Below are 72,089 nucleotides of genomic sequence, written 5' to 3' on the forward strand. Positions count from 1 at the left end.
CCCCTGATAGTTATTTTGAAAATATATTTCATGTACAGAATTGACCTCTCTACAGATTTATTATAAGTATAGATAACCCAGAATGATAGGCCATAATTTATGACGATCTGTGACAAACGGAATTTCACGCGAGTGAAGCCGCAGGCAAAAGCTAGTTAAGTTACCCATATAAGTAGGTTCCATTTTAAACTACTCCACTGAGCGTTCTAAAAATATTATAACTTTAAACCATGTTATAAGAATCCCGCGGGCCAAAGCTTTAAAAATGTAAGCTTTTCTTCCAAAGCGAAGTCTAAAAACTTTTACTCTCTAACATCGACTTAGATGAAAGTTCATAGCAGTTGAAGTGTCTCAACTATAAGTTTTCTATAAAGTTAAGGTTTATGCTTCATAAATGGTGAGATGAAGTACCTACCTTTCGTTGTGATAAACAAAACTTTAAGAATAGGATTATTTTTGATATTATTATACAGGATGACTTTGCACACAGTTTCCAAATTTTTAGGAGCGACTCAGAATCAATAAATAACAATAATACGTAAAGAAAACATTTTTTTTTAACTGCAAAGCATGACACAATGGTGCGTGAAAATAAGCCTTAACTTAAAAACTTGAGACATTTTCTCAAATTAGATTTTCAATTTGTTCTTTTTTGCTAAAAATACAATTAAAAAATATTACGATAACATTATATTGTTAAAATTTACCAGATCTTTGAAAAATAATGAATACTGTTTGCAAAGTCACCCCTTTAAATGGAAACATGGTTCTCGGATAATAATATGACTGTAGCCTCTTAGACAACAGTGTCATTTTAGTTTTAACATATTTTACAAGTAAATGGGTCCATATTCGGTTGCATAAAAAATATTGTCATAATTTATGAGTGCATAAAGTTTTTTGGCATACTCATCATTTCGCATAACGTTCATACAGAATAAATCATAAGGCATATATTTTTTTGCCACAACCACTTTTATTATAATAATATTTTAGTATATATTTTTTCTGTATTCTTGTTTTTTTAATAACGATTTCTAGGCATAACATTTATTGGCATCTAAACCAATGTCATAAATATTACCATTCATAATATACAAAATACCATAATTTTAACAAATATGAAATATAAAAATGTTATACATATCCCAACTTCCCAACTTCCCAACTTATATTATAAATGCGAAAGTAACTCTGTCTGTCTGTCTGTCTGTTACGCTTTCCCGCTTAAACCTCGCAACCGATTTTGATGAAATTTGGCATAGAGATAGTTTGAGTCCCGGGAAAGAACATAGGATAGTTTTTATCCCGGTTTTTGAAACAGGGACGCGCGCGATAAAGTTTTTCTGTGACAGACAAAATTCCACGCGGGCGAAGCCGCGGGCGGAAAGCTAGTAAAATATAAGTTAACAAATATAAATAGACAAGCAAGCATGCAAGCAAGCAGCAAGCATGCAAGCAAGCAGCAAGCATGCAATCAAACAGCAAGCATGCAAGCATGCAAGCAAGCTGCAAGGTAGCATGTAAGCATGCATGCAAGCAAGGAAGCATGCATGCAAGCAAGGATGCAAGCAAGCAAGCATGCAAGCAAGCATTAGGATTGCCTTATCTCCGGCGCTGCGGGAAGTGCGGTCCTTCCGCTCTGGCGTAACATATACCCGGCATGCCTTGCTCGCTTCCGCAGCTTCGGCTTGATGGTCGCCTTCGGCGACCAGCCTCAGCCGCTCCAGCTCGCACCGGATATATGTTACAGCGAGCGAGGACCGCACTCCCTCCGCGCCTCCGGCTTTTAAATTACACTCTAGTATAGGGCAGACTAGTACCACGTGGAAGAGACCACGGCCAGTCGGGATCAACATAATTTCAGACCAGGCAAGCTTAATGTTGTGAAAGAAATGTGGACTGTATAATATGTGCTCGTATAATAGATAAGAGGGATTCGAGATCAAACAGAATGTATTTTCACGAGCTTAAGTTTTCTAAGAGACAGGTCAAAAATTAAAAAAAAATGACAATGATACAGAGAATTTAGTTTTTGCGAATCTATAGGCCGAAAGAGTATAAAGGTGGAAGGAGGATCGTTCGCAACATCACAAATACATAATTATTTACTCTTCAATGTTGGTTGCTCTTATAAACAATATTTATGACTATAAATGTTATAAATAATTACATTATGTTTATAGTATTTTATTAAAAACAAACTTTATGTATATAAAAATTATGTTCTTTACATTTATAATTATTTAAATTATGGTATTGAATATTAGAGAAAGTTATTATTATGCCTAAGAAACCATTATGCATTTAGAAAACTATGCATATCAAAGTTTATGCGAAAAAACTTTATGCAAATACTGTTATGCCAAACTAAATTATGATGAAAAATGTTATGCGTCTGAGAGGGCACCCTCATAATAATACCGACTACCTAATTTATAATACCTACTCGTACCTACCTACAATAATATAAATTTCTACAAACATTATGTTTCTGACCTCTGAATTCTATGTCTAGAGGTCACAAAAAGTTCAAAAAGCTATTTCCAACTCGTGATACTATGAGTAGGTAGTTTAACTATGATTAATTACTTATAATAATAATTTATTTCTAATACAAAGCCCCAGAGACAATTAGATTCCAATCATCAATCAAACAGCAAAAAATAGAAGCTCAATTCAATAGAAATCAAATTATTCAAAATTCGTTTTTGCGACCGAAATACCAGAAATGAGATTATCTAGTTATATTCATTTCTAAATATTAGGGTAGCGTGAGACATAAAGGAGAGAAATATAGAAGGCTCAGACATTATCAAATACTATACACTTGTGTTGTGGGAATGACCATGGCACATTACGGTCAACCTTCACCGGTTGGGTTTTTATTGGCAGTCGAGCTGTAGATCCTGGCTACACAGGAGTTGCATCGGTGGGAAAAAGAGGTGGGAATAGTCTCGTTAGTACGCAGAACTCATTCACTCGAGTGGAAGCCACGTAAAAGTACAGCGTGGGACGACCACCCATAAAGCCTCAGGCCTCAGCCTCGAACTTAGCGGGCAGCGGGGCGGGAGCGGCGGCGGAGCTGGAGCGGCGAAATTTTATTTATTTCGATTCAAATTTATTCCTAACGCTCGATTTATTGTGGGCAAAGGAAGGAGTGCGCTGCCCGCTAGTTGCCCGCTCCCGCCCCGCTGCCGCGCCGCTGATTTCGAGAACCGGTCTATTTGATTTTATGCATAAGATCCTGCCGCTCCCGCCCCGCTGCCCGCTAAACTCGAGACTGAGGCCTAAGACGGACCGACGACCTTATAAAGGTAGCAGGAAGGCGCTGTGTAAATCTACCTACCAACCGGGCGAATGTGAAAATCATTGGGCCTATGTTCAGCAGTGGATGTCCTGTGACTGAGGTGATGATACGTTTGTTGTAGGTTTGTAAAGTATTAAAAACCCTCATATGAAAAAGCTCTATAATTAAAAGAAAACATTTTCCATCAAACTGCTTATTTAAACAGTTGTTATTTCCATTGCATGTAGCAATAAAACTAGCTGAAAGGTATTTTCAGTGAAATCGCTGGAATCTGAAATTGAGTAATTGGAACATATTTTTGGTAGTTTAAATTAACTGTTTCACTTTTATTGCTTTTTGGGTTAATATTTGTGGTTATGGTTAATCCCAACTAATATTATAAATGCGAAAGTAACTCTGTCTGTCTGTCTGTCTGTCTGTTACGCTTTCCCGCTTAAACCTCGCAACCGATTTTGATAAAATTTGGCATAGAGATAGTTATAGTTTGAGTCCCGGGAAAGAACATAGGATAGTTTTTATCCCGGTTTTTGAAACAGGGACGCGCGCGATAAAGTTTTTCTGTGACAGACAAAATTCCACGCGGGCGAAGCCGCGGGCGGAAAGCTAGTTGAAAATAAACACAAAATTGTTAATTTGCGACTTTGTTTTTTGTTATGTTACCTACTCTCTTGTAAACGGTTCCTATAGTTCTTGCAACTCACGAAGTCGAGTGAGCTTTACTTGTGTGTGTACGTGTACATGCACATAACGATAGTGTAATCTATACAGTGTGAGTCACGTTAAAGTGTACATATGAAAATAGATAAAACTAGATCTATTTTTATCGACAAAAAAGAAGTCAAAAAATTTTTGAGATTTTTTTAAAATTTTTTATAGAATTTTTTTTCTTGCAATTACTTATTGTAAAGAAAACGTAATAACTTTTAAATTAAGCGGTATATCCTGATAAAATAAAAATAGTAATAATGCTAAATAACAGGCGATACTAAAAAAATACAAAAACTACACAAAAAAGGCCAACAAATAATAAAAAATGATACTTTTTGAAAAAAAAAACTGCTTAAAAATTCGTGTTTTTTTGGTTATTTGATAAATTTCTCCAAAAAATGCCCCTATAACCGGTAGTTTTTATTATTTTTTATTGTTCTCTACCGTACTATCTTTGTAAAACCAAAAATAACATGTCTCTATCCCTATCACAACATTTGCTATGATCGTTTGAACAAAGGCCTGCCACAACATTATTCACCGCTACAGGTAGAGACAATTTTAATTTTAACTAAAATGCTTATTTTACTTCGAAATCTTTTGTTTTTATTTGAAATCTAACTTGTCTTTATCAAAATTACAAATCTAGAGCCATTTTCAGTTTTGTTGTTAACGAAGCGTTGAATGGCACGCCCGGAGAGGCTTAATTCAAACGATCATTGCAAACGTTGTGATAGGGATAGAGACATGCGATTTTTGGTTTTACGAAGGTAATACGATAGAGAATAATATAAAGTAATAAAAACTACCGGTTATAGGGGCATTTTTTGGAGAAATTTATCAAATAACCAAAAAAACACGAATTTTTAAGCAGATTTTTTTCAAAAAGTATCATTTTTTATTATTTGTTGGCCTTTTTTGTGTACTTTATGTATTTTTTTAGTATTGCCTGTTATTTAGCATTATTACTGTTTTTATTTTATCAGGATATACCGCTTAGTTTAAAAGTTATTACGTTTTCTTTACAATAAGTAATTGCAAGAAAAAAAATTCTATAAAAAAATAAAAAAAAATCTCAAAAATTTTTTGACTTCTTTTTTGTCGATAAAAATAGATCTAGTTTCATCTATTTTCATATGTACACTTTAACGTGACTCACACTGTATACAGGGTGTCCCAAAAACAATGGATAACCCTGTAACCATAGATAGACCTCGCCATGGTCTCCCTAACGTCCAATTTTGACCCCAGTAAAAATATCACAGTTTTCAAGATTTTTAAGTTTTTGTGCATTTTTAGAAAATTGCCACCTGCGATTACTTTTTCTCATGCCATTTCTACAAATGAGGCTACTTTTCAATCTAGTTTTTTTCCTTATCACAAGGGATAGTTAGGCTATCAAAAGAAAAGATTAAAGTTCAAAAAACTAGTTTAAAAGTATGAAAATTTTAAGAAATTGCAGAGAAGAAGGAAAAATTAATTCATTGTCTTGCACTTTTGATCAGTCATCGTGTAAAAAAAATGTAGGAAGACCATCGTGCCCATTACCTTAAAAACTTCCTTGGTTAATTGAGATTCTGAAAAGATATCACAAGCTTATGTATTCTGTATTATTTTTATCTTATGGCTACTTGAATAGCAACTAGTATGAAAACTGCAGAAATGAGTTTTTCTCGTAAAACTAGGACTGCATAGTGGCATTAAATACAAATGGATAATTTTTAGCGTAGGAATTTTAATAAAGCAACATTTTATCATCATCATCATCATCATTTCAGCCATAGGACGTCCACTGCTGAACATAGGCCTGTACCCCAATGATTTTCATAATGACCGCTTGGTAGCGGCCTGCATCCAGCACTTTCCTGCTTACCTTTATGAGGTCGTCGGTCCACTTTGTAGGTGAACGTCCTACGATGCGCTTTCCGGTACGTAGCCTCCACTTGAACTCTGTTTCCCCATTGGCCGTCCGTTCTGCGTTTTTGTGATTACTTAATTTTTGTTTTACACCTTATAAATGTGCCTATAGACTGATACCCGTGATGATACACGGCTCGGAAACGTGGATTTTTTGCACAGCTTGCTATGGAAGGGGCTATGCTCGGGTTTCTTTACGAAACCGTATCAGAAATTAGGAGAACTGTAAACGAACTAAAGTCGCTGACATAGCCCGACGGTACGAGGCACAGTAGTTCGCAGAACTGAGGCAGCAGGGTTCAAGTGGAGGCTACGTACCGGAGAGCGCATCGTAGGACGTCCACCTACAAAGTGGACCGACGACCTCATAAAGATAAGCTGGAAGGTGCTGTATGCAGGCCGCTACCAAGTGGTCATTATGAAAATCATTAGGGTACAGGCCTATGTTCAACAGTGGACGTCCTACGGCTGAAATGATGATGATGATGATGATAAAATGTTGCTTTATTTAAATTCCTACGCTAAAAATTATCCATTTGTATTTAATGCCACTATGCAGTCCTAGTTTAACTATTACGAGAAAAACTCATTTCTGCAGTTTTCATACTAGTTGCTATTCAAGTAGCCATAAGATAAAAATAATACAGAATACATAAGCTTGTGATACCTTTTCAGAATCTCAATTAACCAAGGAAGTTTTTAAGGTAATGGGTACGATGGTCTTCCTACATTTTTTTTACACGATGACTGATCAAAAGTGCAAGACAATGAATTAATTTTTCCTTCTTCTCTGCAATTTCTTAAAATTTTCATACTTTTTCAACTAGTTTTTTGAACTTTAATCTTTTCTTTTGATAGCCTAACTATCCCTTGTGATAAGGAAAAAAACTAGATTGAAAAGTAGCCTCATTTGTAGAAATGGCATGAGAAAAAGTAATCGCAGGTGGCAATTTTCTAAAAATGCACAAAAACTTAAAAATCTTGAAAACGGTGATATTTTTACTGGGGTCAAAATTGGACGTTAGGGAGATCATGGCGAGGCCTATCGATGGTTACAGGGTTATCCATTGTTTTTGGGACACCCTGTATATAAAAGAAAGTCGTGTTAGTTACTCCACTTATAACTCAAGAACGGCTGAACCGATTTAGCTGAAAATTGTCAGGGAGGTAGTTTAGAGCCAGGAGTAGGATATATAATACTTTTTATCCCGTTCGAAATTAAAAAAAAAGTCTGCTTATTTATTGCCATTAAGGCGGAACAAAGTTCGCCGGGTCAGCTAGTATCTATCTAAACTTTTGAAATATGAACAGTAGCGAGCCACCACACATGTAAAGCTCACTCACCTTCGTGTATTGCAATATCTTTAATATAATGTTTAACCCTTCAAGTATCTACGAATCGAGACACAATAGAAATTATTGTAACCGCGGTCTCATGTGACCATCTAATTAGGGTTCCACGATTTAAGATTAATCTTAACCCTAACCTAGTACTTGACATCACTCGTAGTGCAATGGTTTCGGTGTTGGACTACGGTTCCTTTGGTCGCTAGTTCGATTACCGTAGACCCCTGAACTTTTAGGGAACCTACTCCTAATACACGTACCTAAACTAATACGTTCAGGTGAGCTGTAGGGGTTAACAGAACATTATTAATTTCTATCAAATTATTTTAAGGCTGAGTTGCGACATCTTAATTTAACTTTTACAAACGTCAAAAATCTGTAAAACTCCATAAAAAAGCACGTTATCGTTATTGTAACGGTTAAAATAATATAGTGGTGCAACTCAACCTAAGAATGGTCTAGAATAAATCGTTTTCGGGACTTTCATTGTAATAAAATAATAACTTTGGTATCCAAATAAGATTGGATTTTCTAAATCCCTCTACATTGCGCAGTAGGGAAGAAAATTAGGCACAATTGTGTGACGTCCTTAGCTAATGTCAAAGAGGTAATAAAATAAGTTGGGAGGACATTTGTATGTCAATAATTCGAGTCAAGTATTCGCTGGGGTCAACCGGTTTCATTTTGTTACTAGCAGCCGCCCGCGACTTCGTACGCGTGGATCCCGTTTTAGCTCCTTAGTGGTGAAGTTTGGTAAAATCCTTTCTTAGCGGATGCTTACGTTATAAAATCTACCTGCATGCCAAATTTCAGCCCGATCCGTCCAGTGTTTGGGGCTGTGCGCTACTATGTCAGTCAGTCAGTCACCTTTGAGTTATTATATTAAGATCCTGTTTGTGGAGTCATCTTGTTTGTTTGTTGGTGAAATTAACTTTAAATTAAATTGATAAGTTTAGCATTTATCTCCCTCACTCATATAATAGAAAAACAGAGTCGAATGTTACTGAGATTTTCATATTTAATTATAATTATTTTAGTTTTGGTTATCCTGTGACTATGGTCGACTGGAATAAATCTTTAAATAGAGAAAACTTACTTTCTAGACTTTTTTAACCAGTACTATCTTATTGTGTAAATCTGTGCACGAACTGTTAAATAAATTATAAGGGAGAGTCCGCTAATTTGGACCAGTTTTTTTCAATCCCATTTTACACATAGTTTTCTTTTGTTTTTGCTAATGTCCATGGTACACATATAAAAAAAGATACATTATTCAACTTACTATTTCATAAGTATTAATTAACATGATTGTTGTATATTAATCAACAAAGTACGAGTTCAGAGCTTCGGTCCAATTTAGCCAACCGGTTCGATAATTTGTACCATAGGGTTACTAAATTGGATTTCAATAAAATTCAAGCCTATAAAAAAACTATGGCAAAATATTATACGATACATTCTTAACAAATTAGGAAACGAAGAGGAACAGTAGTTTATAACATAGACAATCGATATTGTTTTACTCGTTATCACGATTTTGAGTACAAGTTTTGTAATTCCAATTATCGTAACGCACACTTGTACCTAATCTACTTTGCCAGTCTTTTGCTTTCATTTATTGTTAGTCAAACATAACTACGCTATTATAACTTCAAAATATGATTTACTAAAAAAAATTTCAAAATCCTTTGGTAAAGTTCCATACAACTTGATGTGGTACAATTTAGCCGACTAGGTGATAGTGCTTTTAAAAAAATCGGTTAAAAATATAGCTTATAAATACCGAAAAATGTTTCAAATAATTGTAATCCACACTAATTTACGCTTCTAAATAATATATTAGAAATACCATGTGATTAAATTTAACAAAATTACAATCTAAACATGTATTGTCAAAAGTTACTTGAAAACAATGAAAAAATACTTTTCAAAATAAAACACACGTGTTTGTTGTCACGGCAAAAACCACATGGCCGATATTAATTGATTTTAGTTGTGTATCGCTGAGTGTTGCAATTACAGACATTCAATAAATACTTTACGAAATATGAGGGTGGTACAATTTACCCGGCGGTACAATATACCGAACTCTCCCCTAATGTAAGTATGTCACAAAAGTTCTTTATATTCTGAAAATACGAGTAGGCTTTTAAGAAGCTATTTTATAGTCTCAAAGGATTCCTTTAATAGCATTTTACTTACTAATAAATATTATTATACTCAGTAGCTACATAAGATATCTATATTTTTGCAATATCACTCTTATTACAAGTAAAACATAGCACAGTACTTATTTAACTTGATGTATCGTCTCTACATCGACTGAAATATTGCTCTAAGAATCCATCTAAATTGCTATTATGTGATATTTATTTCACAGCGAGCAAACCTACCATCTATTGAAGTAATATAAACGCTACGTTTTCAGCATAAGACTTATTATTATTCTGTGGCATAAGGCTTAAAATTAATGAAGCCAATTGGTGTGTGGGCAATACGTCAAACTTGGACCTATCTTGAAGGCCCCGCTATACATGATAAGTAATCCTACGTTCAAAGAAAATGAAGAATATACAGGGTGGAATTTTGTAATGCCACCTAGAGGAAAAGTACCCTTAATACTGTAAATAGAAAATTTTACAGAAAGCATTCCTTCGTGTTTAAAAAAAAAGAACAGCATTCAAAGATTTCCAATTTTTTTTTTCAAAAATTCACCATAACATTATCTGTAAATAATTAAAATTATTTTAGATTTCACGATTTTCCTTTCATTTGATTTATTAAGTTTGTTACAGAGATTTCATCCTTATACTTAACCCTAACGATTGATGCAATAAAAATACAGAGTGTAATTTTTAACAATTTTTGTTAGTTTGATTCCCGGTTGTGGCAAGCAAATTTTTGAAAATCTTTGAATGCAGTTCTTTTTCTTTTCAAAAATAAAGGAATGTTTTATTTGAGTAACATTTTCTATCTACAGTATTAAGAGTACATCCCTCCAGGTGGCAGCGTCAACTCTCAAAAGGAAAAATATAACTGATTTGAAATATTCTTCATTGGTGCTCCGCTCCTATTGGTCTTAGCGTGATGATATATAGACTAAAGCCTTCAGAAACTAAGGGGCTATCCAACACAAAAATATTTTTTCAAATCGGTCCAGTGGTTCCTGAGATTAGCGCGTTCAACGAAACAAACAAACTGTTCAGCTTTATAATATTAGTATAGATAGTAGGTAGATAGTAGAATCTTACAATACGTGGATCGATTTATGATTGGTACAGTGCTTACAAACTTTTGTAAGGTTGCTCGAAATTAATTGACATAAATATTATGCTAATTTATCACACTGCTTACTCGTGTTTTTTTATAAGATGGAGTCGTAGTTAATTATTGTTATCGTCATCAAGAGTCATTATAGTCTCCACTGCAGGAAAACGACCCTCTCAAATTTACCAGAGATATTTTGATCCTAAGGAGCGTTTACACTGTCTCATAATCTCGAAGCCTTACCTTCGCTTCGCTTCGCTTCAAGACCAACATTTGGCAAGTGCTGAGAAGAAGCACCGCAACAAAGGCAGTCACCACTGTCTCAAGACCTCTACGGGAAAACGAGTGGTACTATTTTACTTTTCCGGAAAAAATTACAAAATGGTGGAAGCTCTTTAAAATCGTGGAAAGCAGGATCCCACCATCACATTTATATACTCGATGTCATCAATTAAACGCCCCTGCTCCGCTGGATGAGAGTAGCTGGAACATTAACAGCCAGCTTATCAAGCTTTTTGCAAAAATAATAATGTACAAAATTACTTTTAAATCTATCAAAAAATGTTTATGAACTTGTTGATGAATTTTTACTCGATTGTTAGTATTATTATTTTTAACAGTATTATTTTATTTTTTACTATGTTTTAAAAGTTTTATTTAAAAATATAAATATATGTAGTTTTATATTGTGTTAAATTCCTGAGTCTAATGAAAACTGTCTTTGTAATATTTTACGATGAAAGATATCTGTACAAAAATAAATCGATGGGTGCCTGGAATAAAGCCGCAATAGCCATAGCAGCAGTTTTCCGATTAAGTGATTTTAGTAAACTGCGGGTCCCTATACACCTTTTGAATTTTTTTCAGAATTTTATCTTTGAAACTGCCTGATTTACCAAAAACACTATGGATATTGAATCGTTATTCCCGTTCATCATTTAAAATTTGTTGACCGGAATAATCGTGCCATATACAATGTGCAAACTTTTATTTAAATCTTCTACAAGCAAACGGCTATTACTTTATCCTTCAGATCAGCGCCCGCGGCTGCAATACACTTGCTGTTTGATTAATTGCACACTTTTTACCGGAATAAAACCACAATGTACTCTTACGGAACCGACTTTCAATGTATGAAGCGGCAATATGTATTTCTTTCTACCTTTTTTAAAGTATATTATAAGCACTATAACCTTATGCACATTGAATGTTACTCCAGAAAAAATAACGCATCGTTTGATATACAAACGGTTTTGATACGCCTCGTAGTTTAGACTTATTCAAAATTGCCACTAAATCTCTTCTCCTGTAAAATTGTGTTTTGTCGATTGTGGCTTTATTCCCGGCACCCATCGAAATAAATGAACTAAAGTTGCTGACAATGCAAGCTGAAGTGGCAATGGGCACTGTGGGCAGGGTATACGCAGAACTGACGGCAAATGGGGCAGAAAGGTTCTGGAGTGTAGGCCACTTACTGGAAAGCGTCGAGTGGCACCTGAAACTCAGCGCCAAGTAAGTACTTTGCATGTCAATGGTTTTGTGCTCGTACGGATTGACCTGTGTTTCGTACCGAAATATATTTATTAGTTTCTTAATTTTAGTTTAAGATAAAACAACACAAACTGGAAGGAATTTGCTTTTTTTCTTAATTGCATTTTTTAATCACAAACTGGCAACATTCTTTCCAATCCTGTGGAGCTAGGCTCGCGATTGCGATTGCGACGCCCCCCAGTGACGCAAGAGTTTTGAGTTCGGAAGGACGCCCGTGCGCAACAGCGGTGTGTTCTTTAATTCGGCAACCACATAAGCGTTTGTCAATTTCCAAAATCAAGTGAATCTAATGAGTGCGGGATCCAGCCCCTATGGAACTATGGTCTTTTTCATCAATATGTGCTAATACTTCACAAGCAAACTGCATTTCGGAGATACGCCGGGCCCGGCTGAGCACGCGGCTGGCACTGTGGAAAAGAGGTTTGTTCGCCGTTTGTTTGAAAATTTAGTATAGCTAACATATTATTTGTTGGTCCTACGACCCGAATTTTCATTTTCCTTCCAATTGTGTAGTTTTATCGTAATTTTAGCGTACATACGTACCACATTTTTCATTCCACGTGCGACCATCTTTGTAACGCAAAATGGCGCAATCGAAAGTGGAAAATGATTCCAAGACCTCATTAGATTCCAATAGCGAGAGTAGTAGTTCATGTGTTCAGGATATTTTCGAGCGAGATTTAATTTTAGACGATTTAAAGAGAACATTACAGTTTGCAACTACAGATATTCAAAAATTCATTTCACGTACCAAAGATTTGTCAGCTCTTCAAAGAAAGTTTAGCAAATTGCAAACTAAAGTCGAAAAGTCTCTCATTAAATCTAAATCATTCAATAAAGAGGAACAAATCAAAATTAGAAACGACTTCGACGATTCGTATTATGCAATTGTCACTCAAGTAGATAAATTAAAACAATGTCAGGAGCAAAGCAGACGAATGAGTCGTCCCTTTGCTAATTCAGAATTTTCTAGTAATGCTAAATTACCTACTTTGCCTTTGCCCAGTTTCTCTGGCGAAAGCACAGAATGGAATTCATATTTCGATTTGTTTTGTTCTCTCGTTCACCACAATACTGCCTACACGGATGCGGAAAAGTTTAGGTATTTGCTTCTTACGTTAAAAAATGAACCATTCAACCTTATAAAGTCCATTCCAATCACTGATGCTAATTATTTCGTAGCAATACAAATATTAACTTCACGTTATGAAAACAAAAGAATCATAGCTTCGAATCATCTTGATAAAATACTCAACATTCCATCTTGTAACGTAAAATCAACGAGTGATTTACGTAACTTATTAAATACATTCCAAGAAAACATTAAACCTCTTGAAGTAATGAAGTTTCCCACCAGTGAATGGAGTTTCGTTTTGTTACACATTTTACTACGTAAAATTCCCGCATCTGTTCGTAAGCAATTCGAGTTATCATTGTGTTCACCTTCAGACATTCCAGAGGTCAACACATTCATTTCATTTTTAGAGCGTGAACTTGTCGCTGAGGAGTTTTCTAACGATAACTTCGGGCAGTCGAGTAAAATTATTAACAATAAAGGCGGTAGATTTGGCTCACAGTCTAGCTCGCGAGCGGCGCCCCCTAGCGGCAATATGGCCGCCGGTCAGCGACAAGCCTTCGCGGCGAACTTCGCGCCGCAATCCTCTGACGTGTCAGGCAATACTCAGCCTAATCGACATAGCGATAAGACACATTGTTTGTTATGTGATGCTCAACATACGTTGACGAAATGTTCTAAGTTTTTGAATCTTTCAATAAAAGATCGATTTTCTTTTATTAAAAACAAAAGTGTTTGTTACAATTGTTTACATCTCGGCCATAACGTGAGCCAATGTAAATCCAATTTTTCGTGTAGGAATTGTCAGAAGCGCCATCACACATTAATTCATTTTGACAATAATGTAAACAAAGCGTTCGATCCGAGTAGCGGTACTAATCAGTCCGTCCCGCTCCCGCTCACGGCGGAGTGTAATAATGTTGTCTCTGTTTCTACGACTGATGCCCAGCTGACTTTAACGTCAACTCGAGATAAGGAAAACGATTCTATTGTGCGTACGAGTACGGTGTTATTGTCTACGGCACTTGTCGATGTTTATATTGATGATCACAAGTTATCAACCGTGCGCTGTTTAATTGATACGGGCAGCCAGGCTACTTTCATTTCGGAAGCGTGTGCACAACGTTTAGGTATTTCACGTAGACGTGTGAACGTTCCGCAAGTTTATGGAATAAACAATAACAAACCGGTTTATCCTAAGGGAGTGGCTTCTTTCTTCATTGCGCCTAGAAATCAATCGCAACCTTCGATTCATGTTGATGCATTGATTTTGCCCAAATTAATTACAACACAAATGCCTACTTGTCAATTACCTTATACAGGGTGGTCTCATATTCAAAACTTAACTTTAGCTGATCCGAGTTTTCATACACCACAACCAGTGGAAATGCTTTTAGGTGCTGACATTATTCCGCAAATTTTATTACATAACACAATCACGGGTCTACCAGGTTCACCAATTGCTATGAATAGTATTTTTGGTTATTTATTGTTGGGTAAACTCGATTTGAATTCATCGATTGAGGTTTCTCTTCCGGTCCAGGTGTGTCACAGCTCTGTTAACGACGACTTTGACCTCCAGCGATTTTGGGAATTAGAAACAATTTCTGAACAAAAGTCTCTCACTCCTGATGAACTTTTGTGTCAATCTTTTTTTGAAAACACGCATACGCGTAATGAGTGTGGGCGATACGTGGTCGCTCTTCCCTTCAAACCTGACGCACCGCCCCTCGGCGAGTCGCGGGATATTGCTGTTTCTAGATTTCGTAAATTAGAGTACAAACTCGAGCGCAATTCGCAGCTCAAACATGATTATCACGCGTGCCTCCAGGAGTACTTAGAGCTCGGCCACATGGAGCCCGTCGATAGTCCAGCAGCTGCAGGTGGTAACTATTATATACCGCACCACGCCGTGGTCAAAGAATCTAGTGAAACCACCAAAACCAGAGTAGTTTACGACGCAAGCTCTAAGACTACAAACGGTTTTTCTCTAAACGACAATTTGTTAATTGGTCCAAAGCTTCATTTAGATATTGTTGATGTGTTATTAAAATTTCGCATTCATTTAATTGCTTTCACAGCTGATATCAAACAAATGTATCGTAACATTATGATTCGTGAATCGGATAGGGATTTTCAGCGTATAGTGTGGCGCACCTCGCCCGAGGAGCCCCTACGCGATTACAGACTTTGCACTGTGACCTTTGGAGTTAGCTCATCGCCCTATCTTGCTCTTCGCACCATTCAGCAGCTCGCTCATGACGAGGCCGCACGCTTCCCGCGCGCATCGCAGGTCCTCATGCGCGACGTATTTGTAGACGATGTCGTATCAGGTGAAAGTGATGAGTCACGGGCTCTCGCCCTACAACAAGAGTTGATAGGTATTTGTCAATCCGCAGGTTTTGAGTTGCACAAGTGGCATAGTAATTCTCCCGCCTTACTTCTCGGTTCTCAGCCGACAGTTTCTCATGGTGAGCGGTGCGAAAGTGTGCCCTTCGCACACATGGAGAATGACTCATCCACTAAGGTCCTAGGTATGCAGTGGGACCCGAACTTAGATACTTTTGGTTTCAGTGTGAAAAGTTACTCTGAAAAATGTACAAAGAGGTCCATTCTTTCAGAAATTGCACGTATTTACGACCCTCTCGGTCTTTTATCTCCAGTGACTTTATTTGCAAAACATTTAATTCAATTATTGTGGATTTCTTCTGTGGACTGGGACGAAACCCCACCACAAGACATAGTCGATTCGTGGGCTAGCTTTACAAGTCAGCTCCCACTATTATCTAAAGTTAGCTTTCCGCGTCATGTTTTCCCTCAAAATTGTAAATTACAGCTTCACGGCTTTTCAGACGCCTCCGAAAAGGCATACGCAGCATGTGTTTATCTCCGCGCGCAGCGCGAGGATGGTAGTGTGTGCGTGTCCTTATTGTTAGCGAAAACACGCGTCGCGCCTACGCGTCGCGTATCTATTCCCCGTCTCGAACTGATGGGAGGTGTTTTGTTATCACAACTTATTAAAAAGGTGTTACAAAATTATAGTGATAAAATACAAAGTGATCAAATTTATACTTGGTCGGATTCAAGTATTGTTTTAGCATGGTTGCGTTCACCGCCCCATGAATGGAAAACATTTGTTTCAAACCGTACTACGGAGATATTGAATATTGTCCCCGCGGATTGTTGGCGGCACGTCCCGTCGGCCGACAACCCCGCGGACGCTGCTTCGCGCGGCATGTTACCCGCTGCTTTCTTGCACCATGAGATGTGGTTTCATGGGCCTCGCTGGTTGAGCGAGGATGAAAGTATGTGGCCTGTTCCAAAGCCTGTTCTTCCTACTGATGAAGAAAAGCGTAATGTTGTGTTGTGTTCGAGTACTTCTACTCCAAACGAGGACGTAGAAATTATTTCACGTTTTTCTTCACTCGGTAGACTTGTTCGTGTTACGGCTTTGATATTTCGTTTCTATCACAAGTGTAGAAAGGTCAATATTTCGAGTTCAAAACACATTACTGTGTCAGAGTATAATTTCGCTTTGAATCGACTTATACGAGTTGTTCAACATTCAGTTTTCAATGATGATATTTTGAAGATTTGTAATGGGCAATCACCATCAAATCAATTGAAACGTCTTAATCCTTTTATAGATTCAAACAAGTTGCTTCGCGTTGGCGGTAGAATTCATAAATCGCTTTTATCTTTTGAGTCAAAACATCAATTGATTTTACCTAAAAAACATCCTTTAACTTATTTACTAATTGACTTTATTCACGTTTCAAACTTGCACAGTGGGGCTCAAAGCACCCAATATACACTTTTACAAAAGTATTGGATATTATCAAGTCGTGACGTCATCCGCCAACGCATTCATCGATGCGTCCGTTGTGTTCGTGCGCGCCCCGCGCACACGCAGCCGTCAATGGGTTTGTTGCCCGCAGCTCGCTTGCGACCGGCCAGACCATTCATAAAAACTTCGGTAGATTTCGCAGGTCCATTTTACGTTCGGGCAAATAAGGTTCGTAACGCTAAAATAGTTAAATGTTATGTAGCAGTTTTCGTATGTATGAGCGTTAAGGCTATACATTTAGAGATCGTTTCGGAGCTTTCCACAGAAGCGTTTTTAGCTACACTTAGGCGTTTTGTTTCGCGACGCGGTTTGTGTACCGATATTTATTCAGACTGTGGAAAGAATTTCGTGGGATGCGATAGGTATCTTACGGAATTGTATAGTTTCTTGCGTAATGACGTAGTACAAACTACGCTCAATTCAAAGGTTCTTGGTCAAGGCATCACTTGGCATTTTCAACCCCCATACGCTAGTCATTTTGGTGGACTATTCGAAGCGGGTGTTAAAAGCTTTAAGCATCATTTTCATCGTGTGGTCGGCACACGAACTTTGACATATGACGAGATGCATACGCTCTTATGTCAAATAGAGGCGATTCTCAATTCGCGCCCACTTTGTGTTTTAAGTGCAGACTCAAGGGATCCTCTCCCTTTGACTCCATCACATTTTTTAATAGGTGAGCCCTTAACGTCAATTCCTGACATTTCTTTAGTGGATGAGAATCCTAGCCGCTTAGTAAGATGGCGTCTCATCCAACAGTCCACTCAACATTTTTGGAAGAGATGGAGTCTTGAGTATTTACATCATATTCAACAAGCAACCAAGTGGTTTAGTAATCGCGGTGCCCCGATTCGTGAGGGCATGATTGTGGTGTTACGCGAAGACAACGTTCCTCCCTTGCAGTGGAGACTTGCGCGTGTTCACGCCTTACACCCAGGTCCTGACGGGATCTGTCGGGTCGTTACTTTACAAATTGGACAGTCGTTCTTCAAACGAGCTGTTGTTAAGATTTGTCCTCTTCCTGTTGAGTAGGGAGTAGGTACGTTTTGCATCTAAGTAAAGCTAGAGTAGTTTTAGGTTTATAGTTAGGTTTCACTCTACAAATAGCTTAGATACTTGTAAGTTTCTTATCGTAGGTTTTGTCTTGTTAAAAGATACTCGGTACTTTTAAGGTGAGCGGTATGTTTCGTACCGAAATATATTTATTAGTTTCTTAATTTTAGTTTAAGATAAAACAACACAAACTGGAAGGAATTTGCTTTTTTTCTTAATTGCATTTTTTAATCACAAACTGGCAACATTCTTTCCAATCCTGTGGAGCTAGGCTCGCGATTGCGATTGCGACGCCCCCCAGTGACGCAAGAGTTTTGAGTTCGGAAGGACGCCCGTGCGCAACAGCGGTGTGTTCTTTAATTCGGCAACCACATAAGCGTTTGTCAATTTCCAAAATCAAGTGAATCTAATGAGTGCGGGATCCAGCCCCTATGGAACTATGGTCTTTTTCATCAATATGTGCTAAATACTTCACAAGCAAACTGCATTTCGGAGATACGCCGGGCCCGGCTGAGCACGCGGCTGGCACTGTGGAAAAGAGGTTTGTTCGCCGTTTGTTTGAAAATTTAGTATAGCTAACAACCTGTCTTATCTTTTCGGGCTACATTCCCGGGATTGGATCTCAGGTGGAGCAATCCAGTTAGTTAGATCTCGAATCACATTTAGAGAAATTGGTTCCATACGAAGTTATCCCCTGGATTTCTTTTTGTAAATATCTCGCTCGATAGATCCGTTTAGGATTTCAAATAGTAAAGATATCATAATTCATTGACATTAAAATGGAGAGAACCACAAAAATTTCGTGTCTAGTTTAAATTTATAGTAATAAAAGTTCTCTTTCTTAATTTTAATCCTCTATTCTATTGGATAAAAAACATCGATGGCAGTATAGGATATTCTACGAATGAACTATTCGTTTCAACCAAAGGACGTCCAATGTTGTACAAAAGACTCCTAAGGCTTTCCACTACCTACGACCGATTTTGCGTTGCCCGCATCCAAGAAGTTGTGCAAGATGGGGAAATTGTAAAGGATCAATTACAGTCAAATATTTAGGTACTTGCTTTATGAAAAAAAAAAGAATTAGGCTTGTTTGATCTGAGCAATCCGAGCGTCATTATTGTAGTGTGCGTGTGCACTCATGGATGATTTAGCGTGTACCGATGGGTCCGTACTCCGTGGTCGAGTCCCCCAGTGTTCGACGCAACCGTGGTAGGCCCCTGATTTAAATAAATTTAATATCATATTTTTTCGGCTTTTGCACTAAGTACAGTTAACGAAAAAAGTTTCACAAGCGAACTATTAAACTAAACTATGCATGTTTGACGCTATTTACATAATCTGGGAGCAAAATTTTAACCCAAAACCAGCAGTAGTAAGAAACAAAAAACTTTTGTAGGAATTATTTTCATTTCATTAGATTCATTCTTGTGTTTAATTCTACTGGCCTAATAAATATTTATTCGTTTATAAACATTGGTGTGGGCGGTCCGCCCCGGGTGCCAAGCATCAGGGAGTGACACAAGTCGCGCAGATTAGTACTCACTGGCGCATCTGCATGGCAAATCTGCGGTCTATGTCATGATACGGGGGGTCCGATTGTCTATGCTACGCCGCCACTGCACGGACCCGTACCGATAACACTCAAACATTAGCGGAAGAATGGTGGGTCGCGTCTTCGTGGTTGAAACGGATCTACTGATCTGGTATCTGTAGTATGGTATGGGTGGGTCCATAAAAAAGCAAGAATAATAAAATCTTCTTTCCTTAAGAAAATTCGCCCAAATTTTAACAACTAAGTTCGTTTCGTTTCGTTTCAGCCGAAAGACGTCCACTGCCGGACAAAGGCCTCCCCCAAGGATTTCCACGAAGACCTAAGTAACGACGAACAACTAAGTAATCATTCGATTTAAAACGCAATTAGAATGTATTTAGTAGACTTTCCTTTTCGACAGAGAACTGAATTCACTTCATTAACCTCCATTCTGTCCAGAAATTCGTACGAAACGTCGAAGCAGCCTGTGGCGTGTATTCGACATAGCAATACTTGTGCGTTACGAATTGGATTCCGGCCAAAATTCGACGTTACATGGCCGGTTGGACAGTGGACCTTTAAATAATAGGATAAAACAGAGCTGTAAATAAAGGTATTTTGACATTGCTACGGGGTAAAACACTATTGACCCAACCCAATGGGCATAAAATAACCTTTTGCCAATAAATGAAAAGCACGACTTTTTTTAATTAGTCATAAAATTCAACTTGAAGTCAAAAATCTTGGAAATTGATAAAAAGTTAGTCAATTGTGTAAGCAAAATAGTGTCTTCATTGGTTCTTCATCGGGCAGAAATTGAAATGATGAATTTTAATTTCTGTGACGGGTCTGGGTGTGACTATGTATAATATTTATGTATTTAAAAAAAAAGTATATAAGTAGTATATCCGTTAAGCTAGCACCCATAACACAAGCATTAAGTTGCTTACTTTGGGGCTAGCTGACGCTGTGTGAAATTGTCCAAAGATTTATTTATTTATTACTAGCTTTCCGCCCGCGGCTTCGCCCGCGTGGAATTTTGTCTGTCACAGAAAAACTTTATCGCGCGCGTCCCTGTTTCAAAAACCGGGATAAAAACTATCCTATGTTCTTTCCCGGGACTCAAACTATTTCTATGCCAAATTTCATCAAAATCGGTTGCGAGGTTTAAGCGGGAAAGCGTAACAGACAGACAGACAGACAGACAGACAGACAGACAGACAGACAGACAGACAGACAGAGTTACTTTCGCATTTATAATATTAGTTGGGATTTATTATTTATTGGTTTGTATTGCCAGAGACAAAATCGGTATTGTGTTTCTAAAGCTTATAATATCTTTATGCGATTCACTTGAGGTACAAGAGTACCTCAAGTGAATTGCAGAGGTCAGAGCTTATTTTATTTTTATTTTATTTTATTAGGGACAACAAACAATTGTACAAACGGTTTTACAAAAAGTCTTACAGATATATCTTAAATAAATGCACAACCAGCACTGTTATCCACGAAAATAACAAAAAGAACAGCTACTAAGGTCGCATACGTTTGAAGAAATTATTTAATTTTAAGTTATTAGTATTATTGTTGTTGTATTAGTTAAAATAGACAAGTTCTAAGACAAAAGTTATGAAACAACTGTATTACCAAATATTTAAGTTGGCTTAGTGCAGTTATACATTACATAATTATACCTACAGGCAAGGCCAGCTTACTCGTACATTGGTACAAAATCAAACCTATTTTTCTCATTATATGGTCATCATCATCATCATCGATGCTTCCACATTGCCTCTGCTGGATTTAAAAATTCCCCTCACCACAAAGTATGATCAATCTTTTGCTTTTTTCATCCAGCTATTCTCTTTTGGTTATCGATCAGAAAACATTTTAAACCAACTACGATTGCGAGACGTAGTCTGATAATTTGAATCACAATATTAAAATGATTAAGATATATCTTAAATATATACATAAACTCAAAGGTGACTGACTGATTGACATCATACTGACTGAGATCATCAACGCACAGCCTAAACCACTGGATAGAAAAGATTTTACGAAACTCCAGCCCTAAGGGGGTAAAACGGGATCCACGCATACGAAGTCGCGGGCGGCCGCTAGTCTATCTATATTTATAAAAGCGAAAGGTTACAGACTGACTTACTTATTCATTCATCACGAAATCTCATATACTACAAGTGCAAGTGGAGTCAAGCATGGGTGTTCTTTTTAGAACGTAGGTGCTCACTAAAAACGGATTTTACTAAATTCCACCCCTAAGGGGGTAAAACGGGATCCACGTGTACGAAGTCGCGGGCGGCCGTTAATGGATAAAATAACAGGCAGGTGACATGAAAGTCATCTTCATAAGCTATCGTTCAGAATACAGTACCTATGTATTTTTCTCAACAAATAACAAGCATTTGAAATCGCTGTCATAACTCTTACGACTAAATGGCTCGTCCGTATTAACAATGGCGGACAAATATTTCTTTACTCGCTGTTGTAACACCGTATACGGCAGGGATGGCGAACCAACGGCACAAAACCACAAAAATCACTATAAGATAAAAAAATAAGATGTATTATGAAAGAAAGACGAAGCACACTCCCAAAACGGATCGTAACCGTATCAAGTCGATGAAACTACGTAATGCAACGCACAGAGCGTACCGTAACGTAAACGCCTCGCCTCGTGGTTGACAGCGGGGCAAAAGGCGATACGGTGTTGTTCCCTTTCTGGGTTGATAAGTGTGCTATGTTCTTTAGGGTTATCGTATTTGCCCTTCATTAGTAAATGCCACTGTAGAGTAAGATCCTGTCATTCACCAGTGCAGTGGCGGCAATTATACAATATCCCTCATTTCTCACATTAAGTGTTAGGCTGGTTTTAGAGTCACGCTGACGCACGCTGATCGTCAGCGCTGACAGCCGAAATGTATGTAGCGTCGGCGCCGAGCGATCAGAGCCACTCAGGAACGTTCCCTTCAATTACATACAGATTGATCTGTCAGCGCCGACGATCAGCGAGCGGTCAGCGCGATTCTAAAACCCGCCTTAGGTGTTATTGGATGGCACGTCTACTCGTATCTATCAAACATTTTTTAGAAAAGTGGCACGTTGATACGAACGCCCGTATTCAAAACGATGCTTGCGTGAAGCAGCAAATCGAACGGCCAGCGTTGAATAGAGCTCTGTGATTGGTTCGTGTGTCACCCCCACGCACACTGTGAGACCTCATAGTAATGTTTGTGAATACGGGCGTAAAGCTTCGCCATCCTGGTACACCGTATCGATAGTCTATTGTGATTTTTCTCGACAAACTGGATTAATGTTGTCGTATTGTTTAGTAAGACAAAGACGTATTGTGTCGGCAGCCGACGTAGCGTGAATAAGCTATTGGCAGAGTTTGGTGAAGAAGAATGAAAGATGCTCGAAGGCCTAATATACAGGGTGGAATTTTGTAATGCCACCTGGAGGGAAAGTACTCTTAATACTGTAGATAGAAAATTTTACTCAAAGAAAACATTATTTTATTTTTGAAAAGAAAGAGAACTGCATTCAAAGATTTCCGAAATTTTTTCGAAAATTCACCACCAATCAATGCATTTTTATGTAAACAATTAAAATAATTTAAGATTTGATGGTTTTCCTTTCATTTCATTTATCAAGTTTATTAGCGAGATTTCATCCTTATGCTTAACCCTAACAATCGGTGCATTAAAAATACAGGGTGTAATTTAACAGATTTTAGTTGGTTCGAGTCCCGGGTGTGGCAAGCAAATATTTGGAATTCCTTGAATGCAGTTCTATTCCTTTTCAAAAATAAAGGAATGTTTTATTTGAGTAAAATTTTCTATCTACAGTATTAAGAGTGCTTTCCCTCCAGGTGGCATTACAAAATTCCACCCTGTAGTTATAATAGCTAGTTTCGGGTTTGAGGCGTCTCCTCATTTCGGAGAAGCATTTAATCAAGGTTTTGACACGGTAATAATATCATACAGTATTGTAACTTCATATAAACCGACGAAACGCGAGCATTCCTTCGAATTTCAAATCTCGGTACGCGGTCGAAAGTAAAAGTTAGGGGTGTCGCGAATGTGCCGAACGGACGTTCGATGGCCTAGTGTTGAAAATGACTAAGTTGGTTGAATTTGACTTACCGTCTAAAACGGTCAAATTTGTCAAAAACTACCTAGTCATTAACTGTCAGAAATGGTCATTTTCAGTAAGTTTGATTTGAAATGAAAATTATATTGTATTTAAAACCAGCTTTGGCCCACGACTTCACCCGCCTGAAATTAAAGCAACAGGTCATTATGATTAGTAGATTCAAAATTATTTTAGTATATTTTTTTAAATTAAATCTACTAATCACAAAACAACACGCATTTTTATCCTATTCCATTCAAAAAGTATTTTGTTTGTCTAAATAAAAAAAAAATTACAATCACAATACTAGATAGAAATTCTAAGTAGACAGATGTAATTAGAATGGGTACTGTAGGTGAGCAGCCCTATCGCATGTTGTCATACCGTGACGTACCGCGGGGCTGTTGACATTTATTTCAAAAATATGGCCGAGTTGGAATACTGTATAGATAGTATTACCGTGGTTTTGACGATGAAAGTTGGAATAAATCGAAATTGACCAACTTACGAATAGAAAAGAAAATCCTAAGAACATAGAATTTTTTCAGGTATTTGAACGCACTGTGTAGATATATACGAATAATCCATGTAACTATACTCGTAATTAAGCTATGCGCGATTGTAAAACATGCTTTGACTTTGCCTAAAAAAACGTGGTGTTAATTGCTCCTCTTCTTCTTGTCGTGTCGACAACAAACCTACACAGTGTCAGCCCAAAACTCCGCTACAAGAGTGGCGTTGTCAGCAGCATTCATCAAATCTTCCTGCGTGCAGTTGTTTGGGCACGCAGGGCACATCATGTGCTTCAACGACTGGGAATCAAAACCGCACTTGCACGCACTCCAATTGAATCACCAACAGATTGTCCTTACTATGGCTATCCAATTATAATATAATTAACTTCTATTCCAAACCAATTAAACCCAAAGTTACGTTTGGCACAGTTACAAAAACGTCGCGTCGTCAAAGATGCTCAATTAAATTGATGAAATTCAGTGTGAAAAGACTCGGTAATATGACAATAAACTAGCTGTTGAAGCAATTAACGGATATAATAACTGTTTTGGTTCGGAGTTCTAGTTTATTACGTACAGATGTTTGGGAGATGTTATTATGTAGGTAGTAGTTTTTCTGTTTTGACCGTGAACTTTATGAATCAAAAAGTTTTCAGGATTTTTCCGGAGCGGTATTATGTAGAGTTGTATTCATGAAGCATCAAAGACTTTTGAGTTATTTACTAGCTTTTGCCATTGGATTTGCCCGCATGAATTTCGTTACAGAAAAGATTTTTATGTACAATTTAGAAAAAAAAATGTCGCGCTTATTTTATTTTTAATGTTTGGGATAAAAAGTATCCTAAATTTATCTCTGGGACACAAACTGTTCTAGTATTCAGTGGTTTAAGCGTGAAAATCGTTACTAATAAGACAAAATTGCTTTCATATTGAATGTAATAGATAGGTATAACGGAATATGTAAAATAACCTGTAAATGTAAAAGAAAATAATAATATGTATGGGTTTAGGCATAGACAAGGAAGCATGGAAATATTGATCAATGTTTTGCCTTATTTTTTGGCATACAGATCTTCAATTTGTCAAAATTACGTGACAAATACTCGAACACGCTGGAATCTTACGACAGACAGAGGACATATCGAAATTGTTTTGCAGAGACGATCCAAGTCTTTATAGTCCCATTTAAGTTCGCAGCCATGTCCGAAAACTATTTCCTAATAGCTAAGGCTGGCTCCACACTTTGGCCTCAACTTGGTTCCAACGCATCTCGTTCAGGATTTAGAAAATAATTTGAGCCAACATTGGTACCAGTACATCACCCTAGATACACACGTTGGATGAGCGAGTCGTTAGTGATGAATTTATTAACATTTTCAATTTATCGCTGTTGGTTTCTATAAATAAATAAATAAATAGAAGGTACCTACGAATTCCCTGAAGCCATTCGTCGCTTGCTCTGACAGAGTACCTAAGTCACAGTTTTGAGCGAACTACCGAAAGAACATCTTGCCGGACTTGCCCGGACGGAATAACTCGCAGTTCTGCCCCAAAAACTAAACTGTTAGTATTATGTCGGTAGACCCTTCCCGTCTGACAGGGAGAACCCCACATAACACTGGTCCCCTCAGTCTACTTGATATGCAATTCGATGAATTATGAAAAAACAAAAAAGTGGCTTTGAACTAACGTTTTGGCCAATGTGTAGAGCCAGCCTAACAGACTGTGGAATACATCTCCATTTGTATTCCAGTTGCGATCGGAACATTGAAATGCACATCTGACGTCATCGTTCCCTACCAACATCTGTCACGAGTTGTAATGGAATGGATGTAAAAACTTTTTGATTTAAATCGTAATTTTTCTCCGTGAATCGCACTGATATTTGATTTTAATCTAAAGCTAGACAAGAAAAGAAATTAATAAATGTCTTAGGCCCGATTCGACCAACTTTTATTCGAGAATAACTCTTGGTATAACTGGCACATTGACAGTTTCAGTAAGGGAAAATGTGAAAATGTCGAATAAGTAACTGACGATTTATTCTGAGCCCCCTTGTCACATCTCCCTTTAGTTTCTGTGATCTGTGCTTGACAATGCTTAATCAAGCTCAAAACCAGTGCCCAGACTTTTCCAGTAAAAACTTCCGATAAGTAGTGATTCTACGAGGTTAACTGGCCAATAGTAAAAAATATAAAACATCTCGCCTCGATTTGTATTCCGAATTCGTGCCGAACGTCCGAATGTGTAACAGGCGTCATCGTTCTACTGAGCCAGCTGTTGCCTGGCTTAATCGAAGCTTGCAGTTTGGAAACGATTTGGTTTGATAAAATTCTTTTTAGACTAAGGAAATTCCTAATAGAAGCTACAATGAATTGGGCATTTGATACCATCCCCCAATAATTCTAAAGCTCAACTTCTTAAAAAGACACTTCATTCTCGTCTTAAAAACTTATTAATTTTAAGTTACCTGTAAATTAAGATTTTTGGTTGCATTTTAATTGAAAAAGTAGTTTAATTGAGTTGACAAAATAATGACGTCACGTCCCATAGATTTTGTATCACAATACTAAATGTATGAATACAAAATCTATGCGAGTCTCGTTTTCTCAGATTTAAAAATTACGTTAATTGATTGGTGGTGTCACATACCGTATTGAATTAGTGTGATGATGAATCCAAGTCAGCGGTCTGTGAGCTGTTTTTTTCGCCAATAATGTTTGGCTCAGCAAGGAAATCCTCTAATTCCGCATTATTCATTTGTGCTGTGCCATCTTTTGTGCGTGTTAGTACCTCCTCCAGATTTTCCTCTTAACCACAGGAGCTTGGTTTTATCTTTGAGAGTGAGTGTCAGGTCAGCATCAACATCATCATCATTTCAGCCATAGGACGTCCACTGCTGAACTTAGGCCTCCCCCAATGCTTTCCATGTTGATCGATTGGTAGCGGCCTTCGTCCAGCGCTACCGGACAATGCAAAGTGGAACGTCCACCACAAGGTGGACCGACGACATCATTAAAGTAGCAGGGAAGCGCTGGACGCAGGCGGCTACCAATCAGATCAACATCATTAGATTTGAATTAATAAACAAAGTTGTGGAATGTTCAATGTCATTATTATTCTAAATCTTTAAGGATTCATCATTCAAAGTTAAGTTCACTTTTAATCCGTTCCAAAATCGTATATTAATCCTTCAAGCTCCGCGAATCTAGACACAATAGATAATCAATTGTTATGACATTAATTAATGCCGTCTGGGACTTAATCGGTTAAACGTCAAAACAGTATGAGTATCAAGTTATTTTAAGATTTTGCGCAACAAATGCACAGCAAATTGTAAATCAAACTTTGGACATGAACAAGACGAGTTAAATTTGGTTCAACTTCTTAACTTCAGCCAACAAAATCACTAAGGTGTATACTCACTGCGAGCATTCACTTAGCGCATTCGGCTCGATAATTATTCGTTCGCGAATATTAATTTGTTACGCTGCCTTACAGACATAAATTAATGTCTCGAATGTTTTTTTTGTTGTAATACAGGATATCGCTATTGTACAGCCAGCGTCAAATAGTTCGGGACACCAAAAGTGGCCAAAAATTAGACAATACAACCCATTTCAATTATAATAAAGACGTGTTGTGAACTTTTTGGCTACTTTGGGTGACACTATTTAATTTTGACGCTGACAGTACATGAGGTGCTTTGGTTTAGCTTGATTTGCTGTCGCCTACGCGCCTGTATCTATACTATGATCTGCTGTAAGTGAGGATAATATACATTGCACTTCTATAACCCAAGTTTTCGCCAATGAAAGATCCGCTAGATGGCGGGACGTGGATGTGGGGTCTGACTGCTGGGTGATTGGTGGATTTTGACATATCTGTCAATGTCATGTCAAAAATAACCAATCATGCAGCATTTGTACCTCACGTCTACATATTGCCATCTGGCGGATTTTTCATTCGCGAAAACCCTCATTGAAACCAAGAGAAAAGTTTTCGGACCATGCCATGTAAACCACTACACTAAGTAGATAAACGTAGAGTCTAGATTGGCATACAGAACCAAAATTGACGATTCAGCTGCTAGTGCTGCTACCGAACTACGCTCGTGAGCCAAATTCATAAAGCAAAATAATGCTCCTAGTGAATACGCTCCTTTACTATCATGTCCCACAAACTCAGTGAAGATGTAAACATACACCATTGTTGTTCTTTTACGGGACTTTGCTCCAACTTTTGATTTTAATTAACTAGAATTTACCATAGAAAAGTTCGTCTAGTACTTTGAATTTGAATGTTGTTGTTCATTATGAATAAATTAACTTAAACGAATTTTAATTATAGTAACCACGAGATGAATTAATGAATATTTATGTTGGATACTCCGGACCCGAAGCTTTGTGCATCATAAAGAATGTAATAAGTAGTTGCGTTTATTTATTTATTAGGGACATCAACAGCTTACAGATTTCAATGTAACATTAGACACTTAACACTAAGGAAAGCCAATAACAGATATCCACGCAGTAACTTAGTTTAAATTTTGTCTGTGTACAAACAAACATTTGTGAAGAGAAGCTGAGATAAGTTACATAATTTTATTAGTCTTATTACAAACATTTTACAATTAAACTTGTAAAATATTTGCAAAAAAACAGTGCTCATAACCTATTAAATTATACTATAATTACATTCCACATTGTTATTTACCATTTACTTGAACGCCAAATGGAGGGAAGCACAGCAAAGAGCGAGGTTAAGCGCTGTCATCAACCTTATCACACAGACAAGGTTGAGCAACGGTTTCTGCGACATGAAATTGATGGTGTTGCATAGTCATCGTTACATAGTATAAAACAAAGTCGCTTTCCGCTGTCTATCCCTATGTATACTTATATCTTCAAAACTACGCAACGGATCTTGATGCGGTTTTTTTAATTAGTTATTAGATTAAGATATTCAAGAGGAAGGTTTTTATGTAAGTAAGTATAACATATTGCACTTGTGCGAAACACGGGCGGATCGTTAGTTAATTATTAAGACATTAATAAACAGAGGAAATAATACCTTTTTACGGTGTTTCGTTATTGATAATTTGAATTTTTATTTGTTTTTTGAAGTGTTCCTTACTTCCAATGAAAGGGTCTGCTGCACAAAATATTTTATTGTAAAGATTGAGAATCCTGTTCACTATAAAGTGCGTTGAATGCATTACCCGCAACGCATCGCATCGCATTTATTTTGTATGACTAAATACTCGACTTTAGCATTATTTTACATTGTGTTGATAATTGATAATTGAGCCGTGTGGTGACGGCAGAGTAGAATACATTTGTCACCACCCCTACTCTTCCCGCGGGTGTCGTAAGAGGCGACTTAGGGACTACACATCAACCAGAGAACGGGCAGCAGCGCTCTCTGAAAAACATCAATCTTTTAAACTGCGATCTCCAACCCGCTTGCCAAGGATTATGGCAAAACCCTCCACTATAGTGGAGGAGGCTCATAGTCCAGCAGTGGACTGTAAAGGGCTGTTGATGATGATGATGATGATGTGTTGATAATATTGAGTGAGATTATTTAATATTAGAGTTTACAAAACTATGCTTAACTACTTAGGCTGATCTGCATCTAACTTTAACCGTAACTTTATTAATAGCCGGTGTATTTTTTGTGAAGTTTGAAATATTTTTGACGTTTGTTAAAGTTGAAGTAAGATGGTGCAACCCAGCCTTAGATAGTAAATTCAAAATCTATTATATAAAAGAAAGTCGTGTTAGTTACTCCACTTATAACTCAAGAACGGCAGAACCGATTTAGCTGAAAATTGTCAGGGAGGTAGTTTAGAGCCAGGAGAAGGACATAGGATAAGGTACTTGATACAAATAAGGCCTACGTTCTAATAAGGCCTATACATCAGAAAACACAGATAAACAAATCCAACCGGGATAATACTTCAAGGACACGTACTCATATGCCCTACAACCCGGTAGAGTGCAAGAGCGTCCCGATCCACGATCCCAGCACCAATTGGCACGCGTTCTTCTAAGGTGGTGGGTGATTTCGTGCTCTCTTATAAAAATCTGGCGATTTCATCTTAAATTTTCGGTAAAATAACGCTGTTTTAGATTAAGCTTTTCTTAGTAATCGTTTCTAAATATTTCTTACTAGCTAATAATTACCTTAATTTATACTACTGGCTATAGATGCATTATTTGTAAATTTTTAAAGACAACAAGAGCGAAATATCTAATAAGGCCTAGGCCTTATTTCAGCATGGTAGGCCATATTGGATACTTATGTCAACACCTGATTACGGACAAATTCATTAAACCAAATGAGTCAAAGAGTAACTAAATATTTATTTCATAAGAATGTTACTAACAGCACAGAAAATAAAAAGAAAACAGAGTAAAAAAAAAACCTAACTGCGTAAAAATGAACAGAAAAAGATAGAAACAAGACAACTTGTTCACAAATGCAGACGTAGGCATCATCAGTGACTAAATGTTTTGTTGGTGATGTGTATTTGATGCCTCCAACTGCATTTGTGAACACTAAGTTGTCTTGTTTCTATCTCTTCTCTTCGTTTTGTTAATGAATACTCGAATGAAACCTCTACTTACATCAGGTTTCAATGTTAAAATTGTCAAGTTACAATAATATTACTGTCGTGTTTATTCTTAAATGTACCTTACAACATACATGACATTCCATACTGTGAAATTTCAACATTGTAAGGTACAGTCAAGCTCGTTTTTTTAATGTAAGGGACATGCTATCTTTTAAACTACCCATTTTTCGAAAATTTGGCGTTTATATTATGAAAGAACAGAAAATTCTAAGAAACTTTGCCATAGAAACTATTTAAATCGTAACATCACATAAAAAGATATTGAGGTATAAAGAAAAAAAAAATCGTTTTTTGGCTCTCCTGAAAAATCGTGTTTTGTCCCTTACAGTAATTGATATTTCCACTATCGAAATGTAAGAATTTAAGAACATCATGTTGAATATAAAAACATACATGAAATACAAAAATTGTAACGGCACAATTATTTAGGCTTTTAAAAGTTATTTTTGCATTTCATTGTACAGAAATAAAAGATTTGTATGTGTGTAAATTGCATATTAAATGACCTAAAATTACTTGAGGAGTAGACTTTACTACAAAGCAATAAACAAACATCCTTACCTATTAACAGTAAATACATTACATACACACACATTAACGTAATGCCCCAGGCGCGATCCGAATACGACTGCAAATGCCTTACTGATAACATGTAACAAACACAATCTAGAGATTGTATTTTGTAATACAGGGTGTTACAAATACCATTACTATCCATACGATACTGTTAAATTATGTAATTTTCTGTTTTTAATTTGCCGAATTTAATGTATTTTCTTTCTTTCTTCTTTCTTTATATCAGCTAGACCATTCCCGTCTAGTATGCCAGTACCGTAACACCGGAGTGACGGCTGCATTTCATTGTTCCATAATTCGATGACCGACGCCTGTGACACAGATTCGAAATGGCGGTCAATTTTTGAATTTTCATATTTGAGGACTTTATTTTGTCGTGGCTCATGATTTGTTTAATTTATATTATACCTAAGTTTAGATCTCAAACGTAGTGTATGATGTGATTGTAAATATGTAAATGTGTTTCATATAAAAAGTGTTTTATTTTTTATTACGCTATAAAATAAACGTAATTTTGTGTAGGACAGAGCGCCTTAACGATAACCACGAATAATAAAAAAAATTCTTAACCTAATTAAAACGTAAGTATTTTGGTAAAATCGTGATCTCGAAGTCATTAAATTTTCTATATAAAGAAAATATACATAATATATTTGAACACTATTAAACGAATAATAATTCAAATGTTAAATGATGTACACCCTGTATGCTGTCAACAGAACACCTGCTCATGCTGATACATTGCCGGTATTAACATTCGAACAGTGACGTGAGTAATTATCGCTTTGTAAGACGATTAATAACGGAAAATCGTGATAAAGGATATGTCGGGCTAATAGACGACACGATCTTACCGTGGAATTATATCAAATTAAATCAAACTCTAAACATTAAAGATTTTTACCCGCGGCGTTCAGTACACTAAGCTTTTGCGTGAAAAATATCAAAGACACGTCATAAGAATCTTCTATTTACTAATATTATTTATAAATGCGAAAGTAACTCTGTCTGTCTGTCCGTCTGTCTGTCTGTCTGTCTGTCTGACACGCTTTCACGCCTAAACCACTGAAGCGATTTTGATGAAAGGACAATGGGCAAAATGGTACCCGGCTCCAATAGATATGCTTCTAGTGTCATTAGAAAGGTCTTACCAAGACGAACAACTTTTACTATGACCACCAGCCTCAGATCTGGTTGTGTTCGAAGATAAACATACTTTTTTGCAGAATAGTACCCGGCTCCAATAGTTATGTTTGTAGTGTCATTTGAAAGGTCTTACCAAGACGAACAACATTTACTATAGCCACCAGCCTCAGATCTGGTTGCGTTCGAAGATAAACATACTTTTTGTGTAGTCGAGGTATCACACGTGTCCATCGTATGGTACCTACTTACTTAGGTTATGCGAGGCATGAAGGGTTTACTGCTCCATCATCCTTCCTTAACTCTATAATTATTTATAGGGATAATAAAATTGTGAAATAAATATTTTTATTTGAAGAACAACTACCCCTTATTAATAAAAAGTTATACCTAGGATGAACCATGGATTAAAATGACATTTCCATACCAAATAACAATTTAAGTCAGAGTTCAACTAGGTTGTAACTTAATTTTATTAATAAAGGGGTTAGAATTTTATTACTTCTTAAGGATTTTATTATGGGTTGCTAAAGTGAATAAACCCACAAGACCCAATAATTCCACCCACAAGATGGACCGACGACCTCATAAAGGTAACGGGAATACGCTGGATGCAGGCTAAACCAACCGGCCATTGTGGAAATCATTGAGGGAGGCCTATGTTCAACTGGATGTGCTATGGCTATAATGATCATGATGATGATGATGAAGGAGAATCAAGGGCTAATAGCTTGGGTAGTTCGTCGTAGGTATAATCCTTTCCTTTTCAATGCTTCTTTTAGTTATATTAATAGATTGTAGTCATAGTACATACTCGTATACATGGATGATTGTGTTATATTTTCTTATAATACTTAGTGGAATTACTGCTTTCAAAACGTGAATTAGAACTGGCCCCATAGCAGATATTTTCCTACATCTAAAGGCCTTTTGAAATATATATTGGTTATGGCTATTGGAGCGGGTACCACTTTCCATACATTTGTGCCCATCATCCTTTGACATAGAGATAGTTTGAGTCCCGGTTTTTGAAACAGGGACACGCGCGATAAGGTTTTTCTGTGACAGACAAAATTCCACGCGGGCGAAGCCGCGGGCGGAAAGCTAGTATATACCAAATAAACTTTCGCGTTATATATTAGTTGAAAAATATCACATGTTAATACAGACAGTGCACAGTGGCAAGTTTGAGCAAACACAAAGCAAACATTACATGAGTTCTCACAGTGCGCGTGGACGCAAAGGGTCACAACTCACACAGGAACCAATCACAAAGCTCTATTAAACGCTGTGCGTTCGATTTGCTGCTTCACTTAAGCAAGCACCATTTGTGAATATGGGTTTAAGGCATCTTTGCAATATAGGTAAAATAAGAAACTCAAAACTTGCTTCAATTTCAATCATAGGGTTTGATTGGTAGAATTTCAATAATTTCGACCAAGTAGAGGACGTTAATTGACTTTTTAATCGAAATTAATAGGTGCTAAGTGGCTCAAAATGTAAATACGCCTAATCATCATTATCATCATAATCATTTAATAATAATAATAAATTTCACATTTCAGCCAAAGGACGCTGACATAGACCTCCCCAATGCTTTCCATGTTGATCGATTGGTAGCGGCCTACGTCCAGTGCTTCTCTGCTACCTTTGTGATATCGTCGGTCCATCTTGTGGGTGGACGTCCCACGCTGCGCCAAATCGTTGCTCTGTAATACAGTAAATAACCTTATACATATCCGTGCTCCAATTCTTAAAGAGGACCTTCCAAACTAGTATTACAGATCGAATACTTCAATTTCTTCAAGGTCTCTTACCTTGGCCTTACTCTGACTAAAATGTAGCAAACTATGTCTGTTACGAAACCTGAGGATTACATGGACTCTTGAGCAACTCAATTACAGTTTGCGACAGGCTACTTCGGGCCAAAGTGAGGAAAAGTCCCTTGTAATAGAGCAGGACTTGTGCGACTGAGTTTTGGACCTAGTGTCATAGAGCAATCTTTATACAGAAGATACACGTTTGTATTAAAAGCAGAACATTTCGCAAAAAAATATGTAGCTAAGTTGCAATTTGGGCCAAAGTGAGCGAAAGTTCCTTATAATAAAGCAGGGCTTGTGAGACTGAGTTTCGGACCTAGTGCCATAGAGCAATCTTTATACAGAAGATACACTTGTAGAAATAGATGCAAAGAACGAAAGCTAAGGTTGCTGTTTGGGCCGTGAAGCTAAGGTTGCTGTTTGAAGTGTGGAAACTTCTTTAAAATAGAGCAGGGCTTGGCCGACTGAGTATCGGACCTAGCGTTATAGAGCAACGTGTACAGAAGATAGGTACCTACTATATCTTCAAAAATACCTTTATGAGACAAAACATCTATCAAACTGGAAAAACTAGGCATTTTTATTTATTTCATTTTTTTTTCATTTTTTTTATGCATAACAAGGCAGGCATTTGACCACAATCGCACCTGATGTTAAGTGGTGTTATAATTTATCAAAAATAAAAAGCTACAATTAATGTAGCTTTTTTCATAAAGCTAGGTCAGATAAGTACTTTTGAAGAATTTAATATTAAACATTTTCTTAGAGCACTTTAATTCAACTTTTTTTTCATGTTATTAAAACAGAATCCTCAGAACTTAGACTTACTTGGTGCTAGGATTTAAAATTTACATGTACAGAACGGGTCACGAATAAGGTAGCCATGGTTAGACCGAAAAAAGGTGACTTTTTATTAGAACAAGACTCCGTAGACTTATCAAGGCAGCTTACTGTTTTCCTTGTTTTTTGCTTATAATCTCACTAGCTGTGTCCGCGACTTCGTACGCGTGAAAACCCGTTTCCGCAACATTTTTCATTTTTGCTCTGCACCTATTACTCGTAGCGTGATAGTTTATTTTATATAGCCTATAGCCTTCCTCAATAAATAGGCTATCTAACACTGAAAGAATTTTTTAAATCAGACTGCTAGTTCCTGAGATTAGCGCGTTCAAGTAAACAAACAAACAAACAAACTCTACAGCTTTATAATATTAGTATAGATTGCACGAGGCCCCTCTGGCTTGCCCTTATTTTTGGCTACGTCATGTCTGGTTCTGCCTACTTTGGGAGACAATCTTGTTTACACCAAATCGTGTCAAGGTCCCCAAGACGTTAATGAACACAAAGAAGTGTTATTAATCTAATTTCGGAGCAAATTAATGATCTGCTTTGTTTCAATTTTGACATCCATGAGAACAAAGCGTAATTAACACTTCGGTTTGATGAATTTGATACAATTTAACTGCCTCTGTGGTCTAGTGGTAAAACTACTGTTTTAGACCCAGAAGTACTGGGTTTGATTCCCAATGGAGGCACAAGATTTTCTGCTCGGTTTTGATGGCGGTAGTGTATTTGATATAATTTTAACTGCCGCTGTGGTCTAGTGGTAATACCACTGTTTTAGATCTAGAGGTCCAGGATTTGATTCCCAATGGGGGCACTAGATTTTCTTCTCGATTTTTAGGTAGGGCTTATTTTAAGTTGATTAGCTACCACTATCTTACTTAAGTCTATCGCCATAACAACAATTCATTATATTGTTGTGTTACGACAAGTAAGGTAGCCTTAAGTCCTATTATGGCTGAGGATTCTGAGTGAAGCTGTCTTCCACCTTCAGCCTGATCATCACTTTCCATCAGGTTAGATGCAGGACAAGACTTTCTCTGCTGTGTGGAAAAAACTAGACATCTTTGGCTAAGTTGCACCACACAATTTTAACCAGCTACAACGATAAACGTTGCTTTTGTATGGAGTTTGACAGACTTTTGACGTTTGTTAAAATTAAAATAATACGGTACAACGCAGCCTTGGTGCTTTTACCTGCCTATATGTCAGAACAAAAATAACATGTTATTTCTCGCACTGGTTTTTAATCTAAAAAGAATCGTAGAAAGAATATATTTTCTAAAAATACTCCCATTGATAGCAGCTTCCCAAAACTCCAATCTTTCTAACTTGGGAGTATCGCCACCTCTTTGTTTTATCTCATCGTATATATTTCATACGCAAATTGGAAACAGCCACGCAGGCAGTAAAGATTGTACGCGATTTTGTATCGGTAAAGTTTTTGCTATATCAAAGTTAGAAATTGTGATTCATAGTCTATCGCTGCGAGGTTATCGGTGGTTTTGTAGGGTTCCATAATTATGTCGGTACAGAAAACCGTAATAGGCTAGTTTCCTAAAAAATTTTTACAGTTCATCAAAAAATATTAGATACGAATATTTTTAATTGTCAAAATTATAATGGGGATGTTGCCTGGGTCAAAAAGCAAGAGTTTTAATTAGTCCGTCAGTTAACTTATCAAAAAATACTCTACACGTATTTTTCACTTTTTCAAACTAATGAAAATTTAAAGAGATAAAGCGCCCCAAAGTTCATAAGAAGAGGCCCGTGACGTCAACGCTTGCTTAAAAATGCCGCACGTTGTGACGTCGTGCGCAACTTCAACGCACCATAACTATGTAATTATTTGTTAGATTGACAAATAAAAATATACGTGTCCAATATTTTTTGATATTAAACATTACGGACTAAAAAAATTTTTTTAGGCAACTAGCCTATTACAAAGTTATGTTGCGTTGAAGTTCCGGGCGACATCACAAAGTGCCGCAGTTTTAAGCACTCATTGACGTCACGGGCCTCATATTTTGAACTATAGCGCGCTTTATTAGATTTCATTAGTTTTAAAAAGTGTTTTTTTGATAACTGACGGAATAATTAACTATAGCTTTTTTTTGATGTATTGATTTTGAATGTTTTAAACACAAAATATCGAATTGCCTGATATTTTATGGTAATTGAAGCCACGACTTATTGTTTGTTAAATGACTGTTTCAGTCTGCAGAACAGCTGACAAAATTAATCTGTGATGCAAGTCCTGAATGCTCCAAAATAGATTTTTAGTGGAGACTGTCAGCAGGACGGACTTGAGCTCTACGGAACAGATAGATGATTACAAAGATGTTTGGCCCCATAGACAAGTGGCACTTTTTGATCCAATCAAAAATCGAATCCGTTATAACTCCATAAAAAAGGCCTTTCGACCATCTTTCTACCCACTGGTAATTTAGTCATTGGATAAAAAGGGTAAAATAAGTTTTTTATCCTTTAAATATTCGCCACAGTAAGACTCTAGTTAGCTAAGAATTAATTATTTTTCTACGGAACCAATCCATTATCAAGCAAACACGCTTGCCCGTTTTTTTATTGGGCAAATTTCGCGGGATCTTACCAGCCTCAGTTTCGAAGTTGTTTGTTTTGTAGATTATTATCATGTCTTAGAAAGTGATAACACGAAAGTACAAACACGAAAACAAATTATACACATGAGCAAGTACGCTTCTGAAATAAATCGTGGGCATATTTTAGACTAATAAGACATTATGTGGTCTCCAAGGCATTGTCTGGAGAAACAAATTATCCTGGGACAAATGGAAGACAGACGCGCTCGGGGCAGGGCACCGACGAGATGGTCAAACGGGTGAGGAGGACGGTGGGCGGGAGTTTGCATCGTGCGGTTCACACAGCTTATGACCGCAGTCTGTGGAGGAACACTATCTGTGGTCGCGATCCTCATCAGTGAGGGAACGAGGAAGAAGAAGAAGACTTTTGAAGAAACTTTCTTTTTGTGTCTTTCACTTCACCTTTATACGAGTACTAATGCATGTACCTACGGACAAAGTTAACTATCCATTTCCGGTTTTGCTCTCGCTCTCATCAAATGGTGATTTTTTGCGATAGAACGAGACGACAAGTCCGGCAATGGGTAGTTAACACTGTTGCCGATAGTAACCTACTATCAACATGTATAGAAATCCAAAACATTGTGATTCTTTGTCGAGTCCGTAACCAAAAAATCGAATTGAATAAAGCGATAAAGTTTTTTCTGTTTCAGACAAAACTCCAAAAGCCTACTAATTATGACATTGACAATGTATCGCTATAATTTCCAGACACAATATGCACAGTTCTGAAAACCAACAACGTTTATAAAATTCATTTTCCTTTACTCCAGCATCAAAAAACAATTAAATTACTCCAGCAGCTTTGGGCAAAGATAAATTCGGTCAACCATTTGGCATTGACCGATGGACTGTCGTCACTCCACTCTGTTTGCTGAGTTTAATGTGATACAGTTTCATTTGGCTAATGATTTGCATAGAAATGAAGTAGTAGAGAAAAATATCCTTTGTTGAAAATTCGTTACAAAACTTTAAGTATTTTTTGCAGTTTTGGTTTTTAATATTGTCGGCTGCGAGTATTTCAACATCTTATTAAAAAGATACCTACATCTAGCATTTTTTTGATATCAGTTTGCTTAAAGAGCAGTATATCTCCGTTTTGACTTGTTGTCACATGCGCCCTTTTAACTATCTGGGGCAGTTATCTCATATAATTTGCTACACTATTAATAGATTGGCACAATGACATGCACATCACATGGACCTTACTACGATCTAATTGAGTAATTTAACTCAGCATGATATTCCAATTCATACATGTGACGCGATTCTACAACAATATCAATGTCTGAATAAAATTATTGCGGAACTTATCATTAGTTTAATCACCAGCAGCAATGCCAGACGTAACGTTTTTATTAATTGCATTATGTTTATCGTGTGCGGGATCAGAAGCGGCTAGAATTCTTGCGTACTTCCCAACACCGTCGATCAGCCATCAAGTCGTCTTCAGGCCTCTGATGCAAGAACTGGCAAAGCGAGGACATGAAGTGACCGTTGTGACTACAGACCCAGTGTTCACGAAAACTCCAGCTCCTCCAAATTTAAAGGAAGTGGATTTACATGACTTATCTTACGGGATATGGAAAAAAGAATTTATACAGAGATCAACTGAAAATGACGATATTGTGTCACAAATCAAACTGATACTCAAATTGGTTAACGATATTATAGAAAAGCAATTGCTGAGTTCAGAAGTGAGAAGTGTGATAGATGAGAATAATAAATATGATCTGGTGATAGTCGAAGCGCTTGCAAGGCAGTTAACGGTTCTGGCACACTTATTTAAAGCGCCACTGATCCAGTTCAGTTCGTTTGCTGGAACGTTTGATACTTACTCAACTGTTGGTGCACCCATGCATGAATTGCTGTATCCCTCCGTTGCAAGACAGAAGCTTTTTAATTTGACTATGTGGGACAAAGTGACAGAGTTAGCGAAATTCTACCAGATGAAATATTATTATTACGACACCCAACTTCTGGAAGAAGAGAACGCAATGCTCAAACGTGTATTCGGCGATGTCCCTTCTATTAACGAATTGAGTAATAATGTGGATCTGCTGTTTTTGAACATGCATCCAATTTGGGAGTGCTCCAGGCCCGTTCCACCGAATGTCATACATATTCATGGAATCCACGAAAAGCCTCAAAGGGATCTGCCAAACGTAAGTTAATGATTCTTTATTAGCATAAATAAGATTTTTTATAACGAAAACACTTTATTATGGCTTCGTGAAAATCTCATTAGAAACAAAAAAAAAACTATTTCTATATCAATCTAAATTAAATTGGGTTTGTAAACTGTGTTTATGAAAATTAAATGGTGTCAGTGTCAACTATTTCTATATAAATAGAAATTCTATTACCTATAAATAGAAAGTTACAAAAACTAAATCCAAATTACAAAAAAGATCATGAAATTGATAATACTATCCTAATTAGATTTAATAAGATTATTTAAAAAGCGATCTCTTTCCAATGCCATATACCGGGTCACATACATTCTTAGGCGAGTGTGTTGGGTCTGTGAATTGTAAATCAATTCTTTGAACTCCAGTATTTCCATTCTTATTAATACTGATGTAGTTTCCAGTGAAAATGCAGTAAAAGCATAGCCTTAAACTAATATTATAAATGCGAAAGTAACTCTGTCTGTCTGTCTGTCTGTCTGTTACGCTTTCCCGCTTAAACCTCGCAACCGATTTTGATGAAATTTGGCATAGAGATAGTTTGAGTCCCGGGAAAGAACATAGGATAGTTTTTATCCCGGTTTTTGAAACAGGGACGCGCGCGATAAAGTTTTTCTGTGACAGACAAAATTCCACGCGGGCGAAGCCGCGGGCGGAAAGCTAGTAAACAATAAAGATAAAATAATAAAAAAGTAATAAAAAAGTGGTCATTGAGATTAGATATTCAATGAATATCATATGATTATTATATGAATATTATTCATAATTACTATGATTTATTGTAATACGAGTGGTAATTACATTAATAAGGTAATCAACTGACTTAGTCCAGAGATTGCCAACATCTCTATGAATCTTTCTTTCTAATATTTATATTAGAAAACTCAAAGGCATGTGTTCTTTTATTTCTAACTAGCTTTCCGCCCGCGGCTTCGCCCGCGTGGAATTTTGTCTGTCACAGAAAAACTTTATCGCGCGCGTCCCTGTTTCAAAAACCGGGATAAAAACTATCCTATGTTCTTTCCCGGGACTCAAACTATCTCTATGCCAAATTTCATCAAAATCGGTTGCGAGGTTTAAGCGGGAAAGCGTAACAGACAGACAGACAGACAGACAGAGTTACTTTCGCATTTATAATATTAGTTGGGATAGGGGGTTTTGTCAAAGTGACTATGTCACCCCCGTAATCACCTTCTTAGAATCTATTACAATAATTATGATTATGTGCATAACTCAATGACCACTTAAAATGTTATTATTATAATCGGTCTTTAATAGCATTGATAGTGTTCTAAGAGATTTAAATCAAATTAAATAAATAAATAAATAAATAAATCTTTAGACAATCTTTAGACAATTTCACACATCGCCAGCTAGCCCCAAAGTAAGCAACTTAATGCTTGTGTTATGGGTGCTAGCTTAAGGCNGCTCGGCCATCCTACTTAAAGCGAGTCCCATCGCTTATTATTTCATTTAAACAAAAAATATAACATATTGACATTTCATGAAAAAAAAAAACACCCTAATAGACTTAAAATAAATATTAGAACTAATTTAAATTTATTTTATCTACAAAACTAATCATAAAGAGTTGGTGTAAATTATAATTATTTCATTTAGATATATTAAAAGCATATAATAAAGTGGATATAAAGTCACCGACATCATACTATTTACTATTACAACAGACAATCAACATGTTACAAGTGTTTCTGAGAGAGGACATTACCCAATTTAAATTTACTATTTACTCATCTTTTGCAATGTCATTTTCAGATGATTCAGACTCAAAATTTTTATTGAAATTCATCCAAATCTACCCACTTTTTCGAGTAAAAGGTGTGTCCTTAATAACAAACCTGTCAGTATCGAGGACTATACGGTAGGGATCTTGATAGTTTCACGGCCACTTTGAACAGTGTTTACTTCTGCAGTTATATTTTATATTTATTCGATTCTAGAATATATTCCCAAAAAGTCTGAAAGGTGTTTTAATTTGTATCACTTGGATATGATTTCTATTAGAAAGTGTTGTGAGTGTGACGCTTGAAAGGAAGGAAGTCAACCTAACCTAACCAACTGCGTATTCCTATACTGTGTAGCTGGAAATTGTGGCGGGAGCTCTTTGACGCGCTGTTTTCGGCGAAGAATTGCGCGCGCAGATTTTGACAGCGCGAAATACCTACTTTAGAAGAAATACCAAGCCTTAACGGATATACTACTTATATACATTTTTTTTTTAAATACATACATATTATACATAGTAACACCCAGACCCGTCACAGAAATTAAAATTAATCATTTCAATTTCTGCCCGGCCGGGAATCGAACCCGGGACCTCTTGGCATAGTAGCACGTTCTGAACCACTACACCAAACGGCCGACAATTACAATTATATTGTATTTTATTTCCTTCTTTTTAGGAGACCTTGTTGAACTTGGTTTTTACCATTGAAAGTCGGTTGATAGTTCATTGAGACAATTTTTTAATTACCTATAATATGATTTTTTAATTATAATATTATTTTATATTAAAAATTCAGTTGAAATTTACAGAGGTGTTTTTGCGTGTAAGCAATAACAACCATATTTTATATACTTTTTACAGCTATCGATCATGAAATTAGTTTATTTGAGAATATTTACGTGTAATATAATTTATTCGTTACGCCATCCATGGCATCTTAAAGTAGATCACACGCACTTGCTAGTGATGGCGTTTTATGTAAACACTTTAGGTGTGCTCGCTAGCGAATGCGTCAAAAAATCTACGAAGATTTTAGTTCTTGAAAGTAGCCGCTAGGGGCGTTGTACAATCTGTCATTTTGTAATAATGTAAATGTAAACTTATGGTAAAGTACACTGGTTACCTACTAACCGTCTATTTATCATATTTTATTTTAGGAACTCAAAACGTACCTAGATTCCTCAAAACATGGAGTCATCTACATAAGCTTCGGGACCAACGTAAAACCATCGCTGCTACCCCCTGAGAAGATTAAAATCATGGTAAACGTCATGTCCAAGTTGAAATACGATGTTCTATGGAAATGGGACAAGGAAGATATGGAGGGCAAGTCTGACAACATCAAGCTGGCTAAATGGCTGCCTCAATCGGATCTTCTGAGTAAGTAATATTTTACCTGAGTCCGGTGGAGGGCACTAACGACTGTCATACAGTTTCACAATAAAACTAAGTAGTACTTACAGGCGTTGACGTTCAACCCTATCTCATAATTATGTCGCCAATACCTTGGACCTTGTGATGATACCATATGCAACAATTTGTTCAAATAAACTTGATTAGTAAGTAGATAAATAGTTGAAAGTCCAGGACTTAGGCGGTTGAATATTTCTTTTCTTTGGTGAAATAAAAAAAATGTGCTGATCGACACACTATAAATGAATTTAGTAAAAAAATGACACCCACTCAGCATGTTATACCCCATGAATTATCATGTTAATATTAACTACTTATTTACCTGTCAGTGTCTTGTTGAGGCAACTTAAAAAAGTACATTCTGTGTTTTTGTTATTATTTAGGCAGTTAAATACTGCACAGTATTTAGTACACCATTTTCTTTATTTTCTTCCATCATACACAAGAATACGCGTGCGTGAGTCAATGTTCGCTCGTATGTGAGGCCTTGTCGAATAGTATCCTGTAGGTGGGCCATCGTGCGTGTTTTGTTTTCGATGTAAACTCGCGGAGATGAACAGGCCTGGTTATACTAAGACTGAGTTCCACCACCTTATTTTAACCGTAATAATAACAATAACCGGAGCTTTTTGTATGGAGTTTGACAGTTTTGACGTTTGTCAAAGTTTTAGTAAGATGGTGCAACCCAGCCTTTGTATTATCTATAGTTACAGTAATCTATAGTTAGTTATCTATTTCCCAATACTCAATCATTGATCTCATAATATCAAACATAATTAAAACTGACGAAACGCAGATGTTAGACGAATAAAATGAAAATCAATTATTATAATTTATACGTTTTTATACATTATTTATTATGTTTTATTACCTAACACTTCCTTATAAAGTAAAATTATATCGTATGATCTTTGTGGAAATCCTTGGGGGAGGCCTTTGTCCAGCAGTGGACGTCTTTCGGCTAAAACGAACGAACGATAGGTATCGTATGCCTATCATAATACACAAGTCATCACAATTAATTACACGAGATAAGGTATTATTATCTTGAGTTGAGACTTGAGTGGTTAATCATGCATCATTATGATGATTATGTCAAAAAAACTTTTGTTTGTTTAAACATTTTATGCTAATTGAAGTAAAAAGTCCATCAGACGGATTGAAGATAAAATAATATAATTTGTCTTCTTTATTATTATACTAATTAAATACATTGAAGTTGCGGGTTCCCTAACTTTACTGGTTGGGTTATTAACATTTTATTAGCGTTATGAGTCACGTGCTTAGGGGAGGCCTTTGTCCAGAAGTGGACGTCACTTGGCCAAAACGTAATTCCGTACGAATATGATGAATGAGAAAATAATTCTATTTATCTGTAAGTACCTATACCTACTGCAGTTTCGAGAACCAGGGAACATTATATTTATTCTGGATTTTAAAAGACTCCTCTATGATATGGCGGTAACAAATGTCTTTCGGAGATCAGTCGCTATGTGTGTCAAATGACAGTTCATTTTTCCATCCCGCAAATCAGGATTACAGAAGGAACGAGCCCTTATTCTAATACGTTTTGCAGGACATCCAAACATCAAATTGTTCATAACTCAAGGAGGTCTCCAGTCTACCGATGAAGCCATTAACGCTGGAGTACCCCTCATTGGTATACCCATGCTTGCAGACCAGTGGTACAACGTCGAGAATTATGTTCACCATAAGATTGGCTTGAGAATTAATATGGATACCATGACTGAAGAGAGTTTAAGAGAGACTGTGAAAAAAGTTACTGAAGATCAAAGGTTTGTGAAACATATTTTTGTGACTGATATTTTTTGTAGCCGATTCGCGGGGTTACTTATGCCCATTTTCACCATCAATACCTAATTTATGTGACCCCTATGGTAACACATAACAGGAATTTTGTTCCATAGGGGTCACTTAAAAATTAGGGATTGATGGTGAAAACGGGCATTAGTCTCCTATTTAAGGACGAAGCATACTTATCAATCTAGAAACGGATCTTTCACGCGCGTGTCAACCACGAGGCGAGGCGTTTACGTTACGGTGCGGGTAAATGTGCGTTGCATGGAGTTTCATACAAATACCGACCGCTTCGATTTGATACGGTTACGATCCCTTTCCGGGTTGATAAATGTGCTACGTCCTTAATACCGCTGGGACGATCAACCGACAAAAATGACAAATGACGTCCGATAATGACAACCGTCTTTTGTTCCAGCTACCGCCAAAACATAGTTCGTCTCCGTTCCTTGATGAAGGACCAGACCGACACGCCTTTAGAACGTGCTGTATGGTGGACAGAATACGTATTACGTCACTCAGGCGCACGTCACCTCCGCTCACCTTCAGCTAACATGCCGTGGCACCAGTATTTTGAATTGGAACTTATTTGTACTGTATTAGGAGTGGTATTTGTATGTTTAATTATTGTTGTAATAGCTTTAGTAAAGGTAGTTAAGGGTTTAAAGAGATTGTTAGGGTTACAAGTGAAAGTTAAACGCAGTTGATGTTTGCTTGCTCCAGCTAAAAATAGATAATTTTTTTACATTATAATGTCGCAGGAGATAAGATTAACCTCTATTTTTTGATTATTGTTCACCTTGAGTATGTAATTGTGATAAGGCCTCCCCCAAGGTTTTCCACAATGAACGGTCCTGCGCTGCCCGCATCCAGGCTCTTCCCGCGACCTTTACCAGATCGTCGGTCCACCTAGTAGGAGGCCTGCCCACGCTACGTCTTCCAGCCCGTGGTCGACACTCGAGAACTTTCCTGCCCCAACACGAGGGACCATTTTACCAAATTTCTGTCTTGTCAGGGACCACTATTTTTTTCAAAATCCTATGAAAGGAGGTTGATTTCTCGCCCATTGTGCGCCGTTTGCGTAAATCGACTCATCACGTCACGTCACATGTTTATTACGATGTCTTCGTGGACCACTTGGAATGCCTCCAGGGACCACCAGTGGTCCGCGGACCACCGGTTAAGAACCACTGCTCTATATGAATAGTAATATAGGGTTGCATTGGAATAATTATAGATTTTGTATTATGTGTTCATTTTTTTTAATTGAGTTAAATCATACCAACTCGGTGGACCGACGATCTAGTGAAGATCACAGAAAGCACCTGTAAAAGTCCTGGAGGAAGGCCTTTGTTTAACATTGGACGTCATTTGACGGAAACAAACTAACGAAAATCCAAAGTAAAATGCGACACACTATCCTATAATAATTTAACATCAATTACCAATCTCTGCCTGTTTATTAAATAAAGAAACATTACAATATCAATATTAGAATTTGGTAACAATAACAGTTATGTTAACACAAATAATGTCGTAGTTTGATAGATTAGTAGCTATTTGATAATGTAGGTACATTTACATTGAGGCGTGCTGTCCACTGTCCGTCATTTGACGAATGCATGCACACCGCATGACGATCGTAACGCGCCATTTCAACTCGATGTAGCACTGTTATTATTAAATTATGAAAGAAAATAAAAAATATGAGTCTAATATTTTCTAATTATCTGTCTGACGGACAAATAATTGAAATTTTGTCATCTAGTATCTTCTATCTATCTATCACCATCATCATTTCTCAAGTTAAACCTGAAGCAACTATAAATTGAGAAACACGGGTCTCAACGCGACATTTTTTATGAGTTACATAATGTACTCACGGCTTGACGTCGTCATAAGCAGACTGCAACATAGCAGTCGAAACATCAAGCCGTGAGTACATAATAAATAACTCATAAAAATGTCACGTTGAGACCCGTTTTTATCTATTTTATCTATTTTGGCCTAAATACCCCACGCTGGCCAGACGGGTTCCAAGGTTCTCGTTTAAGTTTTTAAGTTAGGTACTCTTTTATAATACGAGGTCGATTCGTGATTATGTTAGTGAGTTTATATTTCCTATAATAGAAATAGATCGTGAAGCCGTAGCCTTAGCCTGATTTAAATAGCCTAGGCTTAGCCCTATTTCAAAATGTTACAGATTTTCTTTTAAGGTGGCATCTAATCCGGGATGTTCTTTGAACATTATTATTAATGTTATAAGAAAATTAAGGTATCTACCATTTATGAATAAAAATGAGTAAAATTTTTCACAGATCTAAGATTTTTTAGATTTTACTTTTATTTAAAAAAAATGTACCATAAGAGATAATAAATATAAATAAAGTGGAATGCTGACAGGTAGTACCAACCAACAGTGTTGCAAAGGAGTGTCGCCGTCAAAATTTCTTTTTTATCAAAAAATTATTATTTGACCCGTATCATTAATGTCATTGTGTTGTTACGACTCCAACGTTATTTTTACAAATATTACATTACAATAAAAAGTACAGTGTGCTTACCATGAGTTTACGTTAGGTCTGCTCGCTAGCGAGTATGTCAAAAATATCTATGAAGATTTTATTTCTTGAAAGTAGCCGCTAGGGGCGCTGCACAATATGTCATACATTAAAATGTCATTTTTTTACGCAGTCGCTAGCGAGCAAACCTAACGTAAACTCATGGTAAGCACAAAGGTCACCTTTTAAAACAATTTAGCATTCCGTGATCAGCCCCAGTTATTTAGGTTTTATTATTTTGACATGCAAATGGCGATCTAAGTGCTTATGCGGAGCAGTTATTCATTTCTAGGACTTGTTATGGTGCAGTATTCCATAAATCACGCAATTTATCCATAAAACTAATTTTACGGCATTTTAATACTCATAAGATTCTTATAACCATGGGCGAACGAACGTTACAGATTTTATCAATTTGATTTTTTCTTGATTATAGATACACTTAAGTATATGGCTATAAGCAACTTATGTAGGTATAATTATTAAGGTTAGGTGGAAAAAGTATATAATATTTCTTCTATGTAAAAGTATTGATTCGAATTGATTTTAAAACTGATCTTCAGTTTAAAATCAATTCGGATAGTAATCAATTTAATACGTTAGCAATATTTTATCCAAACAGTCTACAGACATCAGATTATACGTTGTGTTGTGCCGTGAAAATGCCACGTGAAAAGTCATATTCTGAGTTCAGAGTTGTTTAACCTTCAGAGATCACAATCGAAACAAATAAGTTATTATGAAGTTTGATAGCCACGGGACTATGGGAGTTGAACAGAAGTCACAGGCGATGACTGTTCTCGTTCGTAGATAATGGCTATTCACAAGATCTAAATACGGCTTTCTCTAAAAAAAGCTTCTCAACAACCATAATAGGTATTTTTATTCGAAACAATAGTAAAAGAACTTGTACAATACAAGTTAGTAACTAAATAGTGAGCAAATAGAAAATTAAAATATATTTTTTTACTCTTTAATCTGATTAAAGGAATTACCACAACTAAAGCTATAAGTAAGGTTTATCACAATACCGTCGGCCGTAGTAAGGACAATCTGTTAAGGGGGGGATTCTTGGATGGGTCAAACTTGGAGCGCAAGTGTGGTTGTGTTCCCCAGTCGACGAAGCACATGATGTCGTGCCCTGCGTGCCCAAACAACTGCACGCAGGAAGATTTAATGAAGGCTACTGACAACGCCACTCTTGTGACGGAGTTTTGGGCTGACACTGTGTAGATTTGTTGTCGACACGACGTCATTGCCAAGACTAAAGTAAGTTTTATTATAATCTATACTAATATTATAAATGCGAAAGTAACTCTGTCTGTCTGTCTGTCACGCCTTCGTTGGTTGGGTTTTTATGGCGGTCAAGCAACCTGGCTACACAGGAGTTGCAGTGGTGGGAACGAGATGTGGGAATAGTCCTGTGTCACGCTTAAACCACTGAGCCGATTTTGATGAAAATTGGCATAGAGATAATTTGAGTCCCGGGAAAGGACATAGGATAGTTTTTATCCCGGTTTTTGAAACAGGGACGCGCGCGATTAAGTTTTTCTGTGACAGACAAAATTCCACGCGGGCGAAGCCGCGGGCGGAAAGCTAGTATGTACCAATATAATTGCAAATTCACCAGACAAGAGACTGTATTAAACTATCCTTACGGTATACCGAACTAAGTCACTTAAGTATCATCGTATGCTGCAATGGGAATTTAAAGGTTTTGATCCTTGTAAGACATTAACGCCCGTATTCACAAACGTTGCTTGCTTAAGTGAAGCAGCAAATCGAACGCACAGCGTTGAATGGAGCTCTGTGATTGGTTCGTGTGTCACCCTGTGCGTCCACGCGCACTGTGAGACCTCATAGTAATGTTTGTGAATACGGCCGTTAGACTCCATTTATTTACTTTAATCAAGTACATTTAAAATAGTTACTCTACTTTTGTATAGATTTTGTAGCAGTTGCAAAACTAGTTTATTCTGCGAATTTATTGTACCTTGCAGATATTGGGTTTATGGAAGCATAAAAATAATTGGAGCACATAAAATCAATGAAAAATACACAAATATCAAATTTATTTAGGTACCGTTTCCATTTCCATCACTCAAACTGAAATTATTATTTTCACTGGCTCACGGAGCGGAGAGATGTTCGCTTAAAAAAATAATTGCTTTATTTGCAAACTTATTTGCAAAGTTGTGCGACAACAAATAAATCGGTCCTGGATCACTGGGCTTGTTAACTGATGTATATAGTCATTTGTCAATATGTTTGTCGATTCCGTGTCTGGCTTAGAGCCAGGGGGACTATTATAGAGGTGGTGCAATTATTTTCGTGTAAGTTTTTTTATTGTGGAAATGAGACAAAAAATCCTGGTCGACCTGAAGACATTTATTTAGAATTCACTTATTCTACTTTTGTTTTAATTGTTTAACAATAAGAAATACAAGTCTGAAACGCCACAATTATTTAGGGTGTGATAGACTTTGCATTGCCTGATAATACTTTGCAGTTTAAAAAACGAAAAAAGGTAAATACGTTAATACATTTTTGCTCAAATAACATTTATCTGCTCTAGCATTAATGGATTCATTGATAAACTAGGAGAAACCAAACTCTTAATGACATCTTCTAGTAAAAACTTCACACCAGACAATTTTACAGGTGCTCCTTCATTTTAATAACAATTTAATTTAATAAAGCTTATTTAGAGTCCTGAGTCCTGACTTCAAAACTCTATCAAAGCTATTCTACAGAACCTGTCGGGATCGATTGGTAATTGATCACGGGTCTATTTATAAACTCAAAACCGCTCGACCTGAAGTGTCAATGCCATAGTAAAATTCGACTGTCAGTATTAATCTCGGGTGCCAGAATAGGGGCCTCGAGACAGATTTAATGAGGTTCCCTCGGTGGTCCCTACAATAAGTTATTGGGTTTATTTTGCTGATGTCACTATAGATGGCAGCAGTATAGACTTTGACAAGTCGTGTTTAAGGGCTGTATCGGATATTGTTTGTGAATGCAAACTTTTTGGGGGAAATAGAAGACGTTGATAACAAATTGATACTTCCTAGTCGTTTTAGATTTCTAAAGTTAGTAAAATAGGGCAGAAAAGTGCTAGATTAGTGACCACGGGCCGAAAGACGTAGTGTGGGCAGGCCCTCCACTAGGTGGACCGACGATTTGGTGAAGTTCACGGGAGGTTCTTGGACGGTCGTTGTGGAAATCCTTGGGGGAGGCCTTTGTCCAGCAGTGGACGTCATTTGGCTAAACGAAAGTCTCAGCCATAGGACGTCCACTGCTGAACGTAGGCCTCCCCCAATGCTTTCCATGCTGCCCGGTTGGTAGAGGCCTGTGTCCGAAATGAAAGTTAGTCCTAACTATTGGGTNCCGACATATACATACAGGGTGGAACATGGAAACATTGAATTTTTTGATAGATCTAGTTTATTCTGTAACCTATCAATGATACTGTTTGATAGAGTTCATGGAGTACTTTCAGGATTAGTAACTAGTTTTTTGATATCTTGTATAGTTAAGAAATAATCGAGTGAGATCACTTATCGTTCCCACCCTGTATACATTGTTTAAGCAGTTTATAACGCAAGTTTATTGAGATCACTTTATGCGGGCTCCAGTGTGTAATTTAGTGCACTTTATGACAGTTTAGTGACTTCCCTGAATTGCACTCAATGCATAGATTTACAGTACAATGTGATACACTGTCTCGGAATAGATAATGAAAGATACATTTTAGGAGTACCTAGTATCTGAGTACTAGACTCAGCGAATGATTTGAATGACCCCTGGCGATTGACAGGACCTTACTCTACAGTGGCGCCATCTTGATGAGTGCAAATGCGATAGTCCTCCTACCACTTTAGCGCTCACCAGTTAATGCCACTGTCTTCGCGACTAGCAAGTGACAGGACCTTACTCTACAGTGGCGCTAACTGGTGAGCGCTAAAACGATAGCCCTCATTGAACTAGGACGAAAAGTTAGAGCCAAAAATAGTTTTAGGAGTAGGTAAATAGTGCGATGAGCATATACTTACCTAATCGTTTAGTATATTTCGTAGCTATCTAAGTATCTAAATAAGTACGTTTTCGTTTTTAGAATAGTACGTTTTAAAAAATTCTTAATTTATAGACGTTTATTTCGGTATGGCTTTTATGCCCGAAGAACGGACGATTACTTAAACTCGTATTATTGTATCCAAGAAAATACTTTGTAAGCCTTTCTTTAAAAATAAGTAGGTATTCTAGAGCGCTGCAGGGAAACTTTAGCAGACATCTATAATATAGTAGAACTAAGAAGTATGAATTTTTTGCATGGCGTACCTAAATAAAAAAAACGTTCAAAAATGGTACTATTCAGTATCAGATAAAACACCTACTTACAGAAAACGTGACACTTTGGAACAACTTACGTCATGTAAAACTGTTGTCGCCAATTCGCAATCCTTTCCCGTTGTATTCACTTACGTTTGCTCCTCTTTTCCCCTGAGGAACGTCCGGGCAGTGTGCGGACTCGCCCGCGAGTTTGCACTGATAATAGTCAACTACCTGGATCGTGTTTGCCTGCCTCAAGTAGTCAGTGACAATATTGAAATTCATCTGAGACTTTTGTAAAATTTACTGAAATCTAGGTTTAAGGCTGAGTTTCACCACCTTATTTTATCCGTAACAGTAACAATAACCGGTGCTTTTGTATGTAAATTGACAGATTTTTGACGTTTTTCAAAGTTAAAGTAAGATGGTGCAAACCAGCCTAAGACTCACCGCAGACTACAGACTATTAGTCGACTATAGTTTGGTCTGCTTCCAATTTTTATGAGGAATCAGCAGATACCAAATCGGTGTAATGTGCGTGTTCATACTGATTAACAGCCCAACCAAACTATCGATCGGCCTACAAACATTCTATAGTCTGCGGGATGTCTAAGTTTAAAAACAATTCAATAACCACATTGATGTTTAATATTAATTAATCATAAATATAATAGCAACAGCTCTTAACTTTTCATAAAAGATGTTCTCGAAGTATCTACATAATGCTATTCAGCAGAATTTCATCTTGTATTAATCATTCCCTTGTCACATTTTAAATTAAATTGCTTACTGTATAAGGCTTCTTAGCCAAAGAAACGAAGAGCGAATTTATTAATTAGGCAGCTCATCTTAGTAATACAACGGTGAAAGCAAGAATAATGCAAAATCTACATAAATTGACAGTTAAAATTAATTAGAAAGTGAAGAGGCGACTATCCTTTTTGGGTCTAAAAGTAAAAGTTATTATAGATAACATCGGTCAACTCCAGCATTCTGTAACACTGAACTTCAGTGTGTTACACCACCCATTCTATTTAAAAAGCCTACCTAACAAGCTTTTGTGTCATTTAAAACGAAACATCAAAGTTGGAAACTGAATGAGGGCTAACTTCAATTAAAAGATAACACGATTAGCAAATGACATGAAAGAGCTTTGTGAAAGTCAACAACAGACTGTTAAGAATTTCATTCAGAATATTGTGGCCAGATATAAATAGTCGGAAGGTATTTAAGTGTCAATTGGATTGTCATATCAAATTACCCAAGTCTGACCCTCAATACTCAATACTCAATACTTTTATTGCATAACCACATTAGCATTCACATTTATAGGTCTTACAATTTAGGCAGTTATACAATGTGGACCCAGTTAGGGCACAGCAACTTTAGGAAGGAGACAGAACGACGATCTTACTAGTCAAAAGAAATTAATGTACAAATTGAGTTTGGTGGAAATGTCATTATTAAACGTTTCGATAATTATAAAATAAAGTTAGAATTAATGAATTATTAAAAATGGAAAAATATTGTTAAAATGTCATGCTAATTATTGTCAAGTGTTGAAATGTCATGTTAAATATCAAGTGGTAAGCAGTTAGGTCCTACTAATTTATTATTCAGGTCAACATTAATAAACAATAACCTAAAAATCCTTAAATGTCAAGAAATTTTCAAAATAAATATAAATAAATATGTGTATAAATTAAATAATGTCAAAAATGTAAAATCATGTCAAAATGTTAAATCATGTCAAAAACTTATCGTCTAAAAATTCTTTCAAATTATAATAAGTTTTCTGATTAAGTATATTCCTTAATCTATTTTCAAATGTCCTGCTATTTGTTTCAGCTTTTAGGTGTTCAGGTAGGTGATTGTAAATTTTTATTGACATAATAAGTGGCCCTTTAGTGTGTAGTGTTAACTTGGATTGTGGTAATGCTAGGTTGTTCTTGTATCGTGTAGGATAACGACGGTGTGTTTGGTCCACGATCTTCGTAGTGAACGCTGGGTATTTCCTTACGAATTTGCAAATTTCAAATATATAAATCGAAGTAAGGGTTAATAACTTGTGTTTTTTAAAGTAATCTTTGCAACTAACAGATTCGTCAATATTTTCTATAATGCGGACGCATTTCTTTTGGAGTATAAACAGATCATTTACGTGTGTGCTATTACCCCACATGATTACTCCGTATCGCAACCATCCGTACGCGTAGGCATAATACGCAGTTAAAGCTGATTTTTTGTCCGTTGTTTTCTTTAGTTCTCTTAGCGCGTAGATGAAGGAAGATAATTTCGTTTTTACATTTTGTATATGAGCTTTCCAATTTACGTGTGTGTCTATATTCAGCCCTAAAAGAGTAAATGTGTCCACGCATTCTATTTTTATGTTATTAAATGAAAATTCAATGTCAAGGGGGAGTTTTTGGTGGGGTCTAAATTGCATTAATTTTGTTTTTTTATAGTTAATTTCTAAGTTGTGGTCAATCATCCAGTCACTAATTTTATTAAAAATGTCATTGAGTTTAAAATTAAGATTTTGGCCCTTTTCCGAAATAGCAGTCTTTAGGTAGGTGTGCAAAAAAGTAATTAAAACAAAGCAAACAAATGAACTAATACAGACGTCACAGAAATTCCTCAAGTAAATTATGCCGAGTTAGAAGTTATTTTCTTTTAATCTGCCAGACGTCGAATCTTTTACGTTGATAAACTTACTTGAGTGTTTTTGTGAGTACTTTGTACAATTATACATAAATATCGCCCGTGGGAATCGTAGTACAGACTACAGCACATCAATGTAAATACTGCGGTATCTTATGTGCTTTTTAACCGACTTCAAAAAAGGAGGAGGTTATANTGTAATATCGAAGTTAGACCCTGATACCATGTTCTAGCAACGCCGCTTAATTTTGGTAGGGAATAGTGGATAATCTCCCTTTCTTCCCATCCATAAACCTCGGCACATTCCTCTACTTTAGTGATCCATGTCGAGACAGTTTGATCTCTAGATAAAGGGTCGAACTCCGGTATCACACTCGAATTAAAAGTAATTTTCGGCTTATCCGAACTCTTAACTTTTTCTAAAATAGACAGAAATTTATCTACTAACTTGGTATCCCGTTCCTCTTCTCTGTTCTCCAATGGTCTTTTTCTTTTCGGAGATGGCGACTGATTTCTTGATTCTGAAGATGAATAAATGACCCGTGCCCTTTTCCTTGAGTCACCAGTTCCGCGCCTCTTCCTAGAGCTTCTTTTCTCCCTTGGTGGTGGAGAGAGTGGCTCTCCTTCAGTTTCCGACGACGAAGTAGTATAGCGCCGTCTCCGCAATACTGGTCGTGAAGATCGGTTTGTTCTCCCCTTACAAGTAGCATGTCGTACGCCTTCTTGCCTTGAAGGTAGTATAACACTTCCTTCTTCATCAGATGTATTCCCTTCCTTATCCCTTTCCTCAGGTACCCCTTTGTACCTCATCCTCAACCCTCCACCTAGGGCTGTCCTCCTTTTAGACCCTCCACCTAGGGCATTCCTCCTTTCAAACCCTCCACCTAGGGCATCCCTCCTTTCAAACCCTCCACCTAGGGCATCCCTCCTTTCAAACCCTCCACCTAGGGCATCCCTCCTTTCAAACCCTCCACCTAGGGCATCCCTCCTTTCAAACCCTCCACCTAGGGCATCCCTCCTTTCAAACCCTCCACCTAGGGCATCCCTCCTTTCAAACCCTCCACCTAGGGCATCCCTCCTTTCAAACCCTCCACCTAGGGCATCCCTCCTTTCAAACCCTCCACCTAGGGCATCCCTCCTTTCAAACCCTCCACCTAGGGCATCCCTCCTTTCAAACCCTCCACCTAGGGCATCCCTCCTTTCAAACCCTCCACCTAGGGCATCCCTCCTTTCAAACCCTCCACCTAGGGCATCCCTCCTTTCAAACCCTCCACCTAGGGCATCCCTCCTTTCAAACCCTCCACCTAGGGCATCCCTCCTTTCAAACCCTCCACCTAGGGCATCCCTCCTTTCAAACCCTCCACCTAGGGCATCCCTCCTTTCAAACCCTCCACCTAGGGCATCCCTCCTTTCAAACCCTCCACCTAGGGCATCCCTCCTTTCAAACCCTCCACCTAGGGCATCCCTCCTTTCAAACCCTCCACCTAGGGCATCCCTCCTTTCAAACCCTCCACCTAGGGCATCCCTCCTTTCAAACCCTCCACCTAGGGCATCCCTCCTTTCAAACCCTCCACCTAGGGCATCCCTCCTTTCAAACCCTCCACCTAGGGCATCCCTCCTTTCAAACCCTCCACCTAGGGCATCCCTCCTTTCAAACCCTCCACCTAGGGCATCCCTCCTTTCAAACCCTCCACCTAGGGCATCCCTCCTTTCAAACCCTCCACCTAGGGCATCCCTTCTATCAAACCCTCCACCTAGGGCATCATCGCTATCCTCCATCATTTTTCAATTATCTGAAACTTACAGAGACCAGCTTAATATATGTCACATCAGTACCATCTCAATTTTATACTTTAAAGTAGATACCACTGCCTAATAGGAACATCTATGCGTATTATAAATCGAATATTGTATTTTAAAATTACATTTAAACCTCATAGTAACTAGAGCAATGTAACCTTCATAAAATTAGCAAATGCCAGGATAAATTTAATCACCTAGCGGCGTAATAAGTCAAATATTTCCCAGTTGCAAGACAATATATTTTGTTTTACTTCTCTATCACTTCACAATTTATCAGAGGAATTAAAAAAAAGTTTGCCCATAGCTTAAAAATAAGTGAAAAACCTTTTCATATTTGTTGATCAAGTCAAATAATAAAAGAACAAGAAGGGAGTGAAAGAAGAAAAAAAAATACTCGTACATTAGGTTAACCATTACAAATTTACTAACGTACTTACGTTTGTTTTCTGGCTCGTGGGCGTAAGAAAATGCAAAATTTTCTTGGTAATCCCACTTCTGACCTATTGGGTCAGGTCAGTGGAAATTAAACTCCGTATAACTTTTCAGCACTTTCACAGTATATTTCACACAACACTTTTACAATATTAATATTTCGTCCTTAACTGTTACTCCGCTCAGCGCTCGATCAAGACTGACTCTCGCTCTGCTATCGAATGCCCCGCTCAATCACCCCCACCACAAGTCGGTGTGCTGTGATTGGTCGACGCTTCCGATTGGCTGACGTCTCTGATTGGCTTTTGTAATTGTAGTCAAATTAACAACTCGTAACAGAAATTGATTGAAAACTAAAGAAAGTGTATAATAATAAAATATTTCTAAAAATAGTTTTATATTTTACCATTATAATCGACAATAAATATTAATAAAATTACCGGTAGTTATTAAAATAATATTTGTTGCAATCCTAGTTAATTGAACCAACATAAACGGAAATCAAATAAAATACATTAAATAAAATAGGTTAATTATTACTTCATTGTTACAATCAATTTAAAAATTACTAAAATAACAATAGTTATTGTATAAATATAAATATGACGCTAACATAACCTACTTATTGAAATTTGAAAAAATCTTATTATGAAAACCAGGACTCATAAACTGGTTAATTAATAGCTAAGCTTCAAATAGATTGAATGGGTTATTCTGTAATTAAAAATATAATTTTGGCGAATTTACGGATGAAAAAATACTAAAATACTTTATAAAGAAAAAATAATTAGTTTCAAAATATGATAACATTTTAATAAAAGATAAGCTATCCGATGATTAAAAATACTCACGAGATTAGGCATCATATTGTGTTTTTATCCTATCTTTATAATACAAACCTTGGTAACACAATGCCTACCTATACAGGGTGGAAATGATAAGTGATCTCACTCGATTAATTCTAAACTATACAAGATATCGAAAAACTAGGGCTCCATGAGCTCTATCAAACGGTATCAATAATAGGTTACAGAATAAACTGGATCTAACCGAAAATTCAATCCCTTCACTGTTTAATAGCGAGATCTTTTACCTTGTAAAAGTAAATTTATTCAGACTGAGAAAGTCTATAAACCATCCTACAAAACACAGTCTATAAGCATAAACTACCCGTACCATTATCAATACACAATGAAGTCCTACCAAAGTAATGACCGCAATTTAGTCGGCCAAACGACCAGTGTAACCGTTTGCCTGAAGTGTCTGCTATGAGCAGTACGGACGAAAAGAGTCATTTTTCACGAATATTGGCCACACTCTAGCCGCGGGCCATACTGACCCTTCATCCGTAAAGGCGCGGTGGGAGTGTTAGACGCAGCGAGTTTTTAATGAACTAGAAGATGCTTAGCTGTTTGATGCTTACGAAGAAATATCCTTATTAATTTTCGACGAAAGGACGTTGCACAAAATACACTCTCAACGATTTCGCAGCCTGCATCCAGGTTCTTCACAGTTCACCCACTGGGAGGCCACCCTGTATTGCGTCTATCGGTCTTTCATTAATGTTTTATTCAGAATCTGGTATCCAGGCCGCACACTAGATGGATTGATGAACTGAGTTGGCGGGAAGTTATTCAGCATAGGACCACGCATGGTAGAAATTTTTGGGTGAAGCAGAACTTGTTCAGTAAGTAATAGTTATTAAAATTTTTCTGTCGTTTAGTCGCCTCTCGACCGAAATATTTTTAAAATAGCTTGTAATTGAACTGCCGATGGGAATTAAACCCACGACCTTTCGACTGCTCTTCCATCTGAGCTACACTGGATGAACCCGAAGAATTGTTTAGTAATCTTAAAAAAAAAAAAGAAACCAAACCCCTTTAAAGAGTTTTTTGATTAGTGTGGGGGGTTATCTTGCATTGGGTGCAGATGCATTCTATGCTGGAGCGAGATGCCTGTTCACTTGTGCCAGGAACACAGCAGCTTCCAATCCTTGTTAAGTTACTGCCTCACCTGGATTTCGAAACCCATTCGCTCACACTACACCCGCGCCCCAAGCTCGTAATATTTGAGTATCCCCCTGGTTCCTTTCTATTAAATAGCTCGCCATCAATGTTTATTTCAATCTATTTCCAAAAAGGCGTACATTTGTGAAAACCCGCCTCTGGATGTTGTCGACATTTGAATATACCGTCTGAACATGCGGATGTAAAGGCAAATATCATTTCCGGTTAGAGATTTTTTCTATTTTGCAGAGCTAAGGTTGATAAAATTGGAACGAATTGATTGAGCAGGAAGTAATTGCAAGTTTTGCTAAAAGCTTCCATCAAATCTATACTAATATTTTAAAGCTGAAGAGTTTATTTGTTTGCTTGAACGAGCTGATTTCAGGAACTGATTTGAAAAAAAATGTGTTAAAAATAAGTAAAAGTTGAACAGTATTTTTGTTAAACAGTTTCAAAAAGGAATTCAAAATTTATCCAGGAATACGCAATGAACGTAAAAATTCATGGTTCGCAACTAACTACGTGCATTTAATACTCTCACCGGTGTTATAAGGGCAGGAAGAAATAACCGGAAAATCTTACGGATTACAACGCTAGAGGTCACAGGTTAGAATCTCAAAGGGTCAAAGCACAGTCAAAGTGTGATGAGCTCAAGCATTAATAATAATTATTATTTTTTATATTACCATCTGCCCAAAAAACCGTAAAATAACAACAAATCTACGCCATCATTTCACTAGATATATAACTGATTCAGTGGCTATCATGGTGTGAGCAATATAATTATACATTTAAACTAGCAACCGAGAATTGACGGCCGATGGAGAGTGAAGGCTGCGTACCGGAAAACGCAGCGTGAGACGTCCACCCACAAGATGGACCGACGACATCATAAAGGTAGCAGAAAGGCGCTGGACGCAGGCCGCTACCAACCAGGCAACATGGAAAGCATTGGGGGAGGATTACGTTCAGCAGTGGACGTCCTACGGCTGAAAGCCCCGGGAATATCGTACCGAATATTTCATTAAAAAATAATGTAGGATTCTATTGGTGAATGAATTTTTCAATCAGTCCAGTAGTCTCCCAGCCTATTCAATACAATTAATCAAGTCTTTTCTCTTTATAAAATTAGTGTAGATATTGCAATCAAAAGGTTGGGTTAGAATATGTTACAATTTTCTGCCAGAATTCCGACCTAAATAAAATTCTACGTAGCTTAATCCGGGTGTAAAGACGACGACTTGCGAAACTCCAACATACAAGTTAATGAATAATTAAAGGACAATGTTCGTTCTCCATACATTGTTCGCCTAAGAACCAACAATTTTGACATATTACTACCCGAAAGCGAAATAATACGATTCTGTGTGTAAGAACAATGATTCCTGATGGACACTTGCCATAAAATTAATGATTAAGAATATTAAATCACACCGATTTTATAATATGTCGTTTATGACAACATGGCGTCTAATGTATTGTGTGAATGTATGAACACCGATTCGCGAAAAATGTTTTGTATTGTCGTCACGCCGAGTCGCAGCCAAATAGTATAAAATAATAGAACAAGTTTTAGAAATACAACTCGGCATTCCACTTTTACAATATGCCCACATATTGCACGTAAATAAACAACATGAATCGTAGGTTGTTTCCACCCTTGTCATCTGACACATGAAATAAACTCCTATTGTATTATAGATATCGAAGCCGAATCGTATATAATAATAGAATGGGTTTTGGAGATCACTCGGGGTTCCACTTTTATAAAATACCTACATATTACATAAAAATACCACGAATCATGAGTTTTCTTTTCACCATTTACATCTGACACGAGATAACAAACTCCTATCTCCATGACTACCATCGTAGTCTATGCCAAAGACTACAATATTTTAAGCAAGAAGTTTCAAACCTTAGCGGCTACGGTAACCCCTGGGCCACATACATCATGATAACATTCGGTCGACACCGGAACGAAGTCTTGCGATTATGCAAAAAAGCATCGTATTCTAGTGCGGCTATATCACGTTCAACCGGGGTTTTAATTCGACTAAAGTCCTGACTAAAGACTGGAAGAAAATACGCCGCATTGTATGAGCACTTCGTGTTCGTTAAAGCGGCTTCAGATCTAGAGCCCACATAGTTTTCTTTCCAATAATATCCGCAAGTAGCGCTGCATGATCTTTACAACAAAAACGGCAATAGTTATTAAGGTGCCAAAATTATATGATTACTTTGGCACGGTATTATACACGTTCGAAGATTTGTCATTTTCATTCATTTCTTCATCATCATCATCATTTCAGCCACAGGACGTCCACTACTGAACATAGGCCTCCCCCAATGACTTCCACATCGCACGGTTGGTAGCGGCCTGCATCCAGCGCCTTCCCGCTACCTTTATCAGGTCGTCGGTCCACCTTGTGGTGGGTTGACATTGCAGAATATGACTTTTGATAGGTTCATCATAGAATTCGGCGGGGATATCCTCACGGAGGAAGTTCGTAAAAGGGCGGAACAAGATCTTATAATAATGCAAGGCCGAAGCTGTTACGCGCGTGCTCCTACGTGTAATCCGGCGAGTATGCAATAAATAGTAATGTCTGGTAAATAGTGGTAATACGTATCGTTCGTTCGTTCGTTTCAGCCGAAAAGACGTCCACTGCTGGACAAAGGCCTCCCCCAAGGATTTCCACGAAGACCGATCCTGCACCGCTCGCATACAGGCACCTCCCGCGACCTTCACCAGATCGTCGGTCCACCTAGTGGGAGGCCTGCCCACGCTACGTCTTTCGGCTCGTGGTCGCCACTCAAGAACTTTCCTGCCCCAGCGGCCATCAGCTCTACGAGCTATGTGCCCCGCCCCGTCTATGTCTGTATGCGCTACGATTACAGGGTATCATTTTGCATAGTCGCAAGACTTCACTCCGCTGCTGTCAAATCAATGTCGCATAATGTTATCGCAATGTGTGTGGCCCTTGGCCAAATCACAGAAGCCTATGCGAAGAAAGAGCACTTGAATGACAATAAAAATCAGGGTTACCATTTTATAAGATTTCCTCACTATTGAGGGTAACAAAGTAACATTAATAATCTAGCCATTAATTACATTTATTACCTATACGAGAAAGTAAAGCAACATGCGGTTTTATTTTAATTTGTAAAATATTAAACCCCTCATATTTGTAACAGTTTGTTCCAAGTTTAGTTTTACTGTTTTGTTAACAGTATTGCTGTTTCAGCTGTCACTGTGAAGCTTTGGGAAAATAAATAAATAGAAAAAATATTAACATAAATATTTATTTAAGTTTTTATGTTCATTATCATAATATGCCAATTTAAGTTACACTGTGTGACAGTCTTTGACACTAAACAAACTCTTCAGCTTAATAATACCTACCTACAGGGCGTTTTTATAGTTACTCTTGCTGATGAAACAAGAAGGGTTGATTCTACTACTGAAATACAACTACTTTTCTTACAGGACCAATATCAAATTCTCAAAAAAATTCACATCCTCGTGATGGTGATAATTTCTATGGAGAGGTTTTTTTTATATTCGGTCTCTTGGGATAAGTTATTCCATTTGAGCAGTAGAATTAATCCTTTTTATTCGATCACATATAAAAACAACACAAGTGTTTAGGAAAACTTCTTCTTTGGTATGGTATCACTACGGAGTTATAATGTCGGCAACTCTGTATCACTGACTTGTAACTTTCAAACAGCATGAATAATAAGGGCACCACATTGGTTTTCTTTCTGAAAAAAGGCTTTCAGTTTTAGTACTAACCCTTTAGCACTATTTCATTGAAATAAAAATACAATAAACGCACAGAAGACTGAAATTGAGTCAACTGACGTGACATTTATAATTTGTTGACATTATGACAGTTTGACAAGACTAGGGATTGAAAAAGTTTTAATTGAAAAAGTAAAATGACAATTTATTAAAACGATTCACATGGATATAATCGATTAAAAATATTTATAAAATGTTCTGATACTTGCCTGTAGCGATTATCCAATCCTGGTTTCTACTGAAAAACTACCTCGTGGCAAGATTTTAATAAAATAATAAAATCTTTATCTTCTCTTTCACAATCTATAAAAGTTCATTTGGTCTATTATTATACATGTGCTATGAATGAGGGTTTTCGCGATTGAAAAATCCGCGAGATGGCAATACGTAGACGCGAGGTCCAAATGCTGCATGATTGGTGGATATCTGTCAATGTCATGTCAAAAATAACCAATCATGCAGCATTTGGACCTCACGTCTACGTATTGCCATCTGGCGGATTTTTCAATCGCGAAAACCCTCATTGGCATAGATTATGAGAGACTGGCAACTATACTAGGTTGATATCAGGTGATCCGTCTGCTCATTTGCCTCCTGTCACATAAAAAAAAAATATATATGTTTCTCACACTTCAACTGGCATTGGATTCAACATCGGATTCTGACACTTTTACAGTTATGATACCATGAATATCAGTTTATGGTCCTAATTATTTTTATTTTATTTACGACCTTCGACCAGTTGGACACTTTAGATAGCTTCTTGTAATAGTGTCAATATCTTTTTAGCTTTTAACGCAAATCTAGTCTTCAAAGCAGTTTAATCGATTTATTTTATTTTCAAAATCGATATTTTATTGTCTATGATGGCCGCAGGAACATCACTATACATGGACTCCCAGCAATAAAGTACGGTAATGCCTCGTACAGATTTTATCGGCAAAAATTATGGAACTTGATAGGTTTTAGACCATGCCACGCACCAAAACGTCCGGAAGTTGTAATAGTATTATAGAATAAACGTTAAAAGACTTATTTATTTAATTTTTCAATGCTTAAGTGTCCATTAGAATGAAAGGGTGCTTAATGTATTTAAAAAAATAGAAAATAATTATGATGGGTTAATGTTTTTGGGCGGTTTTTTAGGCGGTTTCTGACAATGTCCTTTCCCAACTGTTACATTTGAAGTAGCAATATTTTCTTTTGGAAGCACGACGAACTGACAAAAGAGTTAATTAGTAAAGTTCCACGTTATTTTGGGCTGAATGGGAGCAAAATTTCCGTGTTTAACAGGGTCATGCCTAGATAAAGGCATTAAAAATAAATGAATTATCTACTGTGTCAGTTTCGTTTTAGTTTGAAATGGTGTCGTACGAAACTTTATATTGAGGTATGCAATAGTTGTTATTAAACTATGATTGAGGTGAAATGAAATTGTGCTTATTTTAACCCTACAGTGGTCGCGCGGATTACACCCGTAATCCACTCGTGCAAATTGTCGAATATTTTGAAATCGATCAACGCGATCGTTTTGATGCTTTGTGTACTTTAAGTTGCATAGTCGAAGATCACACTTAATGACGTGTGAGCGCCAGGTCTCTTGTGGATGTGTCGCAGGAGCCCCGTACATGCCGATGGCCTACCTGTGTAAACCGCGCGACCAATTACGTAAGTATTTTTTAAGTTACCTTTTTTACTTAATGTGTTTGTTTTTGCATTATTCGCGTAAATTAATGCTTTATAGTAAATAATTACGGCATAGGTATATATTTACATTTGTGTTTTCAATAAAATCATGAAATAGACAAAAAGCACAAATTGCAGAATGGCTAGAAGTAATTGACAATGAAAGCGTATCTTCTAGCGACTCTTCGGTTTCTGATGAAGAAGTGCACATTCTTCCACAAGGGAACAAGTTTCTCAGACCAGTGATTAGCCATCTAACTCAGAACCATCACAGCGGAGATTTTTAGGTCGCTACTTTGACTGCGGAAGAAATCGAAATCAAAGTACTGGAAATACTTGTAATTCGTGCAACAAATTTATTTGTCCATATCATTCCATTATGGCCTGTATCTCCTGTTCAAAATATAATTAATAAATAAGTGCTAATTGCACTGAATAATTTTTAAACTGCCAAAGTTGACATTTTCTTGACGAAAAATAATGATTTTTATGTTTGTTTACATGGCAATGATTGAAGGAAGAAGGTCTACCGACGTAAGGGAGAGCGTTTCGCACAATGCTGCTTTGAAGAGAGGGTTGCTTATGGCGGTGGCTCATGGACTGTCTGGGGCGGTATATCCGCGAGCGGCAAAACTCAACTTGAGGTTGTTACAGGACCACGGCTGCCAACATTAAATGCTGAAAGGTACATTCGTGAGTGCTTAGAACCTCACGTGATACCATACGCGGACTATGTGGACCCAAATTTCCTTTTTATGCATGATAATGTAAGAGCCCATGCGGCCGGCATCGTCAGGGAATATCTTTGGGATGTGAACATCACAGTTACGGACTGGCCAGCCAGAAGCCCAGACATGAACCCCATTGAGCGCATGTGGGACGAGCTAAAAAGACGTGTTAGGGCTCGTCAGCCAGTTGCCCAGATGATGCAGGAGTTGAAAACTGCCATAGAAGAGGAATGGGAGATGATCCCTCAAAAGGGCGTAGCAGGATAGTCTTGGAAAAAGTGCCCCCAAAGCCTGAAGCTCGAAACTGTGGTCAAACGATACTTTGTATAAAGATAGTATATTGTGCAAAATTTCACCCCCCCAACACCCCCCAGGGAGCCACGCCACGCATCTATACCTAAAACTGTTTTATTTTTTTTCTCCAAAACTATGTAACTGACGAAGTTGAATTTTTGCACAGGTATAGTTGTGTCTCATAGTAATAATATAAAAAAACAACAGCTCTATAACTACCTTCCATGATGGAAAAAAATAAAAATTGTAACACCCTGTATAATAATTTCCTTTGGTAGTACAATCACAGTTTTTTTTTCAAATGAGTGCCAACTTTCAACCTACCTAATCCCAAAGTTTTGTCTATCTAGCTAAGGTGCAACATAGTTTAATTAATTTTAAATATAACTCTTAGGCCATATTTGAACAAGAATCTTGTTTATTTTTCTTAACTTAAAAGTTTTATTTAGTGGTGTTTTTATTAATATGCGGTATTTTGTGTAATTCGGGTGCAAACCTGTTGTCCCCCCCTGGCTAGGGGAGACAACAGGACTAGATTTTTAATCAATGATTTGAGCAATTTGGCAAACATTTTATTTTTATAACATTTAAGAAGTACTGGAGTACCTGACTGAATGCCATATTACCAAACTGAATACCTAAACGTATGGCAAATAATAATTAAGCGAAAAAATACAAGTTGTTGGTATCGGGTACTATTTATGACTGTTCCAAAATCTGCTTTACTTTCTTATAACAGATTGTTATGAATTATATACCTACTACTTAAATATTACGAGTATAAATGCGAAAGTAACTTTACCTGCCTGTTACGAATTCACCCTAAACCATTGAACCGATTTTGATATTTGGTAAAGAGATAGTTTTGAGTCCTGGGAAAGGACATTGGACAGTTTTTATCCCGGTCTTTGAAACTCTATATTTTTTTCTATGACAGACAAAATTTTACACAGACAAAGCCGTGGGAAAAAGCTTAGTATTGCTATTCTCATGTATAAACAATATCTAGTACTACTTATAGTACACTTATTTTTACTACACTTATGTAGTAAAACTCTTTACCATTATGTCGGCCGTTTGGTGTAGTGGTTCGAAACGGACTACTATTCCGGAGGTAGCGGGTTCGATTCCCGCACAGTACAAACATTTGTGTGCATGAACATATTTGTTTGTATTGGACTGGGTGTTTTCTATGTATAATAAGTATGAATTTAAAAAAAAAAGGTATTTAAGTATGTTTATATCCGTTGTCTAGTACCCATAGTACAAGTTTCGCTTAGTTTGGGACTAGAAGCGCAGTGTGATATTTCTAAGGATATTTATTATTATTTCTTAGGCTTTTTTTTACTCGAAGTCCATATTATAAAAATCCGTTTAGTAGTATTTACGTGAAAGAGTATCAAACATCCATACTCACAAACTTCCGCATTTATACAAGTAATATTAGTAGGTAGGATGCTAAAACTGCATAATTCATTAAATCAAATCAAATCATTGATTAAAAATCCAGTCCTGTTGTCTTCCCTAGCCAGGGGGGGACAACAGGACTGCACCCGAATTACACAAAATAACGCATATTAATAAAAACACCACTAAATAAAACTTTTAAGTTAAGAAAAATAAACAAGATTTTTGTTCAAATATGGCCTAAGAGTTTTATTTAAAATTAATTAAACTATGTTGCACCTTAGCTAGATAGACAAAACTTTGGGATTAGGTAGGTTGAAAGTTGGCACTCATTTGAAAAAAAACTGTGATTGTACTACCAAAGGAAATCATTATACAGGGTGTTACAATTTTTATTTTTTATTTTTTTCCATCATGGAAGGTAGTTATAGAGCTGTTGTTTTTTTATATTATTACTATGAAACACAACTATACCTGTGCAAAAATTCAACTTCGTCAGTTACATAGTTTTGGAGAAAAAAAATAAAACAGTTTTAGGTATAGATGGGTGGCGTGGCTCCCTGGGGGGTGTTGGGGGGGTGAAATTTTGCACAATATACTATCTTTATACAAAGTATCGTTTGACCACAGTTTCGAGCTTCAGGCTTTGGGGGCACTTTTTCCAAGACTATCCTGCTACGCCCTTTCATAGAGCGGTTGATAAACTCTATGCCTAATCGTATTAGAGCTGTGGTAGATGCCCATGGAGGCAACACGCGTTATTAAATGAAACCTTTATTTGATAAAACATGTTTTTTATTCAAAAATCAATTGCCTTTAACAAGGCGCATATCCGACTTGTTAGGCGTAGCTCCATGTCGCATGGTATTCTGAATTCAAATTTAAAACAATACGATCGAAAAAGATGGTAAAATGTATCAGGTTTAAAACTGCATCAACAGTTTTTGTTCAATCTAGCAATCATATTACGGTAGGGGCCATCGAAACCTAAACTCTAAGGTGGGCCAATAGATGTGTCCAGAAGTGTATTTGTTACCCGGGTAAAAACATAATGTTTTTATTCTAAAATTTTATAAAATAATACTCGAGCATAGTCGTAGTGAAAAGCTAATGTATTTCAACACGTTTTAAATATTCGCCCTGACCCTGGTTTTTGTCCCTAATCGGAGTAAAAAAGATGGACTTCTAATACGTTAGATGTTACAAAAATATTATCCTCTGTATAAGTATTGGAAAGCTCTCAACTTTTCTATTGATATTATGATTATGATTATTATATTTACCAGTACGCAGTACTTGAGATTCGGAAAGAAATTCTAAGCATATTTTGATAGAACGGCACTCTTTCTGGCTGGTCTGGCCTTGAGTCCAGGGATGTTGTGGATATCCGTAACCGTAACCGAAACTTTCGGATATCCGAAATAAAAAAATATCCGTAACCGTAACGTAACCGATTCAAATTTTTCGGATAGTTTTATATGTAGGCAGTTTAAATTATTTTTTGTATAGAATTATATGTAAAGGCATAACAGCTTGATTTACCTTTATAATGCCATCTAAGTAGGTAGTATAAATTTTTATTTTTTTTATTACTTTTTATTCTATGTAAAGTATGCGGCCATGAATGAACCGTATTGGGCAACTATTTCAAATTGCATTCTAAAGCACAGATATCCGTAACTGTAACCGAAACTTTTGGATATCCGAAATAAAAAAATATCTTTAACCGTAACCGTAACCGAAACTGGTATAATATTATTTTCGTAACCGTATTCATAACCGAAACTACATATCCATAACATCCCTAGCCTTGACTACAATTTGCCATCGATACATTCCTCTCGAGTTAAAGGCTACTTGAAAATAACGAGCTAGAAAATTTTCGACTTTAGATTGCCTTTGATACACACGGACATAGCGTTGTTCGGGAATTTGCAACATTACAGCGGTGCATTCAAATTTTAGAAAAGATCTAAGAATTTTTCTACTGATTTGGAATTTGTAGAACTACTCTTAGGTAATTATATTGTTTTAAACTTTCATGGTTATTAACATAATTATTATTACTAACAGGATTGCTACCATGTACACACGGCCACACTGTTAACTATCCATTTCCGTTTTTGCTCTCGCTCTCATCAAATGGTGATTCTTTGCGATAGAACGAGACGTCATGACAGGCAATGGATAGTTAACACTGTTGCCGATGGTACTTTAATTTTGAGTTTCCGATATTTCGGCACTGTTGCAAGCGCCATCAAAGCAAATCAAGGTACCATCGGCATCAGTGTTAACTATCCATTGCCCGTCATGACATGTCATCTCGTTCTATCGCAAAGAATCGCCATTTGATGAGAGCGAGACCAAACGGAAATGGATAGTTAACAGTGTGGCCGTGTGTAGGTATATGATAGCAATCCCGTCAGTAATAATAATTACTCTTAGGTACATCATCATCATCATTAACTGCAGGAGAACGAGTTCACCTACAAGTGGAAAATTAAGGGCTTAGCTTACATCCTGCCTCGAGGAGAGAATACGAAGGTATCATAATGTCAAATTAAAGGAGATATAATAATCTGGGCTAAGTAGACTTTTCTAACATAGTAGTAGCCTGATTAAAGAGATAGTAGAGCGATAACTTAGTATTTGGGACTATTCCATCGCTTCCACTGTTATTAACGCACACACTGACAAAATTCGGCGCAACACCCCGCTAATCCACGCTAAATTTTGTCAGTGTGTGCGTGGTGTGCGTGCGCGCCGCATACGTATTGGCGCACTCACCTAAAAACTGCGCTCGGTGCGTTTCTGTGAAGATGACCTACTTACTCATTTGTATTTACTCTGTTGGTAGCCTTGATCTAAGTACACATTGATCACCATTAAAAACCCAACCTGTCGGGGATGCACGAGATAATCTTATCGATCATTTTAGAAGACAAATGTATGAGTTTATCGCGGAAAATCGATAAAATTTATAATAAAACTTTATCTTAGCGCATATTCTAGGGCGACTTGGGAAATGCCTTGAACCTAGTAGAAGAAAATCGGATAGTTTCACTATACCATCATTATTTGCTAACAGTAGGGGCTGTGTGTCAAGCTGGTCAAGTTTAACCCAACCTGTTACCTTCTCCCAAACTAACAAATTCCCGAAACTGTTTCCATCTCGAACTTAGTTGGTCGGCTGTTCTTAATTAATTATGTTCTGTTTATTATCTGCCGAGGGTAGTGGTCAATAAGGCACAGTGTAATTAAGATAGTAAAATGCTTTTCTATGGCCCTATGATAATGCAATGTTCATGTTACGTTCAAAGACCTTACTTTTACTACTTGCCGGCCGTTTGGTGTAGTGGTTCAGAACGGACTACTATGCCGAGAGGTCCTGGATTCGATTCCCGGCCGGGCAGAAATTGAAATGATGAATTTTAATTTCTGTCTGGGTCTGGGTGTTTTCTATGTATGTATAATAAAGGTAAGAATAAATTAAAAAAAAAATTAAGTATGTTTATATCCGTTGTCTAGTACTAGCTTTGCTTACAGTCTAATTTTTTAGAAATCAGCAGAAATGTCATCAAATATGGCCAACTGATATAAAAATATTTTTAGTCTGTGAACTAGTGATGCGACAAAACCTCTCGTTAATCGCGAAGTGAAATATTGTAGTACTTGCGTATCATCGCCGGGTGATCGTCAAAATACTAAAAATATGCAACAAAGTCGCAACATTGAATGTGAACTGAGCCCCGATTACGGTAACTTTTATAACGTCTACAATCCAGACGCGTTTCTGATTCTGCGATACGATTGGTCAAAACAGCTGACGTACGCTGTTGAACGACCAATCGTATCGCAGAATCGAGAAGCGTGTCTGGATTGTTGACGTTAAAAGTTACCGTAATCGGGGCTCTGATTAAGAACGAGAACAGGAAACAAACTGTATGCACAGATGTAATCAAAAAACACACTGGACAGTAAAACAATCAATGTTATCCGTAAAGTTAGAAAAACAATTTTACGTTATCTCCAATATTGTCGAAGTTATCGCTGGAAAACTAAACAAAGTATCGTATATTTTTTATTTAAAATTAATCAGTAATCGGAATAAGTGAATACTTAATATAATATCGATTAAATTTACAGATTATTGTCTATGACTCACAGGTTACAGCACTGATGTGTCAGAGACAAGTCATAGACAATATGGAGATAACACATGATTTTAAACGTCAAGTCAATTTGACAAGTCTCACAAATTTTCATCGTCCACGTATTTTGCTAAAATAATTTGTTTCAAAGATTGATTTCAAACTTGTATAAACGTGAAAATAAAGTTGGTTTCATGGGCTTGTTAAATAATGTGTATGATATTATGAACACGTAAGTGATTATGGTGTAATTGTGTATGAAAGTGTTTGTTTACATCTCTGCTGGATTCTAAAAAATCAAGGTATAAATTGGCTATGATGTAAATTGGTGATGAGCTATTTAAAAATCTTCACAAAACGTATTTTATATTTTATTTATTTATGTATTATGATTTCTACTTTCAGTCAAGTATTCAAGTCATGTATGAGTAACAGAGAGGGCGCTAGTGCAATGTTTAAAACGGTGAAAAAATTGGCGCGAATCAGTTTTAGAAAGTTTATTAGTTTATATTTGGTTAGTTAATTACTTAAAATATTATAGCCTGATCTCATTGTCTGTAGCGCTGTAAGTACCTACAACATACCTTTTCTTTCTTTTAAATGTAATTTTTCAATTTTGAAAAGTTATTAAACCTAAATTCACCTATGTACAGTCACGGAATGAAAAGGTTCGTCAGTTTTCAAATTGATTCCTTCAACGAATCGCGAGCACATGTTACCTTTTGAAACTATGTTACAGAATAATCTCGAGTTAGAGAAAATAATCTTTAACTGTTCGTCAGTAAAGTTCAAAATTATTCAGATCAAAGTTGTTTGACGATTTATCTTGTCAAGAAGATTATTATGATTGTAAACTAAAACCTTCTTGTTGGTTCAACCTGCCATTATTATTTCTATTAAATAAAAAAAACTATTGTCAATTGGTCAATGTCCGCATTGCATTGCACTGATGGGATAGAAAAATAAACAAGCAAAACCTTATTCGTTAGCAAACGTCATATTTATTTTAATGTTAGCAGCACTGTTTCTTGCACTGTTATGTTGGCAGGTTTGATTCTTACAGTACCTAGTGCAAGCGAAAACCGACACTAAGGTGACGAACCTTTTCATTCCGCGACTGTACATTAGTGC

General features: G+C 36.9%; 2 protein-coding genes across 2 annotated transcripts; both read left to right on the forward strand.

Moving 5' to 3' along the window:
• Positions 1–12,253: 12,253 nt before the first annotated feature.
• LOC114358976 (uncharacterized) lies at positions 12,254–18,272 on the forward strand. Its single transcript, XM_028313187.1, is given in 3 exon segments — positions 12,254–13,862; positions 13,864–13,918; positions 13,921–18,272. Coding segments are annotated over 3 exon segments (5,367 nt in total). The 5' UTR covers positions 12,254–12,684; the 3' UTR covers positions 18,055–18,272.
• A 20,912-nt stretch (positions 18,273–39,184) lies between these two features.
• Positions 39,185–45,887, forward strand: LOC114358977 (UDP-glucuronosyltransferase 2B1-like). Its single transcript, XM_028313188.1, has 4 exons — positions 39,185–40,087; positions 43,016–43,238; positions 44,848–45,067; positions 45,508–45,887. Exons 1-4 carry the CDS (start codon positions 39,260–39,262, stop codon positions 45,794–45,796), a joined length of 1,560 nt encoding a protein of 519 aa, XP_028168989.1. The 5' UTR covers positions 39,185–39,259; the 3' UTR covers positions 45,797–45,887.
• The last annotated feature ends 26,202 nt before the right edge of the window (positions 45,888–72,089 follow it).

This window comes from Ostrinia furnacalis, unplaced genomic scaffold (assembly GCF_004193835.3).
Source record: "Ostrinia furnacalis isolate ACB-3 unplaced genomic scaffold, ASM419383v2 OfSCF4161, whole genome shotgun sequence".
Classification (NCBI taxonomy): Eukaryota; Metazoa; Arthropoda; class Insecta; order Lepidoptera; family Crambidae; genus Ostrinia; species Ostrinia furnacalis.

Excerpts from the sequence above, each read along its gene's own strand:
- LOC114358977 (XM_028313188.1), top strand. The coding sequence starts at position 39,260 with ATGCCAGACGTAACGTTTTTATTAATTGCATTATGTTTATCGTGTGCG. Across the intron at positions 40,088-43,015 it reads CTCAAAGGGATCTGCCAAAC|GAACTCAAAACGTACCTAGA; the intron begins GTAAGTTAATGA and ends ATTTTATTTTAG. Across the intron at positions 45,068-45,507 it reads AAAGTTACTGAAGATCAAAG|CTACCGCCAAAACATAGTTC; the intron begins GTTTGTGAAACA and ends CTTTTGTTCCAG.